The following is a 71,630-nucleotide window of genomic DNA, read 5'->3' as shown; positions in this document are numbered from 1 at the left end:
TATATATATATATATATATATATATATATATATATATATATATATATATATATATATATCATAGGAATATGAAAAATTAAGAAAAAAACTGAGTCAGAAGCAAATATAAACAACTACTAAGAATACAGAGAAAGAGAAGCTAGTATACAAAACTAAACGTCAGAGAGGACGAGGGGACTAGAAACGCAGAGGAAGAAATGAAAGCTGTAGAACCAAACAACTTGCGTGATGCTATGGGAGGCAATCTAGTGCCCTTCGGCGTAAAGGTTCTGCACTTGGGAGTAATCGGTCCGCTCGTGACTCATACATGGTTGAGAGGATGGGGCTCCCGTTGAGGTTGAGGCGGCCGTTCTCAAATAGATCGCGGTAAAGGTCCTTGTTGAGTCATTTACAGAGTCGTGAAGGTGAGTAGAACACCACGGAACGGCCGTTCCAGAGACAGAAAATCATTGAGGCGGGCAGGGGAGGGGAGACAGATAGAGAGGTTGGGTGACACGTGCAGGCAGACAGGCAGGCAGACAGAGTAGTGGTATTAATAGGAGGAGAAAAAGGAGGTGGAGAAAAGAGAAACAGGATGATAAGACGTAGTAAGAGCAAGAAGCATACAATCGTTTAAAATCTGGAAGGGAAAATCTTGAGAAAATTAAGTAAGAGGAGAAAAATTAAGAAATTCCGCTCACGTAAAAAAATAAATAATTAAAAAATAATAATAATAATTGCAAGTTGACGCTGCGGCTCCTTCTAGAACCCCTGAGTTGCTCCTTGGGCTTTGGCGAGTCTTGCAGCTGTTGTTTTAGTCTATGAACATCGATCGTTACTGCTTATCCTGCTACACTACACTCCACGCATGCAAGGGAGAGCTAGACAACACTGTTCACACAGTCATCCATCACCAACCCCACTACTACCTTCACCAAAAAGCCCTCACATGCAACACAACACAAACCTTCCTGCGCTCGCTAGGACGGAGCCACGTAGGTAGTGAAGATACATAAGGGAGAGGGGAAAACACAGTGACCATGAGTGTGTGCGTGTTTGTAACGTGTGTCCAATATCGGTCCAAGTGAGACAGACGGGCGACAAGGGATCGAGTCTGGCGTTACGGGCACGTCTCATCTCTCCTCTTCATTCACCTTCCTATACTTACGAGCTGGAGTGGGAGGCAATCTCGTGGCCTTCATCATACAGATCTTGCACCTGGGAATAGTCTGTCCACTTGTGGCTCACATACATGATGGAGGCGATGGGACAGCCGTTGGGGTCCTTGCGGCCCACGTTAATGAGGTCTTTATACAGGCTTTTTTTGAGGTCGTTTACGGCGTCGTCAAATGTAAGGAGAACTAACTGCGGGATTTCCACGGGTGAGAGGTCGGTTGTATACATCATAAGAGTTATAAAGTGGCATGTTATGGCGGGGAATAGGTGAATGGGTGATGGGGTGTATGTACCAGTTTATAAGAATGGTTGTTGTGGAGGTAGGGTTGTCTTTTTTATGGCAGGTTTGGTTTGTGGTGGAGGAGGAGGAGGAGGAGGACGAAGGAATTGAGAGGAGGGTGAGACTAAGAGGAAGAGGAGGAGATTAGGAGGGCGAGATTAAAAGGAGGCGAATCTTGTTAAGGAAAGTAGTAGCTATTGTTATCTATATACGACGACGGATACAGAAAACAATAGTGTAACAAAGCATGTATGTCTATAGCTTGATTCTTCTGTTCTGTGTCCTGTTTAATAAGCGTGTGTTAGGACACACAGTGTGTATGTGTGTGTGTGTGTGTGTGTGTGTGTGTGTGTGTGTGTGTGTGTGTGTGTGTGTGTGTGTGTGAGTGTGCATGTGTGTGTGTGTGTGTGTGTGTGTGTGTGTGTGTGTGTGTGTGTGTGTGTGTGTGTGTGTGTGTGTGTGTGTGTGTGTGTGTGTGCAAGGATGCAAAGCTGAGCGAGTAAGCAAGTACGTACACACACACACACACACACACACACACACACACACACACACACACACACACACACACACACACACACACACACACACACACACACACACACACACACACACACACACACACACACACACACACACACACACACACACACACACACACACACACACACACACATACACACACACACACACATACACACTGTGTGTCCTAACCCACGCTTATTAGACAGGACATAGAACAGAAAACACACACACACAAAGGGAGACCTACACAAAGCCACAAAATACAACTACAACACATAACTAACAATAAAACTAACAAAGCCTCTACAGTGTGATTCCTTTTCCTTTTTGAGGCAAAGTGACACCCAGACATACGTACACACCCAGTACAAACAACTCATCCACGTTTACACTAATTAGCAGACACTCCTGGAGGAAGGTAAGTTGTATTCGTATACATATACTTTTCTACTGACGCCAAAAAAAAAAAAAAAGAGAGGCTCAACCATTATATGCATAAATTAAATATTGAAACACAGAATTTAACCAGGAAGTCTCCGCTCATAGCAATCATTATGTCTTTGAATATCTATTACGTACAAAAAACACATGCCATTTCTCCACCATGAAGTGCAAAAAAAAAAATATAATAATAATAATAATGATAAGGAGAAAAAAAAAAAAACATCATAATTCTGGTTTTAAACGCATCGCCATCTTAAAACACTGAAGATTTGAGTTGTGGTTTTCTTTATTTAATTTTAATTGTTTATTATTATTATTATTGTTATTTTTTTTTCTTTTACTTGCAGAAATATTGTGCCATTATAAAAATCGATTAAAATATTGCTAGCACGGAAAGAAGAGATCTCTAAGATAACTGTTGTTTCAACGATGGTTCAGTAACAGTAATTGGCTGTGTGGAAAGCAGGCAGCCGATGTTCGATCACCGGTGCTTTGTGATAAGACTCCGCGGTTTGACTCACGTTTATACCCGTGCTACTTTGGCATTTCAAATAGCCAATTGTGTTTTGTACATGCAAACTAACTTCGGAATTATATACGTAGATTATAAAGGAATACGGAAATTTTTTGTATATTCTAATCATGAAAGTCTAAAAGAAAACAGAAAAGGGGGACCTACTTAAAAAAAAAAATCTGTATCAGAGGAAACGGGACTTGGAAGGGGTGGACTCACCAGGAATATCGCTGCTGCCACAGTAGCAGTCGCGGAGACGGCACATCTTTCGTAGACGTCCAACCCTTCATGAGGTAAACAGTTCACACAGGGAAGCCATAGAAAGCCTGACTTCTGATCACTCTAAAATTTCTAATTGGGGCAGAGCAAACTTGGTATTGTTTAATGCCTCAAAAACTCAATTCCTCCATCTACCAACTCAACACAATCTTCCAGACAACTACCCTTTCTTCTTCAATGACACTCAACTGTCTCCCTTTTCTACACTGAACATCCTCGGTCTGTCCTTTCCTTATAATCTAAACTGGAAACTTCACATCTCATCTCTAGCTAAAACAGATTCTATGAAGTTAGGTGTTCTTAGACGTCTTTGCCAATTTTTCTCACCCCTCCGTCTGATAACTCTGTACAAGAGCATGTAAGGAGTATGCTTCACATGTCTGGATATGTCTCATACCGCTCTTCTAGACATGATGGAATCAAAACCTTTTTGTCTCATCAACTCCTCTCCTCTAACTGATTGTCTTCAGCCTCTCTCTCATCGCCGCAATGTTTCATCTCTAGCTATGTTCTACCGCTATTCTCATGCTAATTGCACTTTTGATCTTGCTAACTGCATGCCTCCTCTCCTCCCGTGGCTTCGCTGCGCAAGACTTTCTTCTTTCTCTTATCCCTATTTTGCCCACCTCTCTCTCTAAAGCAATAATTAACCAGTATTCTCAATCATTCATCCCTTTCTTTGGTAAACTCTGGAACTCCCTGTCTACTTCTGTATTTCCACCTATCTATGACTTTAATTCTTTCAAGAGGGAGGTTTCAAGATACTTAGCCTTCTATTTTTGACTACCACTTCGGACCCTGATTGGGGATCGGCATATCAGTGGGCTTTTTTTTTTTATTGGATTTGTGTTGCCTATGGCTAGTGTCCATCCTACATAAAAAGAAGAGAGAGGAAAAAAAAAAAGAAACTTGGGGTGGTACTTAGTGGCCTTGGTGTCAGGAGTGGGGTTGGGCGAGTAGGGTTTTGGTCTGAGGGCGGCCGGGGAAGAGGTAAGTTAAACAGACAGGCACCAAGGCAGTATTTAAGAGAGAGATGAAGAGAAAAAAAAATATAAGTAGATTGGTATATAGGTAGATGAATAAATAGGTAGATAGATAGATAGATAGAATGATTTATCAGTAAATAGATGGACAAAATGGATTTCGTTATAATTTTCCGTTCTTCACTCCCTAAGTAGACTAATATCCCGACTAAGGTTTTCTTTTGTCCTCGTTTTCTGACATGGTCCTTCGAAAATATACAGTTTCTTTGCAACATTGATTCATGTTACATATCTTTACTGGATGAATCATGTCTAATTTCTACATTTATTCATAGCTTATCATTGCACTTTCCAGATTAAGACACGTTGCTATCTTGCCAGAGTCGTGACGTAGAGTATAGTACGAGGTGCATCCATTCCAAAAGTTCTATTCACCTGGTCACTTCATTTATAATGTACTGGCGAACTTTCATTTCCTCTTCTAACGTGATCACTGAACCAAAGTACGCTACTGCTACTAAACCTTTTCATTGCTTTTAAAAGCATATCATATCACTGTTAACTAAATGGATGGTGGTGGTAATGGTATTGATATTTGTGGTGGTGATGATTGTGGTGGTGATATTGCATGCCGGCAGATGTTAGTAAATTCTTATGGGTGTTGACAGACTACGAGAGAGTACAGTACATCAGTGACAAACCTAATAGGGTGAATAAAAGTGACAGACTGACTTACCCAGGCCACGATACAGAATAATACTGACTGGCAAAAGTTCACGACTTGATTCAGTTAGTGATCTTGATGAAATGGAATAGTAGTAATGGCAAGACTGTCCCGAGACCGACTTACGGCTCGACACAGCGGCACACGGTTCTCTCATGTGACTTATGGATCCTTACTGGAAGTGTGAATGACTTAACGTTTTTAATCAAAAGTGATTTAGGATACAATGACTTAATTAGGCAGAACGATTCGCTCATGTTGGTAAAATATTGCAAGTAAATAACTTGGACTTCGAAGCAATGACTCCTGACTTGAAGCAGGTAACAATTTTTGACTGACGCTGTTAAATATTATTGATGATAATAATAATAATGATAATAATAATAATAATAATAATAATAATAATAATAATAATAATAATAATAATAATAATAATAATAATAATAATAATAGCAAATATTAATCTTAACATAAATATATCTGGAATTAATACAAAAAAAACGTTCAGTACTTACTATTCTCTCTTTCTCTCTCTCTCTCTCTCTCTCTCTCTCTCTCTCTCTCTCTCTCTCTCTCTCTCTCTCTCTCTCTCTCTCTCTCTCTCTCCTTTTTTTTTTCTTAAACAAAAATTTACATCAGGCTTAAAACAACACGTTTTTTATGCTGTTATTTGAAAAGCTTATAATTAAATGTAAAGAAGAAAATATATACAAAAGCGAACTCATCCTACTATATATACTCATGATTAACACAGCACTAGTGTGGGAGTTTGTGTTTTACGCCACCTGTGTGCAGCCACTTTCACTTGCTGGAGTGTCATCGTCTGTGTATCACCCGTGGCTGCCGTAAACACATTCCACAGTCTGGAGGTTCTGGTTGTGTAAGAGCGCTGGTGCTGCTTCGAGTAAGATCGAGGCACTTTTTCCAGCATGTCACTGGAGGTGGTGGTCCTGGACTCCCTCTGGACAGCTCGTGGTGGGAGCCTTAGCGAGCTGAGATGAGGGACCTCCAGAACCCGGGCCTTGTGCTGGACCACCAGCGCCGACACGTCCCGCCGATGCTCCAGCGAAGTGACTCCGGTCTGCTCCTCCTGGTGGTGGTGGTGGTGGTGGTGTTGGTGGTGGTGCTGCTGCTGCTGCTGTCCGTCCATCCTCACCAAGCGCAGGGCACGTCGTTGCAAAGCATCCAGTCTCTGCAAGTGGGTAGGGGCACTCGACATCCAGGACAAGGCACTGTACTCCATACAAGCTAGTATTTGAGCATTGTACAGTGTGAGGATGCCCCGGGAGTCGAGGTTTCCCGACATCCGATGCAGTGCAGAGACTCGCTGGGAGGCCTGGTGGGCAACAGCAGCAACATGGCGGTCAAAGCGCAGGCCACAGTCCACTGTCACTCCCAGCAACTTGACGTGTTCCTGGTGGGAAAGTGTCTGGCCTCCAAAACTCAGACAGCCTGAGACGGCTGGGGAGGCAGCTAGGGACCGTGAGATGACCATGGCCTGCGTCTTTTCTGGAGCGAAGCTGACTTGCCACGCCTCTCCCCACTCCATCACCAGCCTAAGCTGCCTGTTCAGCTCTATGACGGCTCGCTGACTGTCGGAGCGGCAGTAGAAACGGGAGAGACTGCAGTCGTCGGCGTATGCAAGCAGAGTCGGTATTTGCCGCAGGAGGTCATTGATGTATATGTTCCACAGGATCGGGCCCAACACTGAACCCTGTGGAACTGAGGCCTGTGTAGGTAACGGCTGGGATGCCTGTCCATTGATGACTACCTGGAGGGTTCTCCCCTGGAGGTAGTCCTCGAGCAGTGCAAGGAGGTTGCCCTGGATACCCTTGGCGCAAAGTTTTTTTATAAGCCCCGCGTGCCAGACCCTATCAAAGGCCCCAGCAATGTCCAGGGCCACCACAAGAATATCCAGACCTTCGTCCAGGGCATCCTGCCAGCCTTGGGGGAGGAGGGTGAGGAGGTCCGCTGTTGAGCGGCCAGGCCGGAAGCCGAACTGCCTGTCTGAGAGGAGGCGGTGCTCACTCAGGTGATGACAGATGACACCTGCCACTACCTGCTCCAGCAACTTGGCCACCACGGAGAGCAGTGAGATGGGTCTGTAGTTGCTGGGTTCAGACTGTGAGTTCTTCTTGTGGGCTGGTACCACCCGCGTCTCCTTCCATATAGAGGGCCACCTATGCTCCATCAGGCAGGCCCTGAAAACGCTGGTGAGAGGACCTGACAGCTCACTGGCGTTTGACAGCGTTTGAGGAGCCGAGGGCTAATGTCGTCCGGGCCGGTGGCTTTGTTCTCCTCTACTTCCCTCATTAGCCGCTCCACCTGTCCACGTGTTGTAGCGAAGGTGAGGTGCTACTTGGCCGCCCGGAAGTTGCTCAAGCGAGAAGTGTAGGCTCCCAACTATGACTCTTGGTCATAGCAGTGTTTAGTCCTTGAAGGGTAACAATTTCCAGTGTCATAACAGTATAGCTCTGGCAAAGGAAATTTAGCCTGGGTATTCTCTGTTTATTCAGCAAAAACATGAACAATATATACAAAATTACATTACATAATAAATAAAATACACAAAATTATAGAAAAAGAGAGTGTATGTGTGTGTGTATGTCTGTGTGAAGAAAGGAGTAATATGATGTATTGAGAAGATGTGTAACACATGTGTCAAAGAGCGTGCACAGAATGTGTACGAGTAAGAGATATGTATAAAGTGAGGATAGAAGAGATGAAAGACAAAAGTCTGTGCAGTAGAGAGAGTGAAAACGGAAGGGTGAAAATACAACAGAGAACGGAGTGCTAGGAGCGGTGACTTGTGTCCCGCTACAGTATTCCTCCCCTAGTGACGAGGGAGGAGGAACGTAACCGTCTTCTGGTGCCGAGTGGTGTTGGTGGCGACGTTCTGGCCGATGGTGTTGATGACGGCCGGGTCACTGTGAAGGAGGTAGGCAGGCTTGACTCGGTCGATGGAGATGGTGTCAGCCTTACCATCCTTGTCCACAGTGACCGTCTTTCTCCTCCTGCTCAGGACTTTGAAGGGGCCTTGGTAGGGCTGCTGCAGGGGCTTCTTCACAGCGTCAACCCTGACGAACACGTGCGTGCAAGTGTCCAGATCCTGGCTGACAAAAGTCTTGGAGGGAGACGTGCGAGGCTGGACAGGCTGCAGACGCTGCATGAAGTCAGAGAGGTTGGCAGCAAAGTCCTGAACGCTGCAAGGAGTAGAGCGAGGTGCAGGAGTTAGGAGTTCGCCAGGTAACCTGAGCTTGGTACCATAAACGAGCTCGGCGGAGGAGTGGTGTAGGTCTTCCTTTAGTGATGTCCGTATGCCAAGGAGGACGAGAGGAAGTGCCTGGAATCAGTCTGCACGTGTGGCAGAGGCAGCTAAGGAAGACTTCAGCTGACGGTGGAATCTCTCAACGGTGCCGTTTGCCTGCGGGTGGTAACTGGCTGTCCTGAAGCGTTGGATGCCTAGTAGTGACATCACCTTGTACCACATACTGGACTCGAACTGGCTGCCACGGTCAGAAGTGAGGCTGAGAGGGACACCGAACCTGGAGATCCAAGTAGTGATGAAGGCACGTGCGACGGAGTCCGTTGTGATGTCAGCCAAAGGTGCAGCTTCCGCCCAGCGTGTGAAGCGGTCGACGCAGGTGAGAAGGTACCGGTAACCGTCAGAGTAGGGTAGTGGTCCAACGAGGTCGACATACGCGTGGTCGAACCGTGAAGAGACTGGAGTGAAGGCGGCCGCAGGAGAGCGTGTGTGTCGCCACACCTTGGAGGCTTGGCACTTGACACATGTGCGGGTCCACAGCCTGACGTCTTTGTTGATGCCAGACCAGATGAAGCATGAGGTCATCATCTGCTGAGATGCTCGGATGCCAGGGTGGGAGAGGTCGTGCAGCTGACGAAAAACACGATACCGGTGGGTCTTCGGCAGGTAGGGCCGACAGGAATCGGTGGAAGTGTCAGCGTAAACGTGCACTGTGGTTCCTGGGAGTTGTATCTTCTTCATCTGTAGTGCGGGGTTGTCTTGGAGTTGCTGCAGCTCTTCATCGTTGGCCTGGTCAGCAGCGATGGCAGTGTAGTCGATGGGAGAAGATGACACAGCAGAGATGTTGCGCGAGAGAGCATCAGCTGGGGCGTTGTGTTCACCTTTGACGTAGCGCAAATCCGTGGTGAACTGCGAGATGAAGTCGATGTGACGCAGTTGCCGCGGTGAATAGGAGGTCTTGATGTGCAGGGACTTCGAAGTGAGTGGCTTGTGGTCGGTGTATACATGGAAGTTGCGACCTTCCACGAAGTACCGGAAACGCTTGATGGCCTTGTAGACGGCGAGAAGTTCCCTGTCGTAAGTACTGTACTTGGATTCCGCCTTGCTAAATTTCTTTGAGAAGAAAGAGAGCGGTTTCCAACCTCCGTCGACATACTGCTGTAGAACTGCTCCGATGCCGATGTCAGAAGCGTCTGTGGCGATAGAGATGATGCCATCTGGGGCAGGGAAGCTGAGAGGTGAGACGGAGCTGAGAGCTTGTTTTGCTGCTGTGAAAGCTTCCTCAGTGGCTGGAGTCCAGACTAAGGAGATGGACTGTCCTTTCTTGCAAGGCTTGATCATCGCGTAGAGCGGCTGAAGAAGTAGTGAGCAGCTGGGGATGAAGCGGTTGTAGTAGTTCAGCATCCCCAGGAATTGCTTGAGTTAGCGCTGTGTTGTAGGCTTGGGGAAGTTCTGGATGGACTCGCACTTTTCTTGCAGTGGAGTGATGCCTTCCAAGGAGACAGTGTGGCCAAGGAAGGTGATGGAGGGGACCCCAAACACAGACTTGTCGACGTTGACTTCCACCCCGTAGTCTTGCAAAGGGGTGAGTACTTGCTGGAGGTGCTGTTGGTGCGTCTCTGCGTCAGGACTGGCGATGAGGAGGTCGTCGATGTACGCGAAGCAGAAGGGGAGACCTCGAAGGACTTCGTCAATGAAGCGTTGGAAGGTTTGAGCGGCATTCCTCAAACCAAAGGGCATCTTGACGTACTCGAACAATCCGAAGGATGTGATGAGAGCAGTCTTCGGAATGTCCGCTGGATGGACGGGGATGTGGTGAAAATCTTTCACAAGGTCGATCCTCGAGAAGTAGGTGCATCTGGAGAGCTGAGAAGAGAACTCCTGGATGTTAGGCACTGGGTACCTGTCCTCGACGGTGCGCGAGTTGAGAGCGCGGTAGTCTCCACATAGTCGTAGTTCGCCATTTTTCTTAGGCACGATGTGGAGAGCGGAAGACCAGTTGCTGGAGCTGGGCCGTATGATGCCATGCTGAATGAGGGACTCGAACTCTGCCTTGGCTTGTCTGGCGCGCTCTGGAGCTAGGCGGCGGGCCTTGGCGTGGGTAGGAGGTCCCTTGGTCTCGATGTGGTGCGAGACGTGGTGTGTGACCGTCTTGCTGGCTGAGTACGGCTGCGTCAGCGTAGGGAAGGACTTCAGCAGGGAGGAGAACTGGTGGTCTGCCTTGACGAGGAAGATCTGTGTGCTATCACCATGAGTGATCTGTCCTTTTGTTGTGACTGAGGTGAGAGGATCGAGCAGCTTCCGACCCTTGATGTCCACTAGGACACCGAAGTGTCGGAGGAAGTCAGCACCTAGAATTGGTTACGTGACAGCTGCTACGTAGAACGTCCACTCGAAGGTACGGCGGAGGTTCAGGTGAAGTTGCAAGATGCGTCGCTTGTACACAGGAATCTCCGTCCCATTGGCGGCGTGAAGGTGAAGGAGGGGAGGCAACTTTCGGTCTACACCAGGGGCAGGGAGAATACTGACGTCTGCACCAGAGTCGATGAGGAACTTGGTCCGGGAGAGAGGGTCATACAACTTCAGTAGCGCAGACGAGGTGTCGCGAACACTATGCGCCGCTAGTGCTCGCTGTTGGGGTTTAAAGACTTGGCGAAGGTACAGGGAGCCTTACAATTTCTTGCGTCTTTCCCGAACTCTTCATGGTAGTAGCAGAAACTAGAAGTCTCCGGCGTCTTACTCTTTGAACGCTGGCGGCGCCGGAAGTGGTGTCTGGAGGAAGAACGCGAACGTGAGCATGAGCGTTCTCTGACCTCTCTCCGAAGATCTCTCACTTCAAGTCTAAGCTGTGAGACGAGCTCAACAAGTTGCTTGGTACTGTCTTCTGCTGAGATGGAGGCTACTGCAGCTGGTTGACCTTGTGGAAGGGTAGCCATGAATTCATCGGCGAGAGTGGCAAGCTCGTCTACTGAGAGCTTGTTCTTGACAGTGAAGAGGCAGCGTTGAGTGTCAGGAGGCAGGCGTTGGTAGAACAGCTGTAAGAAGAGTTCCTTGTCGAAGGAGGTGTACTTGTCGCCAAGCAGCTTCTTCATGCGGCGAAGAAGGTCTGTGGGCTTTTCACCACCAAGTTCTTCTTTTGACAGAAGCTCCTAGAGGCGCCTCGACACTGTAGGTTGTAGGCGTTGCAGAACAGCAGCTTTGAGGTCTTCATAGGGCGAAGCAGAAGTGCTGGCAGCACTGACGACATCAGCAACTTGTGAAAGAACGTCAGCTGGTAGTACTGTAGAGGCCTTCACGAACTTGGTTAGACTTACTGTTATCTTGGAAGCCTTGAAGTTACATTCCAGGATGGAGAACCACGTGGAAGGGTCCTGGCTGATGAACGGAGGAGCACTGAAGGCTACGGAGTCGACGTCATCAGGCATTGTGCTGAGTGGACCACCACGTGACTGTGTAAAGTACACTACAGGCGCCGGAAAGTCCGGGAGCCACAGCGGTTAGGAGTGAAGGCGTGAGGCGCCAGTGTGACCGGGTGCCACAGCAGAGAGAGATGCCGAATTGGGGCAATGTCACTTCACTCACCACTGAACGAACTGTACGTTATCCTTGGCACTGCACTGTAAGTAATCCACGGATGACAATGTTAATCCTGGGCGATGGACCGTATGTAATCCCCAATGAAGAGCTGTAGATGGAGGCGGGACGAGGCCAGTGGGAGGGCTCCAGGTAACAGCAGGAAACTGGAGGGGCCGGCAGAAGTTATGTGGAGGAGCGTCCGCGACTGGGAGAGACTGCTGGCCAGTGGTGAGGGCCAGCTGGAGAGTGCCGGGCGGCGGGTGGCGGCGTACGGGCGGCTGGGGGCGGCGGCCGACGGGGTGGCGGCCGGGTAGCGTCGAGGCGGCGGCCGGGCAGCGTCGGGGCGGGGGCCGGGGTCTGCTGCTGGAGGCGGCGACACCGGCGAAGGGGCAGCTGCCGGAAGATTCGCCCGTAGCCGACCGCGTCGCCTTGGCCAGGTGGTTGGAGGATAGCAGCAGGGTGGACTTGGCTGCTCACTCCGGAAAAAAAACAACGGGGTCACCAATTGTAGCGAAGGTGAGGTGCTACTTGGCCGCCCGGAAGTTGCTCAAGCGAGAAGTGTAGGCTCCCAACTATGACTCTTGGTCATAGCAGTGTTTAGTCCTTGAAGGGTAACAATTTCCAGTGTCATAACAGTGTAGCTCTGGCAAAGGAAATTTAGCCTGGGTATTCTCTGTTTATTCAGCAAAAACATGAACAATATATACCAAATTACATTACATAATAAATAAAATACACAAAATTATAGAAAAAGAGAGTGTATGTGTGCGTGTATGTCTGTGTGAAGAAAGGAGTAATATGATGTATTGAGAAGATGTGTAACACATGTGTCAAAGAGCGTGCACATAATGTGTACGAGTAAGAGATATGTATAAAGTGAGGATAGAAGAGATGAAAGACAAAAGTCTGTGCAGTAGAGAGAGTGAAAACGGAAGGGTGAAAATACAACAGAGAACGGAGTGCTAGGAGCGGTGACTTGTGTCCCACTACAGTGTCACCTGAATATCGGCGACGGTGTGGTCTGTTTCCTGAGGGAGGTGAGGTGGACGTCTACCCGGATCAATGACTGACATCTCTGCGAAAAACTCAGCGAGTAGAGAAGCCTTGTCCTCACTGCTGGTGGCTGTTGTCCCGTCCAGCCTTGTTAGTGGAGGAACAGTGTCGCGGTGGCCTGTTCCTTCCTGCTCCTTGACAAGCCTCCACCAGGTCTTGTGGCCAATCCCTGAGCCACAGAGCTTTCGCTTCATGTCCTCTCGCTGCTGCCGTCTCGCCCACCTGCAGGTAGCTGTCAACCGTCTACACGCCACACGATGTTGGGCCCAGTTGTAGTGTGTTGAACGACGTTTGTACCTCACCTGTTTAGCCTCAGCGGCCGCTCGGCATCGGTAACCGAACCAAGCAGGGTCACTAGGCCTACCGAGGTACCTTCTGCTGGGGACGTGTTGCTGCTGGAGGGCAAGGAGCTTGGTGGTGAGGACACGGGACTTTTCCTCCATATTGCTTATCAGTAGGGCGTCCCAGTCCAAGCGAACGATGTTGTGTCTCAGGGATACCCAGTCAGCCTGTTCCCACAGCCAGATAGTGCGCGGGGCGGCGGCCTCCCTCGCTATATCCAGCTTGACGCTAGCCAGCACGGCGTGGTGGTCGGAGATGCCCACCGTCCCCAGTTGATGGCAGACGATGCTGGAGTCAGGGAGATCTGCTAGCACAGGGTCCAGCGACCCTCCCCTCTCATGTGTAGGGAAGGACACGTGGTTCGTCAGACCCTGCACCATCAGGAGGCTGTTGAAAGCATCCTGCTGCAGGTGGAAGTTTAGATCCCCCAGAATCATGAGTTGGGAACACTTGTTCTGCTGTAGCATAGTGTCCAGTTCCTCCATCAGGAAATCCAGCGCTGAACGTCCTTGCCTTGGGGGATGGTACATGACACACAGGAGGAGTCCTCTGCTGTCATTTATCACCACTCTGAAGAACAGCGCCTCCATTCCTTCAGGCAGCACGACGTCAATTTTTTTGAGTTTGGAGGCCGTGTTTGAGACAGGCAGCCACGCCTCCGCCCACTCTATGCTCACGGTCCTTCCTCACCCACTTTGTGTAGCCCGGGATGTTGCCAAACGTCGGCTCCACCTCACCACTGAGCCACGTTTCCGTGACAGCAACAATGTCCGCGTTGTGTCGGAGGACAAAGTTGTGGGTGAGGTCACCAAGGTTAGTGCGAAGACACCTCACGTTGGCCGACACAACAGTCAGGTGTCGGCTGAGGTGGCCAGTCTTTTGTTTTTCCTTGGCGCTGGTTTGACTTAGGGCTACCTTGGCAGGGGTAGGCGCGTTACTGCCTTCCCTGCCACATGAGTGGGCTCCAGTCGTGGTGTTGCCTGGGTTGTGGTTGCCATAATGGTGGGCAGGGGTGGAGAGGGGAGTCTCGAAAGGGCAGCTGAGGGTGAGGATTTAACTCTTTTCTCCATCCTTCTGTCAGGACCGTTCTGAGAATCGTTTCCTGCCTTATATCAGCAGTGCGGCTGTAACACACCTCGGAGCAGTAGCCGCAGCGTGGTCTGTCTCCACCTCTGACGCCCCTTTGGGATCTAAAATGATGTGGGTGGGGCTGGGGTGCGGGAGGGTTGAGTGAGGTTTTAATCGCTGCTGACCTCGTTTCTTCCTCCTCTTGTTGCTGCTGCTCCTGTTGTTGTTGCTGCTGATACTGCTCCTGTTGTTACTGCCGTTGCTGCTGCTGCTCCTTCTGTTGTTGTTGTTGTTGGTGGTGGTGGTGGTGGTGATGGTGGTGGTGGCAGCGGCGGCGGCGGCGGAGTCAGTGTCGGTGTCGGCGGGTGCTGTTGCTGCTGCGGCGACTGTGGTGGCGGTGGCGGTGGCAGCAGCGGTAGCTGTATTTGTGGTGGGGTCTGCTTCTACTGCCGCGTGTCTAAGAGGTCTGGGCTTCCCTGATCTCCACCACTGCCTCCAGCGGTCCGAGGAAGCACACGCGTTTTCCCAAGTTCTGGGGATTGAGAAAGGGGTGGCTGTTGTCGCCACAGAGCAGGTGGTGGTCTTCTCATTCTCTCTCGCATTAGTAAGAGCGTCTATAAGCCTTAATAGGTCCATCAATTGTGCCTTTTTGTAAATTATCCAGTCTCTGTAGACGGAGGGACTGAATCACATTTCTTTCTTTCATTACCTGTTTTTGTAGCTGGATAACAGTGGTGACGAGCTCGTCTTTCTCCAGCTGCAACAGATGTTTCCTCGCATCATCTACCCATCGTGTAGTGGTGTGGATGGAAGGTCCACTTCATGGTTTTCACTAATCTAGACCACTTCATCAGCTAAATTGGCTTCGTGACGTAGCTGCTGAGTGTCCTTGCAAGTGTAGGTCTCTCTGTCACCTAGGCAAGCTGTGTGGCACACGTTAGGACATTCGTTACTGCCCTCACAACTCACGTAGGGGGCTGATTTGGTAGCCGCTCTACCACACACGGCGCACCATCGCTGAGGACAATATCCCGGGAGATCACGCCTCTTGATGAGCCTGTGTTCAGCCATTTCACGTAGAGATGGAGATAAAAAGCAGTGATTTGCGTTACTGAAGAACTTATTTGAATGCGCGGAGCACACTGAAAACACGTTCGTCCTCCACGGCGGTGACCTGACTCTCTCTCTCTCTCTCTCTCTCTCTCTCTCTCTCTCTCTCTCTCTCTCTCTCTCTCTCTCTCTCTCTCTCTCTCTCTCTCCACTAACTTGCTAAAGATTAAATAATGTGTGCAGATTGGTTACTCAACAAACCCCATTACTCACAGATGCCAAAATTTAATAACAGGGGAAACTTTACATTTCTTTTGTAACTTTAAAATTGACAAAATTACTATTAAAACTTGACCGCCTCACGATATATATGAAAATTAATCTAGGGACATTTTGTCAGTTACCTTTAGTTGATTGAGAAAGGGAGAAAGTGCGAGACTAATGAAGAGAATAAACATAATCAAACAGGTATAAACTGTAACTAACAACTTTTTGTAGCCATTGCACGTAGTTTTGTACATGAAATTATAGATAAGTAAATAAGATAAAATAACAAAACTTTCGAATTAAATTATTTAATTTACTGTTCTACGTGCATGAACAATTCCATAAAGTAACAATATCATAAAATTCAATCGGTCTCACATCTATAAAACGAACATAAATTAGAAACATAAAGCAATGAACCACTTTTAATAAGGATACCTCAAAAAAAAAATAAATAAATAAATAAAAATATATATATATATATATATATATATATATATATATATATATATATATATATATATATATATATATATATATATATATATATATATATATATATATATATATATATGTAGGAAGGACACTGGCCAAGGGCAACAAAAATCTAATAAAAAGAATGCCCACTGAAATGCCAGTTCCATAAAAGGGTAAAAGCAGTGGTCAAAAAATGATGGATAAGTGTCTTGAAACCTCCCTCTTGAAGGAATTCAAGTCATAGGAAGGTGGAAATACAGTAGCAGGCAGGGAGTTCCAAAGTTTACCAAAGAAAGGGATGAATGATTGAGAATACTGGTTAACTCTTGCGTTAGAGAGGTGGACAGAATAGGGGTGAGAGAAAGAAGAAAGTCTTGTGCAGTGAGGCCGCGGAAGGAGGGGAGGCATGCAGTTAGCAAGACCAGAAGAGCAGTTAGCATGAAAATAGCGGTAGAAGACAGCTAGATATGCAACATTGCAGCGGTGAGAGAGAGGCTGAAGACAGTCAGTTAGAGGAGAGGAGTATTCTCAACCAGTATTCTCAATCATTCATCCCTTTCTCTGGTAAACTCTGGAACTCCCTGCCTGCTTCTGTATTTCCACCTTTCTATGACTTGAATTCCTTCAAGAGGGAGGTTTCAAGACACTTATCCACCAATTTTTGACCACTGCTTTGACCCTTTTATGGGACTGGCATTTCAGTGGGCATTTTTTTATATTAGATTTTTGTTGCCCTTGGCCAGTATCCTTCCTACATGAAAAAAAAAAAAAAGACAGAGGGTGGAGGAGAGGGAGGAACAAGCCCAGAATCGTCCAAGGTACAGTTTTTAGCAAAGGTTTGAGCAAAGAGTTCAGCTTTAGAAATAGATGTGATAGCAGTGGTGCCATCTGGTTGAAACAGAGGAGGGAAACAAGAAGAAGCAAAATTATTGAAAATATTTTTGGCTAGATGCAAGAAATCACGAGGGGAGTTAGATCTTGAAAGGTTTTGACATTTTCTGTTAATGAAGGAGTTTTTGGCTAGTTGGAGAACAGACTTGGCATGGTTCCGGGCAGAAATATAAAGTGCATGAGATTCTGGTGATGGAAGGCTTAAGTACCTTTTGTGGGCCACCTCTCTATCATGTATAACACGAGAACAAGCTGTGTTAAACCAAGGTTTAGAAGGTTTACGACGAGAAAAAAGAGTGAGGAATGTACGCCTCCATGCCAGACACTATCACCTCTGTTATTCGCTCAGCACACAAAGACGGGTCTCTGACACGGAAGCAGTAGTCATTCCAAGGAAAATCAGCAAAATACCTCCTCAGGTCCCCCCAACTAGCAGAGGCAAAACGCCAGAGGCACCTTCGCTTAGAGGGATCCTGAGGAGGGATTGGAGTGATAGGACAAGATAAAGATATGAGATTGTGATCGGAGGAGCCCAACGGAGAAGAAAGGGTGACAGCATAAGCAGAAGGATTAGAGGTCAGGAAAAGGTCAAGAATGTTGGGCGTATCTCCAAGACGGTCAGGAATACGAGTAGGGTGTTGCACCAATTGCTCTAGGTCATGGAGGATAGCAAAGTTGTAGGCTAGTTCACCAGGATGGTCAGTGAAGGGAGAGGAAAGCCAAAGCTGGTGGTGAACATTGAAGTCTCCAAGAATGGAGATCTCTGCAAAAGGGAAGAGGGTCAGAATGTGCTCCACTTTGGAAGTTAAGTAGTCAAAGAATTTATTATAGTCAGAGGAGTTAGGTGAGAGGTATACAGCACAGATAAATTTAGTATGAGAGTGACTCTGTACTCGTAGCCAGATGGTGGAAAACTCGAAAGATTCTAGAACGTGGGCACGAAAGCAGGTTAAGTCATTGCGAACATAAACGCAGCATCCAGCTTTGGATCGAAAATGAGGATAGAGAAAGTAGGAGGGAACAGAAAAGGGGCGACTGTCAGTTGCCTCAGACACCTGATTTCAGTGAGGAAAAGAAGATGAGGTTTAGAAGAGAAGAGGTGGTGTTCTACAGATTGAAAATTAGATCTTAGACCGCGAATGTTGCAGAAGTTAATAAAGAAAAAGTTGAGGGGGGTGTCAAGACACTTAGGGTCGTCGACAGAAAGGCAGTCCGACCTGGGGACATTTATGGTCCCCTCCCCAGATGGGGACTCCGAGGCTGGTGTAGGAGTCGCCATGATGATTTTAAAATTTTGAGTGAAGGGTGTGTGTGTTATTAGTTGCTTGTAGTTTTGTGTGGAGGAAGAGAGTTGTCTTCAGAGGGCAGGCTGTGACTGCCCCCTTGTGTTGTGAGACACAAAGTGGAACGTTCAGTGAGGTCACAGCTGGGTTTAATGATTCACAGTTCACAGCACCCCCTGAACAGTGCTGTAGACCTCACATATATATATATATATATATATATATATATATATATATATATATATATATATATATATATATATATATATATATATATATATATATATATATATATATATATATATATATATATATATATATATATATATATATATATATATATATATATATATATATATATATATATATATATATATATATATATATATATATATATATATATATATATATATATATATATATATATATATATATATATATATATATATATATATATATATATATATATATATATATATATATATATATATATATATATATATATATATATATATATATATATATATATATATATATATATATATATATATATATATATATATATGACTGTGACTGATAAAAGTCAAGTACTAACTCTTTTCCTGTTTTAACGTGAAACCTTTTTGAATCGTACACCACGCACTTGGGCAATCCTACATGCACATGACACTGAGCCCCACCCACCAGCAGTTTTTTCAACTCTCACTCCCTCTAAGGCTTTATGTTCTTTTGTTTTTTTTTTTATGTAGGAGGAACACCGGCCAAGAGAAACAAAAATACAATAAGAAAAAAAAAAGCCCACTGAGGTGCCAGTCCCCGAACAGGATCCGAAGCGGTAGTCAAAACTGAAGGATAAGTGTCTTGAAACCTCCCTCTTGAAGGAATTCAAGTCATAGGAAGGTGGAAATACAGAAACAGGCAGGGAGTTCCTGAGTTTACCAGAGAAAGGGATGCATGATTGAAAATACTGGTTAACTCTTTCATTAGAGAGGTGGACAGAACAGGGGTGAGAAAAAGAAGAAAGTCTTGTGTAGCGAGGCCACGTTTTCTATTTGGCGTCTCTGGCTTGATCCATCTCACCAGAGCCCATGCGTCTCACCTCACCTCGCCTTGCCTTGTCTCACTCCCTCACCTCCACATGTCTTCCTTGTCTCACAGTCTCACCAGGCCATCTATATATGCTAAACGCCATCTTCCTAAGCTTAACACCTCGATGTGTTTGTTATTGTTTTTCTTGTATGTCTTTAAAATTGTTTGGCGTTGAATATGATTTTTTCTAACCTATTAATAATTTCTCTCTCTCTCTCTCTCTCTCTCTCTCTCTCTCTCTCTCTCTCTCTCTCTCTCTCTCTCTCTCTCTCTCTCTCTCTCTCTCTCTCTCTCTCAAGAAAGAAAAGAACAACAAAAAAAAAATACATCAATTATTCTGTTCTGTTTTAGGTTGATGCAAGGGAGTTATACACATAGCCCATGATACCCCATGATACATAGCCCATGATTTGTTTTAAAAACAATATGTAGTGATAATGGACTTCTAGTGTTGAACAACTTGTGTTACGATCGCTTACTTACTTTCGATCGTACGATCCCGGTTATCGTTCCAAGAAAGGGGACGATTTTTAAAGGCATCGAGTGCCTACCCAACCTATCCGAAATTGCCAGAATTACACCCTCTCACTGTACTCTTACCTTGACACAACACACCTGGAATCACCTGTAATGCCATATCAATGTTGGGGGAGTAGAAAACACGATTATTCTGTTACAACCATATATATTATTACTAATGATAATTCACAAACAACATGAGGTAGTGCACGTTAATTCATGACGATCTCGTCACTTCACACAATACCAGAACCCGTTTTCACCTCCACCAGTCACTGAAATATTTTCCTCAGCCGCAGGAATTTACTCAGACGCCATCGCCGCGTCCCCAAACAATAAATTCCCATGTTTCCTCTCCTCAGACCTCACAAGACGTCATCAAAATCACAAAAGATCACCTACAACACCATCAGAGGAGGAGGCAGTAAAAGAGGAGGAGGTAGTAGACACCTGCCGAAACGATAATTACTCCCAGTGAGGTCTAAAGCACTGTTCGAGGGGTGCTGTGAACTTATCATTAAACCAAGCTGTGACCTCACTGAACGTTTCCCTTTGTGTCTCACAACACAAGGGGGCAGTCACAGCCTGCCCTCTAAAGACAGCTCTCTTCCTCCACACAAAACTACAAGCATCTAATAACACACACACTCACCCTTAACTCAAAAATTTTAAAATCATCATAGCGACTCCTACACCAGCTTCGGAGTCCCCATCTGGGGAGGGGACCATCAATGTCCTCAGGTCGGACTGCCTTTCTGTCGACGACCCTAAGTGTCTTGACACCCCCGCTCAACTTTTTCTTCATTAACTTCTGCAACATTCGCGGTCTAAGATCTAATTTTCAATCTGTAGAACACCACCTCTCCTCTTTTAAACCTCATCTTCTTTTCCTCACCGAAACTCAGGTGTCTGAGGCAACGGACAGTAGCCCCTTTTCTGTTCCCTCTTACTTGCTCTATTCTCATTTTCGATCCAAAGCTGGATGCTGCGTTTATGTGCGCAATGACTTAACCTGCTCTCGTGCCCACGCTCTTGAATCTTTCGAGTTTTCCACCATCTGGCTACGACTACAGAGTCACTCTCATACTAAATTTATCTGTGCTGTATACCTCTCACCTAACTCCTCTGACTATAATAAATTCTTTGACTACTTAACTTCCAAAGTGGAGCACATTCTGACCCTCTTTCCTTTTGCAGAGATCTCCATTCTTGGAGATCTCTTCAATGTTCACCACCAGCTTTGGCTTTTCTCTCCCTTCACTGACCATCCTGGTCAGTGAAGGAGCTTTGCTATCCTCCATGACCTAGAGCAATTGGTGCAACACCCTACTCGTATTCCTGAACGTCATGGAGATACGCCCAACATTCTTGACCTTTTCCTGACCTCTAATCCTTCTGCTTTTGTTGTCACCCTTTCTTCTCCGTTGGGCTCCTCTGATCACAATCTCATATCTTTATCTTGTCCTATCGCTTCCGGGGGACCGGAAGAGGTATTTTGCTGATTTTCCTCGAAATGACTTCTGCTTCCATGTCAGAGACCCGTCTCTGTGTGCTGAGCGCATAACAGACGTGATAGTGTCTGGCATGGAGGCGTACATTCCTCACTCTTTTTTCTCGTCGTAAACCTTCTAAACCTTGGTTTAACACAGCTTGTTCTCGTGCTATACATGATAGAGAGGTGGCCCACAAAAGGTACTTAAGCCTTCCATCACCAGAATCTCATGCACTTTATATTTCTGCCCGGAACCATGCCAAATCTGTTCTCCAACTAGCCAAAAAACTTCTTCATTAACAGAAAATGTCAAAACCTTTCAAGATCTACCTCCCCTCGTGACATCTGGCATCGAGCCAAAAATAACTCCAATAACTTTGCTTCTTCTTCTTTCCCTCCTCTATTTCAACGAGATGGAACCACTGCTATCACATCAATTTCTAAAGCTGAACTCTTTGCTCAAATCTTTGCTAGAAACTCTACCTTGGGCGATTCTGGGCTTGTTCCTCCCTCTCCTCCACCCTCTGACTACTTCATGCCACGTATTAAAATTCTTCGTAGTGATTTTTTCCATGCCCTCGCTGGCCTAAACCCTCGGAAGGCTTATGGACCTGATGGGGTCCCTCTTATTGTTCTCCGAAACTGTGCCTCCGTGCTTGCACCTTGCCTAGTCAAACTCTTTCAGCTCTGTCTGTCAACATCTACCTTTCCTTCTTGCTGGAAGTTTGCCTTCATTCAACCTGTTCCTAAAAAGGGTGACCGTTCTAATTCTTCAAACTACCGTCTTATTGCTTTAATTTCTTGCCTATCAAAAGTTTTTGAATCTGTCCTCAATAGGAAGATTCTTAAACATCTATCACTTCACAACCTTCTATCTGATCGCCAGTATGGGTTTCGTCAAGGCCGCTCTACTGGTGATCTTCTGGCTTTCCTTACTGAGTCTTGGTCATCCTTTTTTAGAGATTTTGGTGAAACTTTTGCTGTTGCCTTGGACATATCAAAAGCTTTTTGATAGATTCTGGCACAAAGCTCTGATTTCCAAACTAGCTTCCTACGGTTTCTATCCTTCTCTCTGTAACTTCATCTCAAGTTTCCTTTCTGACCGTTCTATTTCTGCTGTGGTAGACGGTCACTGTTCTTCTCCTAAATCTATTAACAGTGGTGTTCCTCAGGGATCTGTCCTGTCACCCACTCTCTTCTTATTATTCATTAATGATCTTCTAAACCAAACTTCTTTTCCTATTCACTCCTACGCTGATGATACCACCCTGCACTTTTTCTCGTCTTTTCATAGACGTGCAACCCTTCAGGAGGTAAACATATCACGCAGGGAAGCCACAGAATGCTTGACTTCTGATCTTTCTTAAATTTCTGATTAGGGCAGAGCAAACTTGGTATTGTTCAATTACGAAAAAACTCAACTCTTCCATCTATCAACTTGACACAACCTTCCAGACAACTATCCCCTCTCTTCAGTGACACTCAACTGTCCCCCTCTTCTACACTGAACATCCTTGGTCTGTCCTTTACTTATATTCTGAACTGGAAATTTCACATCTCATCTTTATCTAAAACAGCTTCTATGAAGTTAGGTGTTCTGAGACGTCTCCGCCAGTTTTTTCATCCCCCCCAGCTGCTAACTCTGTACAACGGCCTTATCCGTCCATGTATGGAGTATGCTTCACATGTCTGGGGGGGTTCCACTCATACTGCTCTTCTAGACAGGGTGGAATCAAAAGCTTTTCGTCTCATCAACTCCTCTTATCTAATTGACTGCTTCTCTCTCATCACTCTCTCATCATCTCTAGCTTTCTTCTACCGTTATTTTCTTGCTAACTGCTCTTCTGATCTTGTTAACTACATGCCTCTCCTCTTCCCACAGCCTCACTGCACAAGACTTTCTTTTTTTTTCATCCCTATTCTGTCTATCTTTTTAATGCAAGTGATAACCAGTATTCTGAATCATTCATCCCTTTCTCTGGTAAACTCTGGAACTCCCTGCCTGCTTTTGTATTTCCACCTTCCTATGACTTGAATTCCTTCAAGAGGGAGGTTTCAAGACACTTATTCTTCAATCTTTGATTACTGCTTTGGACCCTTTAATGGGATTGGCATCTCAGTGGACTTTCTTTAGTTAGCAACTGGGGGGAGGGTGAGAAAAAGTGGCAGAGACGTCTCAGGACGCCTAACTTCATAGAACCTGTTTTAGCTAGAGATGAGATGTGAAGTTTACAGTTCAGATTATATGTAAAGGACAGACCGAAGATATTCAGTGTAGAAGAGGGGGACATTTGAGTGTCATTGAAGAAGAGGGGATAGTTGTCTGGAAGGTTATGATAGGTTGATAGATTGAGGAATTGAGTTTTTGAGGCATTAAAGTATACCAAATTAGCTCAGCCCCAATCAGAAATTTTAGAAAGATCAGATGTCAGGCGTTCTGTGGCTCCCCTGCGTGAGATGTTTACTTCCTGGACGTCTATGATAAGACGTGGAAAAGTGCAGGTGGTATTGTCAGCTTAGAAGTGGATAGAACAGGAAGTTTGGTTTAGAAGGTCATTTATGAATTATAAGGAAAGAGTAGGCGACAGGAGAGAACCCTGAGGAACACCACTTTTAATAGATTTAGGAGAAAACAGTGACCGTCTACAACAGCAGCAATAGAACGGTCAGAAAGGAAATTTGAGATGAAGTTACAGAGAAGAGGATAGAAGCCATAGGAGGGTAGTTTGTAAATCAAAGCTTTGTGCCAGACTCTATCAAAAGCTTTTGATTTGTCCAAAGCAACAGCAAAAGTCTTACCAAAATCTCTAAAAGAGGATGACGAGGACTCAGTATGGAAAGCAGGAGGATCACCACTAGAGCAGCCTTGACGGAATCCATACTGGCAATCAGATAGCAGGTTGTGAAGTGATAGATTTTTAAGAATTTTCCTGTTCAGGATACATTCGTAAACTTTAGATAGCCAGGAAATTAAAGCAACAGGACGGTAGTTTGAGGGATTAGAACGGTCACCCTTTTGAGGAACAGGCTGAATGTAGGCAAACTTCCAGTAAGAAGGGGAGGTAGATATTGACAGACAGAGCTGAAAGAGTTTGACTAAGCAAGGTGTAAGCACAGAAGCACAGTTTCGGAGAACTACAGGAGGGACCCCATCAGGTCCATAAGCCTTCTGAGGGTTAAGGCCAGCGAGGGCATGGAAACCATCATTACGGAGAATTTTCAATAGGTACCATGAAGTAGTCAGAGTGTGGAGGAGAGGAAGGAACAAGACCGGAATCGTCCAAGGTATAGTTTTTAGCAAAGGTTTCAGTAAAGAGTTCAGCTTTAGAAATAGATGTGATAGCAGTGATGCCATCTGGTTGAAATAAAGGAGGGAAAGAATAAGAAGCAAAGGAGATATTTTTGGATAGATGTCGGAAGTCACGGGGAAAGTTAGATATTGAAAGATTTTGAAACTTTCTGTTAATGAAGGAGTTTTTGGCTAGTTGGAGAACAGACTTGGCATGGTTCCGGACATAAATATAAAGTGCATGAGATTCTGGTGATGGAAGGCTTAAGTAGCTTTTGTGGGCCACCTCTCTATTATGTATAGCATGAGAAGAAATTTTATTGAATCAAGGTTTGGAAGGTTTAAATCGAGAAAAAAAGTGAGGAATTTGCGCCTTCATGCCAGACACTATCACTTCTGTCATGCGCTCAGGACACAAAGACGGGTCTCTGACACGGAAGCAGTAATCATTCCAAAGAAAATTAGCAAAATACCTCCTCAGGTCCCCCCAACTGACAGAGGCAAGGCGTCAGAGGTACCTTCGCTTAGGCGGATCCTGAGGAGGGATTGGAGCGATAGGACAAGATACAGGTATAAAATTGTGGTCGGAGGAGCCCAACAGAGAAGAGAGGGTGACAGCATACACACGATAATTAAGTCATTTTCTCATTATTTTTATTCCGGTACGCCTGGTGTGACCTCTCCCCTTCTAGTGACTGCCTGTATTTCTGGTGGTATGCCTTTTCTCCTGCAGTACAAACTGCCTTTTTCTCATACACTGAAACAACTCTAGGCTGGTACATAGTCTACACTACCACTAAGATCTACAAATCTCGAATCTGAGTTTACAAGAACCTTCACTTCTGGAAATGAGCCACGGATGTACTGGGCTCCAGGCTCTCTGGAAGATTTACCTGAGTATACTATTGTCCTGAAGGTGAATGGAATTTTTACCACGTTAACATATTCATGGAACTGGCCATATCATTTAGGTTTGTTCTTATTGTACTGCTTGAATCCTATTTGATTTCTGCAAGAATATAAGATTTCATTAATGGTCAAGAAGTCACCTGGTTCCAACACTGAACATGCGTGGTCATTGAAATTTTGAGAATATTTCTGACTGCAGCAAACCGGTTGTATAGCCATCTCTGATGTCTGGTATCATCGTTGTCAAAAGTAAGGTTTGTATGTAAAAATCCAAATATATTCACATATATTAATGCACTAAATACAGCATGACCAAACTCTTCCCTGAAAAGTGTTTTGTATTTGTTTTGACCTAATTAACCACGTGCATACAGCAACCAGCCCCGACAAAAAAAAAAAAAAATGCAATCTGTTACCCTGATGTGTGATGGGAGTTTATCATTATTTGAAGGCCTCTGAGAAACTTCTGCAATTATACCTTCAAATTTCTGATTAGTATGGTGCACAATATTGGAAATCATATCATATTGTATGAAATAGACGCACGACATTTTTTTTTTTTCTGAATTTACTGACCTCGCGTCTCTAAACAACTGGTTAATGAATTAACTAACCCGTTTCTTACTAAAGTCTTGCTATTTCTCCGTAGGAGCCACTCTTCATAATAATTATGAAGAGTGGCTGCTACACAGAAATAACAAGACATTAGTGTAAGATCCATAGTAATAGACCAAGATGAGGTGGGGTTATAGTGTATTCTGCTCCCGAGCCAGTAGAGCCCTCCTTGCTCCGTAAAGGGTATAAATACTGCCATCTGGTGGCTGTGTACCGATTTAGTCAATTACTCGTTGACTACCTGGTCAACTACACTGCACCTCACCCCCTTCCAGATTCTAATCCATGACATACTCCCTCCGCCTAGTAATCTAACTTAATTTTCCCTTTACATTGTTGCCTGATGTCTATCTGGTTCCTTCCTCCACTTGTCGACCGTTTTCTCATCTCTTGTAGTCCTTCACCCTCGGATGGCTGTCCTGTCCCTGTCAACAGTTCACCCTCTGCTGATACCTGTCCTCCAACGCGCATTCCTCCCGGGACAGGTGACATCTTGCTGCCTGTCGACTCCCCCACTCTTTGGTGCCTCAGTGTTCCTCCACCTGTTGCTGGTCCCGCCTGTTCTCTCTCTTGACCGCCTCTTCATTCATAGGTCACGGCTCCCCCGTGTGACCTGTCTTTGTTGGAGTCCTCACGTCTGGTTGGCGTAGTGTTGGCGGCCCCACTGCTTCGCTGTCCTCCAACCGGGGTGGCTTTATTACTTCATGCATGTATGCAAAAAGTAAACTTGACTCGATTATTCCTGTCTACCCCACCTTTAAAGTCTTGCCATCCAAGCACTGGGCCAGAGTCCTTGTCAACAAACTGAATGCCTCTTGATAACAGAATTAATATTGTTTTATTACGCTATCCCAAAAAATTTAACTTGATTTTGTCATCTCCTCACCTTCAATGACTTGCCATCAAACTACAATCCAGAATCTTTGTCAACAAACTGAACAATAACAGAAATTATATTGTTTTATTACTCTATAAAAAAAAAAGAAAAAAAAATAATTCCTGTCTGTCTCCTCACTTCCTCACATCATGTTAACAAAGATTATATTATTTTATTACTCTTTATATACAACATTTAAGTCAATCATGCCTGTCTGTCTCCTCACCTTGAAAGCCAGGCCATTAAGCACCAAGCCAGAGTCCTTGTCAACAAAGTGAACAGTGATGGTGGTGGGTTGTCCGGCCTGCACTATGCTGGGCTGCTGCAGGACCATTGCTGCACTCATCTTTGTCAAGCTGAGGGGAGGCCAAAAGAAGACCAACAATTAGATCACTTATGTAACTCCAATAGTAATTGTATCTTGGTAAATACTGAGATCCTTTTCTCTCCTCTTTGGTATGTCAGACTTGCATTTCCCTCAATATCCTGTCAAGGTCTAATCCCTAGAGACACCATTAATGTATCCTGATTAAGTTAAATTTAAAACAGATAGGAAGGAATTGGTTTTTAAATAGAGTGGTGGATGAATGGAATGGACTCAGTAATGAAGGTGATTATTTAGTGACCTTTAAAAGAAGATTACACAAATTTATGAATGAGGCTGATAGGTGGAAATAGGTAAGCATGCTTTGTACAGGGACTGCCATGTGTAGGTCTGATGGCTTCTTACAGCATCACTTATTTTCTTATTCTTCTGTTCTTACACCAGACACTTGTGCTCCAGCTTTGGATGGTTCTTTTTGACCTCTCTTTAGGGACTGGCACTCTCATTGGGCTTTTTTAAACTTTTTGTTGCCCTTGACCAGTCCCCCTCTTACATAAATAAAGACCTGCACCTACCTGAAGGTCTCCTCCAGGGTGGTGGTGAGGGCTGGAGCATAGCTGGGGTAGGTGATGGTGAAAGTGAGGTTGTAGCCTTCCCCGGGCTTGCTGACAGACAGGTTGGTGAAGATGGCAGTGCCATTCCTGTTGGGAACTGTTGTGGTGCCCATGAGGATGGCACCTGGCGGACCTCCCAAGAGACTTGCCGTGACCTGCCAGGGATCACTCTTGTGGCCCAGGTCACTGGTGGGTGCACCCTGCAAGAGAAGAGAAGAGAAGAGAAGAGAAGAGAGAGGGGGAGAGAGAGAGAGAGAGAGAGAGAGAGAGAGAGAGAGAGAGAGAGAGAGAGAGAGAGAGAGAGAGAGAGAGAGAGAGAGAGAGAGAGAGAGAGAGAGAGAGAGAGAGAGAGAGAGAGAGAGAGAGAGAGAGAGAATAATTATTGGTGTATCTTTGAGTCCTTTCATGGGAACCAAAAAGGCCTGAAAGTTTACTAAACACACACACACACACACACACACACACACACACACACTAAAAATCCAGCTATCTACGTCACTGAGAGTTGCCCTAGTGGAAATACAGAGTATGAGAGTTCACACTGGTTCTACTCGTTGCTGTTCCGTCTCCAAAGCAGTTAAATTGTTATAATGAGCGATGAAGAGGGGTCTACTTCAGTCCCCACTATGTTGTTTATGACAATGGGGACCGTCTCGAAGGCTAGACAGAGAGACCTCGGGATTTGGGGAAGAGGACTGAAGGGTCAGGAAAGCAATGATGAGAAGGAGAATTATCACACTGGAAACTGAAATGAAGGAAATGAAGGATAGATTTGACAAGATGGAGAAGATGGTTGAAACTTTGATCACCGAGAAGGGGGTGTGGAGAGGTGCATATGACGATCTACATAAAAAACAAACGTTATATGAAAAGAAAGCAATGGAATATGAAGGCAAAGTGGAAGAGTTAAACGTAAAACAGGAAAATTGGAAGAAAGAACAAGAGAAAGAAAAGACTGATTTTAGGGAAATTGTGGAGGAACAAACAAAGGCAAACAACAAAAAGCTAACAGAAAAAGTTGTTCAAGTTATAAAACAAAGAAAACTTGGTGAGAGAAACTGAGGATAAGAAAAAAACTGTCGTGGTATTCGGTCTGAAGGAAGAGTATACACCTCAGTGGACTGAAAGAGAAAAGAAGGAAAAGATATGTGTGGAAAAATTAGTGGGGACATTACAAGAAGAAAAAGAGCTAACTGGAGAGATCGAAGAAATTAAAAGAGGAGAAACCGGACATCATGGGAATTGTTGAAATTAAATTGGCAAGTGGAGGGATATATCAAATATTGGTGAAGGAAAATACAATCTCTGGATGAGAAATAGAAAAAATAAACAGGGAGGAGGTGTGATGCTTCTAATTAGGAAGGATTTATTAGTGGAATCTGTCACATATGGGGTGGAGGAGGCAGAAGTATTGAAAATAAACTTAAGACAGAATATTGTAAGATACTGTAACATTGTGGTGACTTATGTTCTCCCCTATTCCAACTCTTGGAGAGAGGATGAATATAACAAAATGCTTGAGGACACAAGGACACGTTTGGCAGAGTTATTTGAGGAAAATGATGATATACTCCTGATGGGGGACTTTAACTGTAAAGAGATATCTTGGGAGAATTGGACCATGGAAGGCAGTGAGCCATCATGGGGGAACAAGCTACTAGACCTGGCTACTGAAAATTTCTAGACACAATGGGTTACAGATGACACAAGATTTAGATGAAATGAAGCACCTTCAAGGCTCGATCTAATTTCCACCATGAAACAAGAAATAGTAGAAGACCTTAAATACATAAACCCAATAGGAAAAAGTGATCATGTGCTGATTCAGTTCACAGCTATGGATAATAACCTCAGTATAAGAAAAGAGGACCACAGAAGAGAATGGCTAAACTACAGCAAGACTAACTTTGGACAACTTAGGAAGTATTTCAGTGAAGTGAATTGGAACATGGTTATTCAAAAGGAGGACATAGAGGAAAAGTGGACAGCTTTCCTGGACATTTATAATGAGGGAGTAGAGAAATGGGTACAACAGATGTGCAACAGCTAGATTGGAGAGAGAAAAAGCATGGAACAAGTGGAAGAAAAACAGGAGACTGGACCTGTGGAACAATTATATAAGGAAGAGGAATAAATTTCTTAAAACTCGCAGAGATGAGCAGAAAAATTTTGAAAAGAATGTTGTGGAGAAATGTAAAGACCAACCAAAATTATTTTATAAATTCATTAATGGAAAATTAAAGAGTAAAGATGAAATAAGGACAGTAGAAGCTGGAGAAGAGACAGTGGATAACCCAGAAGAGGTAGCTGAAGTGTTTAACAGATACTTCCACTCTGTGTCTAGTAAGGAAAATGATTTCAGAGATGAGAGGACAGCATTAGAAAAAGGGACCGACCTAAAGGAGATTAAAACATCAGTAGATGAAGTAAAGAATATGTTGGAAGACCTGGATGTAAGGAAAGCAATGGGTCCTGATGGTGTCTCCAGTTGGATTTTAAAAGAGTGTAGCTCACAATTAGTCTCAGCGTTGCACAATATAATTAGCACCACCCTGGTAAAAGGTAGAGTACCCATAGATTGGAAATGGGCAGATATTACCCCAATCCACAAGACTGGAAGTAAAGAAGATCCATTAAATTATAGACCAGTATCGCTCACAAATGTGATGGCGAAGATTTGTGAAAAGATTATCAAGAACAGATGGGTGAAATACCTAGAAGACAACAAGGTGATAACAGAGAAACAGTTTGGTTTCAGAAAAGGAAGATCTTGTGTTACAAATTTGATACAGAGAAACAGTTTGGTTTCAGAAAAGGAAGATCTTGTGTTACAAATTTGATAAGTTTCTACTCAAGAGTATTAGATATAGTGCCAGAGAGAGTTGGATGGGCCGACTGCATATACTTAGATCTGAGAAAAGCATTCCATAAAGTTCCACACAGAAGACTAATATGGAAATTGGAAAAAACTGGAGGGCTCAGTGGATCACTGTTAAAGTGGATGACTGACTTTTTGACAAACAGAGAAATGAGGACAGTAATTAAAGGCAGCAGGTCGAACTGGAGAACAGTAACGAGTGGCTATTTTGTTCACAGTTTATGTAAACGATGTGACAGAAGGTGTAGAAAGTTACATGAACATTTTCACTCATGATGCTAAGATTATGAGGAAAGTAACAAATGAAGAGGATTGCAATGCTTTAAATCAGGACTTAATTAAGATTAATGAAGGGTTAATGAGGTGGAACATGGAGTTTAATGCTAAAAAATGTAGTGTGATGAGGTTTGGAAAAAGTGTGAAAAGACCAGTTGGCAACTATTACTTAGGGAATGAAGAAATCTCTATAAGATCAGAAGAAAAAGACCTAGGAGTAATTATTACTGATAATTTATTATTTGGGAAGCACATAAAACAAAAATTATAGGAGAAACATATAAACTGCTGAAAAAACATCAAGATAGCATTCTCCTATATTGATGAAGATATGATAAAAAAAATGATAACAACGATGATACGTCTGAGATTGGAGTACACAGCATCAGTGTGGTTGAAGTTTGAAAAAGGATACAAGAAAGTTAGAAAGAATCCAGAGCTGCAACTAAAATCCCTGCAAGCTTAAGAGAGTATAGTTATGAGGAAAGGTTGAAGAGGTTGGGCCTGACTACACTAGAAAAAAAGAGGGAAAGAGGTGATTTGATAGCTATATACTCGTATATAGAATATTGGAAAGAATGGAAAAGTCGGACAGAGAAGACCTCTTGATACCAGATACTAGAGACACAAGAGGACATGGAAGGAGACTGAATAGGAGTGTTTGCAGAAGAGACATCAAGAAACATAGCTTCCCACACAGAAGTATTAGTGTGGAATGAACTTAAGGATGAGACTGTATGTGCAAAGACAATTCATAAATTTAAAGAAAATTTAGATAAAAGTCGATATGGAGACGGGACGGCACGAGCTTAGTGTGGCTCTTGTCCTGTATTTCACAACTAGGTAAATACAACTAGGTAAACACACACACACACACACACACACACACATACACACACACACACACACACACACACACACACACACACACACACACACACACACACACACACAAGGACTGAATGAATACAGAGATGGGATAAGGAATGTAGCCCAGCCCCTGTTTATCACAAGTAGAAAAACAAAGGTGAGAGAGGCAAGAAATGTACATAAACTGATGGATGAATAAAGGAGGAGACAGAACCAGAGGTGTGTAGCTTAGTCCCTGTATACTACAACTACACACACACCTCTGTATCCAGCACAGTAAAGGACAGCTGCATTTCAAACACTGTGTACTGCACCACACTGCTGGACACACCACTCAGCACCAATGCACTGGATGGCTTGGCATACTCAGTCATTGCCAGGCTCTCCTTGATCTTCTCTGCCACCTCCTTCTCCTGCTGCTTGTAGAACAGCTTGGCATCCAGAATGACAACACTGCCTTCCTCCTCTGTGGCCTTTGGAGGGGCTTCCTTGGGTGGTGGCTCGATGGGGTCACTCACCTGAGGAAGAGAGGTGGGTATTGGAGGAACACACTACCTCTGTTAATGGTTCAGCTGATGACAAAGTGCAGGAGGACATGATTCAAGGCAGTAAAGAGGCAGAGAACAGTGTTATTTTACCAAAAGGAGTTACAGGAGTGAGAGATGACTCAAGGCAGTAAAGAGACAGAGTAGTGTTTGCCTTAAGAGGAAGCATTGGAGGAAGAGACAACATAAGATCACAAAGGAACAGAGAGCAGAGGTTCACTTTACCAAGAGAGAGAGGCACAGTTGCTGCATGATCCATCCTGGAATCTATTGACGGCCTTCTCCAGACTCTGCACCAGCTTCTTGTAGGGAATCACCTCCCCACCAATTGCTCCCTCCTCCTCCTCGCCATTCAGGCTTGTAGTGTGAGCGCTGGCCACTTCAGCCTAAGTAAATTTAAGTTGTATTCTTAAACATTTTGTTCTCTTTAGTAATTATTTTCAGATATAATGAATAGTAAGAATCTCATAGGCAACTTTCCCATTCATTTGGCACAGTCCTTGTTAAACTACCACTATCTATCTATCTATATACCAGGCTGGCAATCTCACACAGGATGTCCCACACAAAGCACCACACACTCCTGCACACATCACTCACACTCTTAGCTCCGTTGGCTCCTAGCGTAATGGGACAGTCTTGTGGACCACCCTGCTACATCCCAAGAGCTTAGGCACACCACAGCTGTCCACATACTTCCACAGCAAAGCCTCACAGCATAAACTGGTTTAATCCTGCCCTTTCATGGTGAGATCATTCCCTATCATAAGTGTCATAAAAATTACCTTGAAAACTCAGATAAATTCCATTAGATCTCCAATTAGTTGAAACTCCCAAACATTTGAGAATAAGTCTTGCATGTTGAGCTCCTACTAGTAAGGGAGACCAGGCAGCCCAGACAGCCACACCAAACACAGCCACACCCAACATAGCCACAAACAACATGGTCACACATAACACACAGACCAACACTGCCATGCACAACACACAGATCCAACAAAGCCAGACTCAACACAGCCACACTGAACACAGCTGCACCCACCACAGTCAGACTCAACACAGACCAGACCCAACATGCATCCTCACTGTGCCCACCTCCAGCCTTCCCTGCTGTCTCTTGGAGAGCTCCTGCATAACACTGATGACCCTGATGTTGTCTGGGGATACCTCAAACAGGCTGGCCAGATTCAACACCACGTTCTGCTCATAAAACTCATCTTCCTTCACCATGAGGCCACTGGTGAGGGTGATCAAGGGTGTGGTCTTGATGTCAAGGATGTGGCCTTCACACAGCACCACATGGACCAACTTAGCACTGCGCTGGAAGAAGCTGGTCCCATTGCCTGCAGGAGAGGGTCTGGGTGAGCTGGAGAGGTGGCAACAGAGACAGGCATGGCATAATAGTGTTTCCCTTGCCTAAAACTATCAGGGAGAGCTATGACAAAACTAACAGGGAGAGACATGACAAGACTGACAGGGAGGCCTGACAAAACTGACATGGAGAGACATGACAAGACTGAGAGGGAGGCATGACAAAACTGACAGGGAGGCACAACAAAACTGACATGGGGACATGACAAAATTGAGAAAGGCATAACAAAACTGACAGTGAGAGGCATGACAAAACTAAACAGATAGGGAGGCATGACAAAACTGACAGGAAGAGGCAAGGCTGAGTGGTTGTTCTGTTACCAGCAGGAAGAGACAAGGCAGAGCAGTTGGTCCTTTGCCCCAAACTGACAGGGCAAAGTACAGAGCTCCAGTGCCTCAAACAACACAAAACAACACACAGCCATTCCTTATATTCCCTACACAACACAACACACAGTCATTCCTTACATTCCAAACACAACACGACACAACACAACACAGCACACAGCCATCCCTTACATTGTCCAACATGGGAAGGAAAGCCTGAGGATGGGTGGGGTTCTCAGGCAACAGCTTGTAGCCGGCTGCAGAGGTGTTGAGGTTGGCTGGGGGAACAAAGACACCATCCACATAGGTGTCATAACGCTGAGGCTTTGGGAAGATGAGCAGGACAACGGCTTCAGAGGATGGACTGTGTGGCAGGTGCAGACGCAGCACCTGAAGATGTGATGTGAGTGGAGGGTCAGTGTGGTGAGGTTAGGTTAGAGATGCAGCTCCTGAAATAATAATTGATTGGGTTAGGTTAGATTAGGTTGGCTTAGTGTTGGGTGAGATTGTGCTAGGTTGTGAGGTTAGGCTGGGTTAAATGATGTTAGGTTATGCGTCAAAAAGATTGGTGTAAATTGGTTGCTGTTTATCTCCAATTACTATTATTATTATACCACTGAAAATTACTACAACTACTATTACCATAGCTACAATCACTGTCTACTATTACTACTACCACCATTACAACCACTACAACACCATTACAAGCACCACAGCAGTACCTGAAGGGGCATGCTGGTCATGGCCATCTCATATGTCATCCATGTTGCCACAACAGAGAAGAAGGTTGAGATTTGCTCCTGATACATGTAGCCAGCACACCAGCCTCTGTCCATCTGTCCATTGAGGAGGTCCACGTACCCACTAGGGCCTGGAGGAGGAGGAGGAGGAGGAGGAGGAGGCATTAGTAACACTCACAAAAAATCCCATGTGGAACTGACAATCTGGTAAATAGATTTATAAGGACAAGATAAAAAAAAAAGTGGCTTGTGTTGGCAATGAGGGTGATGGGGGAGAGGCGCCGCACCTCAGTGTCTGTGTCCATGCTCTCAATGATCATGAGGCGGTGATGCAGTGAGAAGCACTTCCATGCCTGCCATGATGGAACCACAACACAGGAAGCATCATGGACAATGCCTGTGGGATGAGACAAAAGGAGAGTACGGGGAGTGGTAAGGGATCTCAAACAACAACAGGTCTTTAATTTTTTAACTGCCTGATTTGGGTGCAGTGAGTGTGTGTGTGTGTGTGTGTGTGTGTGTGTGTGTGTGTGTGTGTGTGTGTGTGTGTGTGCGCACAAGTGCGCACAAGTGTGTGTTGCAGAGCTGTGTGTATATCTAACACACACACACACACACACACACACACACACACACACACACACACACACACACAAAGTTTGCAATGTAGGTACAAGCAGAAGAGGTAATTAGTGGGTCTTGGAGGTTGTCTGGAGATGAAGAATATAAAAATGTATGGATAAACAGGGATATGGATGAGATTGAAAGGTTGAAGCAAAAGGAGCTGATAAATGAGGCTAAACAAAAAGACAAACAACAAAAAGAGAAGTTTTTCTGAAGAGAAAGAGACATGAGGATAAAGAAATGGTACATCAAACAGTATGTTATACTAATGTAAATGGATTAATGTCAACAAAGATGGAATTAAATGAGTTATTAAACAGAACCGCACCGGATGTTGCTGTATTATGTGAGACAAAATGGAAAAATGAATGGGGAACTCCTGACACTGGTAAATATGATTTATGGATGAAAAACAGAAGTGACAAGGGAGGAGGGGGAAGTGATCATTCTGATTAAAAAGTGTGTTGAAGTGGAGAGGGTAATAAAAAGTGAAGACAAGTCTGAAATTCTACAAGTGATGATTAGAAGTGGAAAAGAAAGGATAATGAATTATGTAGGAGTGTATGTGCCACCTGTGACCAATGCTTGGCAAAAAGAAGAGCACGAAGAGACGTTGGTAGATGTGTTAAAAGGTCTTGAAAAGATAGTGATGGAAAGTAGTGATATAGTTATTGTTTGTGATTTTAATTGTAAGGAGATAAAGTGGGAAACACTGACAACTACTAAGAGTGAGACATCATGGAGTAATAGACTGTTAACCTGAACAGTGGAAAACTTGATGACTCAGTGGGTAGACTGTGATATAAGATTTAGTGGAAGAGATAAACCATCAAGACTTGATTTAGTGTTTACCAAGGACATGGAAATTATTGAAACAATACACTATGATAGCCCTCTAGGTAAAAGTGATCACATGTTGATGGAATTTAATTTGAAAAATGAAAATGTAATCACTGATGAAAATTATAAGGTAAGAAGATTTAAATATAGTAAAGATGATTTTGAAAAATTAAGAAAGTAGTTTGTTGCCATGGGCTGGAAAGACTTTGAAGATGTAGATGTTCCAGAAAATGAGATGAATTTATAAGGAAATATAATTCTGCTGTGGAGAAATTTGTACCTAAAGGAGGAGTGAGATGTAGAAAGGGTAAAGAATGGTTCAATACATAATGCAAAGAAACTACAAATTGTAAATCAAATGGTTGGAATAGATGGAAGAAGAGGAAAACTGAGAGCAGATGGGAGGAATATATTGATGCTAGAAACAAGTACATTGAGATAATAAGAATGGAGAGAAGAAACTATAAAAGAGATATAAAAGATAAGTGTATAAATGAACCCAAACAGGACATGGTGGAGGTTATGAACAATAGTTTCAGATTGTTATTTACTGTGGAAGGGGAGTTTGATGCTGGAAGGGATAAGTTGGTGAGATATATACTGAGTGCAGTCCCAGTCAGTTATGAGGAAATACTTAAGATGATGGAAGAACTTGAAGTAATTAAAGCATCTGATCCAGATGGAGTACCAAACAAGATATTGAAGGAATGTACAGAACAACTGCCTGATAAAATTCACAGTCTAGTGATGACATCACTATCACAGGAAAGAGAACCAAAAAGACTGGAAAAGAACAAATATTGCACCAACATACAAAAGAGGAAATAAGGAAAATACACTAAAATATAGACCAGTGTCCTTGAATAGTGTTTTTTTTTTTTTTTTATGTAGGAGGGACACTGGCCAAGGGCAACAAAAATCCAATAAAAAAAAAAAAAGCCCACCGAGATGCCAGTCCCAGAAAAGTAAAAAAAATTGAAGGATAAGTGTCTTGAAACCTCCCTCTTGAAGGAATTCAATTCATAGGAAGGTGGAAATACAGAAGCAGACAGGGAGTTCCAGAGTTTACCAAAGAAAGGGATCAATAATTGAGTATACTGGTTAACTCTTGCATTAGAGAGGTGGACAGAATAGGGGTGAGAGAAAGAAGAGTCTTCTGCAGCAAGGCTGTGGGAGGAGGGGAGGCATGCAGTTAGCAAGATCAGAAAAGCAGTTAGCATGAAAATAGCGGTAGAAGACAGCTAGAGATGCAACATTGCGGCGATGAGAAAGGCTGAAGACAGTCAGTTAGAGGAGAGGAGTTGATGAGACGAAAACTTTTTTATTCCACCCTGTCTAGAAGAGCGGCATGAGTGGAACCTCCCCAGACATGTGAAGCATACTCCATACATGGACGGATAAGGCCCTTGTACAGAGTTAGCAGCTGGGGGGATGAGAAAAACTGGCAGAGACATCTCAGAACACCTAACTTCATAGAAGCTGTTTTAGCTAGAGATGAGATGTGAAGTTTCCAGTTCAGATTATAAGTAAAGGACAGACCGAGGATGTTCAGTGTAGAAGAGGGGGACAGTTGAGTGTCACTGAAGAAGAGGGGATAGCTGTCTGGAAGGTAGTGTTGAGTTGATAGATGGAGGAATTGAGTTTTTGAGGCATTGGACAATACCAAGTTTGCTCTGCCCCAATCAGAAATTTTAGAAAGATCAGAAGTCAGGCATTCTGTGGCTTCCCTGCATGAAATGTTTACCTCCTGAAGGGTTGGACGTCTATAAAAAGACATGGAAAAGTGCAGGGTGGTATCATCAGCGTAGGAGTGGAAAGGGTAGGAAATTTGATTTACAAGGTCATTGATGAATAATAAAAAGAGAGTGGGTGACAGGACAGAACCCTGAGGAACACCACTGTTAATAGATTTAGGAGAAGAACAGTGACCGTCTACCACAGCAGCAATAGAACGGTCAAAAAGGAAACTTGAGAGAAAGATAGAAGCCATAGGGGGGTAATTTGGAAATCAAGACTTTGTGCCAGACTCTATCAGGAGCTTTTGATATGTCCAAGGCAACAACAAAAGTTTCACCAAAATCTCTAAAAGAGGATGACCAAGACTCAGTAAGGAAAGCCAGAGGATCACCAGTAGAGCGGCTTTGACGGAACCCATACTGGCAATCAGATAGAAGTTTGTGAAGTGACAGATGTTTAAGTATCTTCCTGTTGAGGATAGATTAAAAAACTTTAGATAGGCAGGAAATTAAAGCAATAGGACAGTAGTTTGAGGGATTAGAACAGTCGCCCTTTTTAGGAACATGCTGAATGTAGGCAAACTTTCAGCAAGATGGAAAGGTAGATGTTGACAGACAGTACTGAAAGAGTTTGACTAGGCAAGGTGCAAGCACGGAGGCACAGTTTCGGAGAACAATAGGAGGGACCCCATCAGGTCCATAAGCCTTTCAAGGGTTTAGGCCAGCAAGGGCATGGAAAACATCATTGTGAAGAATTTTAATAGGTAGCATGAAGTAGTTAGAGGGTGGAGGAGAGGGAGGAACAAGCCCAGAATCATTCAAGGTAGAGTTTTTAGCAAAGGTTTGAGCAAAGAGTTCAGCTTTAGAAATAGATGTGATGGTAGTGGTGCTATCTGGTTGAAATAAAGGAGGGAAAGAAGAAGAAGAAGCAAAGTTATTGAAGATATTTTTGGCTAGATGCCAGGAGATATTTTTGGCTAGATGTCAGAGAGTCATGAGGGTAGTTAGATCTTGAAAGATTTTGACACTTTCTATTAATGAAGGAGTTTTTGACTAGACGGAGAACAGACTTGGCATGGTTCCGGACAGAAATATAAAGTGCATGAGATTCTGGTGATGGAAGGCCTAAGTACCTTTTGTGGGCCACCTCTCTATCATGTATAGCACGAGAACAAGCTGTGTTCAACCAAGGTTTGGAAGGTTTAGTCCGAGAAAAAGAGAGAGGAATGAATGTATGCCTCCATGCCAGACACTATCACCTCTGTTATGCATTCAGCACACAAAGACGGGTCTCTGACACAGAAGCAGTAGTCATTCCAAGGAAAATCAGCAAAATACCTCCTCAGGTCCCCCCAACTAGCAGAGGCAAAATGCCAGAGGCACCTTTGCTTAGGGGGATGCTGAGGAGGGATTGGAGTGATAGGACAAGATACAGATATGAGACTGTGATTGGAGGAGCTCAATGGAATAGAGAGGGTGACAGCATAAACAGAAGGATTAGAGGTCAGGAAGAAGTCAAGAATGTTGGGCATATCTCCAAGACGGTCAGAAATACAGGTAGGGTGTTGCACCAATTGCTCTAGGTCGTGGAGCATAGCAAAGTTGAAGGCTAGTTCACCAGGATGGTCAGTGAAGGGAGAGGAAAGCCAAAGCTGGTGGTGAACACTGAAGTCTCCAAGAATGGAGATCTCTGCAAAAAGGGAAGAGTATCAGAATGTGCTCCACTTTGGAAGTTAAGTAGTCAAAGAATTTCTTATAATCAGAGGAGTTAGGTGAGAGATATACAGCACAGATAAATTTAGTTTGAGAGTGACTCTGTAGTCGTAGCCAGATAGTGGAAAACTCGGAAGATTCAAGAGCATGGACATGAGAGCAGGTTAAATTGTTGCGCACATAAATGCAACATCCAGCTTTGGATTGAAAATGAGGATAGAGAAAGTAGGAGGGAACAGAAAAAGGGCTACTGTCAGTTGCCTCAGGCACCTGAGTTTCAGTGAGGAAAAGAAGATGATGTTTAGAAGAGGAGAGGTGGTGTTCTACAGACTGAAAATTAGATCTTAGATCACAAATGTTGCAGAAGTAAATGAAGAAAAAATTGAGGGGGTGTCAAGATACTTAGGGGCGTCATCAGCAGAGCAGTCCAACCAGGGGACATTTGTGGTCCCCTCCCCAGATGAGGACTCCAAAGCTGGTGTAGGAGTTGCCATGAATTTTGAAATTTTGAGTGAAGGTTGTGTGTGTTATTAGGTGCTTGTAGTTTTGTGTGGAGGAAGAGAGTTGTCTTTAGAGGGCAGGCTGTGACTGCCCCCTTGTGTTGTGAGACACAAAAGGAAAAGTTCAGTGAGATCACAGCTAGGTTTAATGATAAGTTCACAGTACCCCCTGATCCAGTGCTTTAGACCTCACTGGGAGTAATTATTGTTTTAGCAGGTGTCTACTGCCTCCTCCTGAAGGAAAATTATGTGAAAGAACAATAAAGGAAAGATGGATGGAACACCTGGAAAAAGATGAAGTTTTAGTAAATTGTCAATTTGGATTTAAAAGGGGAAGATCATGCTCCATAAACTTACTGTCCTTTCATTCAAGGATAGTTAATATTGTGCAGGAGAGAGACGGATGGGTGGATGGTGTCTACTTAGACTTGAAGAAAGCAAAGTACATCCCAAAGATTGCTAAGGAAGATTAAAAAAATATGGAAAATTTGGAGGAAGACAGCTGGAGTGAATGGAGGATTATCTGGATGATAGAGAGATGAGAACTGTAATACAAGAACAGAATTCATCTTGGCTAAAAGTAACTAGTGGTGTCCCACAGGGGTCAGATTTAGGACCGATAAAGTTTGTAATATATGTGAACGACATAAATGAAGAAACAGATAGTTATATGAACTTATTTGCAGATGATGCTAAACTGATGAGAAGGATAGATAATGTAAATGACTGTATGGTACTGCAAGATGATTTAAATAAGATAAATAGATGGAGTAAATCTTGGCAAATGGAATTCCATTTGAGTAAATGCAAAGTAATGGAGTTTGGTAAGAGTAAGAAAATAATACAATATTATTATGATATGGATGGTGTGAAGTTAAAGAAGTCAAAAGAGGAAGTAGATTTGGGAGTAACAGTTACTGAAAATTTGACACATTGATAAAATTACTGGAGACAGTGAAATTGTTAAAAAGAATAAGAATGGCACTCATATTTGGAAGAAGAAATGATAAAAAGTTGTTGATTTCCATGATAAGACTAAGATTGGAATATGCAGCAGTGGTGTGGTCTCATCATACAAAGGGGAATATTATAAAATTAAGAAAAAGCAAAAAGAGCAGTCACTAAGATGGTTTCAGAGTTGAGTAAATTGACCTATGAAGAGAGATTAAGTATGTTGGAAATTCCTACCCTTGAAAATAGGAGAGAGAGAGAGAGATTTAATAAACATCTATAGAATGATAAATGGTATGGAAAATGTGAAGAAAGAAGGTTTTTATAAATTTAGACACACAGAGTACAAGGGGTCACAGCAAGAAGTTGAAGAAAGTTAACTGTAGAAGAGACATTAAGAAGTATAGTTTTCCTCACTGAAATGAGAACAAATGGAATGAACTCAGTGAAGACGTTGTCAATGCCGAAACTGTCAGTGCTTTTAAAACCAAACTGATAGATATAGAGACGCTGTACTATGAGATTACTCCCCTCCCGTACACCACAACTAGATACACACAACTAGGTAAATACACACACACACACACACACACACACACACATGGAAGTGAGAGAGAGAGAGAGAGAGAGAGAGAGAGAGAGAGAGAGAGAGAGAGAGAGAGAGAGAGAGAGAGAGAGAGAGAGAGTGTGGGCTCGCTCACTCTGAGTTGCCAAACATCATTTCAAGACATATGGGTGCAAAATACAGGCTGCCAAGATTAAAAAGAGCCTTCATATCATATGATGTAAGTCACAGTTACATGCTGTTCATCATATGATAAATGTTGCAGTTTATGGGTTAAGGACATTAACCTAACATAACCAGACCTAAACCTTAATAGAAAAAATAAAGAGTCCAAGGTGTGGTTTGCAGACCTCCTCTTCCTCATCCTCAAAGGGTACTGGTGCCATCGATTGTTCAGCACTCAACTAATTTTGGCAAAACACTGTGCAATCTTAAGAATTGTATGCCTTGCTTATGGAACTGCATGATAAAATCCAAGTATTTAAATTTGTGTGCACTGCACTCAGTTGCCATTGTGACACTGAGTACCCTTGTGGGTAACTAGCTGACTGCTGTGACTGCAACATATACACATGGTGACTGGCTGAAAATAAATGATGCAATGCCTGGAAGTAAGTGACATTTAACGACATTCTAATGTCATTAAAAGTACAGTTCTCATTTGCTGAACAAAAGAGATGCAAGAGAGCATGCATCATTACATACTGGAAACAAACATACGAACACATGCATCACACTATATCTCTCCAAGTAAACCCTGTCAGCATGGACTTACAATTTGTGACGCAGTGTACGATGGATCACGTCACTAATGTAACCATGAGTGACCCTAAAACAACCCTCACACCCATATTGTACAGTATGTATTCATCACCAATATCCACATAATTTAGCTGCTTCATGAGGAGCTGCTATAGCTAAGATTATTTAATGTCATTATCTCCTTTTGAAAAAGCATAATATTTTGAGCAGTAAAAAAATTTATCTCAGTCTGAAAAATTATCATGATCAACATGTTTACCAAGAAGTGGCCCCAAAAAACAGGTATACACTGTCACTCTATTGCAGTGTCTTGCATTGGCTAATGATCATAGGGGCCTTCCTGGGGAGGGAGTGGGAAGATGGCTAATGTGGGAAAGGAAGGGGTAAAAGAGAGGGCTGAGGCTCACCTGCGCTGATGTTGCTTGGTCAACTTCACATAAGGGTCATTTAGCTGTCTCGTCAACTAGTCCTGTGAGCTTTTACTTTTTCCTCTCAGATTTTTAGGCACAGTCTTGTAAGCAGCACATGATTTACAAGAGTAACAGCTGCCCTGTACAGTGGCAGTGTGTCTTGAAGCCATCACTCCCACTACCCTGTTGTGTTCTTGTTCTTGTTGGGGATTTGAGGGGCTGTGCAGGCTGTGGTGCCACAACCTCTAGAGGCCTGGAGGTGCTGGCAGCAGGAAAGTTATCCAGTTATATTCTGGTGAGCTGCTGGAGGAAGACCCTGGTATGCTTAAATGTCTTGAAAGCCAAGCTGGGGTCTTGGAAACCACCCAAGAGGTCTGCTAGTGATGGCCTGTGGATGTGGAGTAATAACACTGAGTGGAGAAGAGCAGTGTGGTGGGAGAGGTGGTGAGAAGGACTGGGTGGGAACTGGCTACAGAATGCATGTTGCAAATGTTTAAAATATGTATGCAATCATTAACATTATTTTGGAAGTCTTGCAAATGATATCTACGAATGAGCAAAATATTGTTTTTGATGACATAAAACGCACCTTTTTTCTCCCCCAAAAAAGTCTCAGAAAATGAGCCTGCATCTTATAAGACCAAGGTTCAGCTTTGGGACAGTGGCCAGTGGTAAGTCTGTGGCAACAGTGGCCCTTAGATTAAATCCCAAACATCTTCACATACATAAACAAAGTGATGATCAATTCTATACCACAAAAACAACTCTTTTTTACAAGATAACAATGCATAACAGGTCATACTTACTAGTAATTCACATAAAATAACACCAGTCAAGAAGAAATTAGGTGATGACTCTTACATTTCATGTACCAAAACAAACTTGCAGTTGGTTGCAAACCAAACCTGGTGACAGCTGCAGGATTCACTGCGTTTCTTAGTATGATGCCATTATTCCTTGAGGTAAGACACACCTCCATACAACTGGAATTGTACCTATCTTTTAAGATTCTTACCTTTCATACATGTTCAACAAAACTTGAAGCTAATGAGAAACTATTGCATTCTTAAAAAATAGCTTACTACCTAACAAAATAAAAGATTTTATAAGTGAAGAGAGTATCATGAAGTAGGGTGACTCATGGTGATGGTTTGTACTGAATATTTCAAATAAAAATACATTGTAGAGAATAAGGTGAATCTGTTTTCACACATCCTTATGCTTTGAAAATGTACTAAAATATACAACTAGGATCATGTGTAGAATGATGATAAAAAAATGTGATGTACAAACTTTATTACAATCTGGCCTCTGACAATGTCACTGTCTATGCCACATTTGTTTACATCTCACAGCAGGATTAGTCTAAGTACTAGTGTTGGTAGGTCCTAGCAAATATTAAGGTTTTTTAAATGTAAAATATTGAGATCTAATAAGGATCTGAATACATATAAGAGGGCTTCAAATGTCAGGTGAAACCCTTCACTTCATATTCAGAGCTTAAACCTGTTTACTTACCTTTTTTTTTTTTTTTTTTATGCCTGCCCAAACTGAGGTGCGTCTTATTGAGTGCATGTGTCTTATAAGCCATTAATTATGGTATAATGAAATACGAATAAGAGTCTGCATCCAGCATTTGAAGAAACTGCATAAACAATATAAAAATATTTCATTCATGCTGGCTAATATTAGGCACTGATTTAGTGTTGTCATAAGCTCAATAGTTTTTTGTACTCCGATTGATATATATATATATATATATATATATATATATATATATATATATATATATATATATATATATATATATATATATATATATATATATATATATATATATATATATATATATATATATATATATATATATATATATATATATATATATATATATATATATATATATATATATATATTTATGCAAGCCCAGTGACACATCATGAAGAGTTAAGACTGCTAAACAGAGAGGGAAACCTGTGACCATAGTCCTCATGAGTAAATAAAAAAAACTTATGTCCGTAGATATGCAAAATAACTTATTTGCTGATTGTACTACATGTAGCCCTTCATCTCTCAAATTATAATGCAATATTTTTCAGGCACCAAAGATTTTTCAAGGGGAGTGCATTAATGATGCATATATCGAGTTTGTCTAAATTTGAAATGTTTGAGGTGCATTTATCACATTTAAACCTAGTCAATTTCACATAAAGCAATGGCAATCAAGTGGAATAGAGAAGCTCCAGTGGGGAATTATATGAAACAGACATTTTCTGATGTTGCTGTATCATATGCTTAATTGCCATACTTTTAAACCTTCTGCCAATGCTGGTGATCACCTGGCCAAACTGCACCAGACAATCAAGATAGTGGGGAAGTCCTTACTTTCAAAAATCCAAAGTTCACCAAGGTTGTCAATCAGCGGGGTGGGCAAGCATGAGTGATCACCAATGCTTACATCTCATATTCCTGCCCAACTCAGCACATCACTGACAAAAAAATGTATGAGAAACACGAATTTGTTTACATCTGCTGCAGTCACCATGGCAACCAGCAAAGAAGTGACGGTTTGTTGGGCTACTCCTTTATCATTTTTTGATAAGGAAATCCTCATTAACATGGTAAAAGAGCATATTAATGTAATAAATAACAAGAACACAAAGTTTTATACAGTAAACAAGAAGGCAATGGAGTGGCTAAGAAGTTTTGTGATGAGTGGGCATCACAAGACTCACCAGCACGTGAGGAAAATGTGAAAAAACATCAGAAATGGATGTGAAACATTGTTTGACATTGTTTATGATGTTATATAATGCATGGCAATATGAACTGGGTGACATTGATGTCTGTGTGTGTGTGTGTGTGTGTGTGTGTATTTACCTAGTTGTATTGTACAGGGCACGAGCCAAAGTTCATTTTGTCCTGTCTCCATAACCATGCTTATTCAGTTTCTCTTTAAACATGTGTACACCGTTTGCCAAAACCACTTCTTTCTTCAAATCATTCCAGATTTCAAGAGTTCGATACGGGAAACTATTTCTTGATGTAGCTCAAATATCCACTCTTTATTTTATTCTCAAACAGATGAGAAACACTGTTTATGAAGTTATATAATGTATGACGTGAATAGGGTGATGTTGGTATCTGTGTGTGTGTGTGTGTGTGTGTGTGTGTGTGTGTGTGTGTGTGTGTGTGTGTGTGTGTGTGTGTGCGTGTGCATTGTACAGGGCACGAGCCAAAGTTTATTTTGTCCTGTCTCCATAACCATATTTATCCAGTTTCTCTTTAAACATGTGTACACTGTTTGCCACAACCACCTCTTCCTTCAAATCATTCCAGATTTCAATAGTTTGATACAGGAAGCTGCATTTCTTGGTGCCGCTCAAACATCCACTCTTCTTTATTTTCTTCCCATGTCCCCTCGCCCATCTCTCTCCCTCCTCCATCTGTGATAGCAAGTCAATTCTGTCTATTCTTTCTATATTGTTTACTAATTTGTACATTGTTATCAGGTCTCCTCTTACTCTTCTCTCTTGTAGCGTTGGTAATCACATCTCTTCAAGTCTTTCTTCATAGCTTAAGTCTTTCAGTTCTGGTACCATCTTTGTTGCTATCCTCTGTATTCTTTCCAGTTTCTGTATATCTTTTTTTCCTATTTGGAGCCCAAACTAACGCTGCGTGCTCCAATTTAGGTTATATCATTCTTATTATAATTTTCTTCATTATTTCACTATCTAAATAGTTAAATGCCACCCTAATGTCTGTTAAAAAGCTGTATGTAGAGCCAAATATTATGTTTATGTGCCTTCTTTTTCTTCATGAATTTTTTGTTATTATTTCTCTTCCCATTTTGTAATTCAATGAAGATATCTTTTTACTTTTTCCTATTTCCAACACATGGCATTTTCTGGCATTGAATTCTAGTTTCCATCTTTGGCTCTATGTATGTATCTTGTCAATATCCTTTTGTAACTCCTTGCAGTCATTTTCATCCTTTACTATTTTCATTATTTTTGCATCATCAGCAAAAAGGTTTATATAACTATTTAGATCCTCTGTCATATCATTTACATATATTTGAAACATAATAGGTGCCAACACAGATTCTTGTGGTACCTCACTTGTCACTTTGCGCCAACTTGAATTAGTGTCTCTGATTACTGTTCTCAATTCCTTCCCTTGTCAATAATCTTCTGTCTATCTCAACATTGTTCCCTTTAGCCCTCCTTCATTCTCTGACTTCCACATAAGACTTTTGTGTGGAACTTTATCAAATGCTTTTTTAGAGATCCAGGTGTACTGCACAAACCCATCCATCCCTCTCTTGCACTCCATCTATTACTCTTGTATGGAAGCTCAGTAGATTTGTGACACAGGATATCCCTTTCCTGAATCCAAATTGCTTTTCTGTAATTATCTTTTCATCTTCTAAATACTGCACCCATCTGTCTTTAATTACTATTTCACAAAGCTTGCTTACAATACTTGTTAGTGACACAAGTCTGTAATTCAATGGTTCCATTTAACTTCCCTGTTTGTATATTGGGACTTTGTTAGCTCTTTTCCATTCCCTTGGTACTTTTCCTTCTCTCAACAAGCTGTTAATTATATCCCATATGGGTTTTTCCATTTGTTCTCTGCATTCTTTTAATATCCATCCATTTACTTGATCTGGTCCCACAGCTTTTCTAACATCCAGCTCTTCAGCAGTTTCTTGATTTGTTGTCTCTTTACTTGTATTTCCTGTATTCCCTCATTCTGTGATACCACTTTCAGTGCCACAAAATCAGTTTCCTTTGTAAATGTGGACTGAAAACTCTCATTCATTAGTTCACTCATCTCCTCAGTAGTTTCATAAATTCTTCCTTCTCTTCTTAACTTGTTTATGTCATCCCTATGTTTCATTTTCCTGTTTATGTATCTGTAGAAGAGTTTGGGCTCTTCCTTGCATTTTCTTATTATCTCACTTTCAAAATTTCTTTCTTCTTCTTTTCTTATTATACCATATTCATTCCTTGCCTTTCTGTATTCTTCCCTAGTATTTGTGTTCAGTTGTCTCATCATTTCCTCCAAGCCCTATCCTTTTTCCTTTTTGCTTCTACTCACCTGCCATTATACCATTCATGCTTCCAAATTTACACTTTATAACTTGGCACAAACTGTTGCACCCCCTCTCTATACTTACTCAAAAATATCTCATTTTTCTTGCACTACTTTACCTTTAAATAGTTCTTCCCAGTTAATTTCTCCATAAAATTTATTAAGTTCTGCAAAGTTTGCCTTAGAATAGTTCTGTCTCCCATTTCAAAATTGTTCATTCCTGTGCAACACTTTTTCCTCCTGTGGCATTATTTCTATTGTCACATGATCACTTCTTCCCAGTGGACTCAGACAATGTATACTTGGTCTACTTTCTGGGATTTTTTGTAAACACTAAGTCCAACTGTGATGGTTCTTCTTCTTTGTATCTTGTAAGTTCGTTCACCCACTGTCTCATTGTATTCACCATCATGGTAAGCATGGTATGCTGGTGATATCACCATGCACTTTTTCACGTCTTTTCGTAGACGTCCAACCCTTCAGGAAGAAAACAGTTCATGCAGGGAAGCCACACAACGCCTGACTTCTGATCTCTCAAAAATTTCTGATCGGAGTAAAGCAAACTTGGTATTGTTCAATGCCTCAAAAACTCAATTCCTCCATCTATCAACTCAACACAACCTTCCAGACAACTATCCCCTCTTCTTCAATGACACTCAACTGTCCCCCTCTTCTACACTGAACATCTTTACTTATATTCTGAACTGGAAACTTCACATCTCATCTCTAGCTAAAACATCTTCTATGAAGTTAGGTGTTCTGAGACATCTCCATTATTTTTTCTCACCCTTCCAGCTACTAACTCTGTACAGGAGCCTTATCTGTCTATGTATGGAGTATGATTCACATGTCTGGGGGATTCCACTCATACCAGTCTTCTAGACAGGATGGAATCAAAAGCTTTTCATCTCATCAACTCTCTTCTGTCTTCAGCCTCTTTCTCATTGCTGCAATGTTGCATCTCTAGCTGTCTTCTACCACTATTTTCATGCTAATTGCTCTTCTGATCTTGCTAACGGCACGTCTCCCCTCCTCCCATGGCCTCACTGCACAAGACTTGTTTCTCTCACCCCTGTTCTGTCCACCTCTCTAATGCAAGAGTTAACCAGTATTCTCAGTCAGTCACTCATCCCTTTCTCTGGTAAACTCTGGAACTCCCTGCCTGCTACTGTATTTCCACCTTCATATGATTTGAACTCTTTCAAGAGGGAGGTTTCAAAACACATATCCTTCAATTCTTGACTACTACTTCTGACCCAATCCAGGTCTGGTATCACAGTGAGCTTTTTTTTTATTGGATTTTTGTTTCCCTTTGCCAGTGTCCCTCCTACATAAAAAAAGTAAATAAGTAAATATATATGAAAAATAAGTTCACTCCATGACCCAACATTTTCTTTCACTTCCATCTTCTGCCAGTTCATTCCTTTAGTGTTGAAGCTGCCTACTAAAAGCACTTTGTTACTTTTCCTTATCATTTCCTGTGCTATTTCTTGTTTTTAGTTGTATAGTTTTATATCCATCAGTCTCCCATGCATTAGTTTTTGGTGGTATGTACATCACAGTAACTTTCCTTTTTTTCATTTCATTTGATCTTAATCACAACACTCAAAGTTTCTGCCATTCCATCGACATATTCCACTTCCTCAACAACAATATCCTCTTTTACCAATATCATTGTTCCTCTTCCTCCCTTTTCTTTTCTGTCTCTCCTCCATGCACTACAACCTTCCTTTGCAAATTCCAACTTTATTTCCTCTTAGTATAATTTCCATTAAATAAACCACATCTGGTTTATTGTTCTTTAGATAGCCTTTAAGTTCCATTTGGCTCAACACCAAACTATCTACATTAGTATACATAATCTTTAAACTTCTGCTTGGTGTGGTATCTTTGTGGCACCATTTCCTCACTTTCATGTCCACAACTTTCCAAGCAAATCTCCTCGCTTGTTCTTGTGTTCTCTCCTCATTTTTTGACTGGGCCTCTACTCTACTACTTTCCTCTACTTTACTCTTTCAGTTTACTTCTCTCTCCTTTATTCATATTTATTCATTCCTTCTACTTTTGCCAATTTTCTTGTTCTTTGCAAGACATATTTCACTGCTGTTTGTGCCATGAATCTTATTTTCATTGGTCTTGTTCCATTTTCATTGTATTTTCCAATCCTGTAAACCTCTTCAATTTGTTCAACTATCTCTTCTCCTTCCTCCGCTACTTCTGCTATAATTTCCTTAGTCTTTTTTGCCTCTTCTTTCTCTCTAGCTATTTTCATTAGTAAGTTCTTCTCCTTGACCCCAAATACCACCACAAACATCTTTCTCTGTACAATGTCTCTCACAAGATTACTTTTTTCCTTTATTATTTTAATCAATTGCTTTTCCATGTCCTTATTGTGTTCCTGTTGCTGTTGCCTTATGATCTTATCTATATTCACCTTTTGTTGTTGTTCTCTCTCTTCTTTCCAACTTTTGACTTCTGCTGTCACTGACTCTTTCACTTTCCAACCTTAATCTCTCTCTCTCTCTCTCTCTCTCTCTCTCTCTCTCTCTCTCTCTCTCTCTCTCTCTCTCTCTCTCTCTCTCTCTCTCTCTCTCTCTCTCTTGTAAAGCTTTCTTTAACTCCTCGTTCTCTTCCTTGAGTTTCTTGATTTCTTTATAGTACTTCTTGTTTAAGTTCACTATTATTGTCACCTCTTCTCTCAGTTCTTTGTTTTCTTTTTCTCTTTCCATCTTCCTCTTCTTCATCTCTATTATATCACTGGATATCTTTTTACATTGCCACCACCCACCTCTCTCTCGCTTCCTTCCATGTCTTTATTATTGCTACTAACTTATGAATTTATCATATTTTCACATTTTCTTCAATTTTCCATATTTGTTTATTTGTATAAGCTACACTGAGGTCTTCTTCCTTGAAACCCTCAAAAATATTTGCTGTGTCCGCCACCATCTTCCTTCTTGGTATCACTGACAAGACAATGTTTACCCATACACTACTCTCCCATTCACCTTTTTGCTCACCTCCCAATTTACACTTCACTTCCCCTGCACTCACACATCACACAATTCCCTATTATAGAGACAGGACTCAAGCTCGGGCCCCCTGTACAACCAAAACTTAGGTAACTCCTTAGAGCTGCTGTGGATGTGTCCAATTAGCTGGGCAGCACAGTGTGGGTGGGTGGGTGTGTGTGTGTGTGTGTGTGTGTGTGTGTGTACTAACAATACAGGGTGTACCATGAATTAAGGTACATACCTTAGGATATGATAGTTCAACTAATCCTAAGTCAAAAATACTCTATACACACACATGCTGTTTGCTTTATTTTGTGAGAAATTAACCTGTAAGTTGTGTATTGTGGGAGTGGCTTCCCTGGGATCAGTCTCTTGATGATGGACAGGTGGTGGAGGCCCACAGGAATAGCCAGCAAGATCCCTTCACCTAACACCAATGGATTTCTTTCCTTTGGGGACTCATGAAATCCTTGGTGTACAAGAACAAATCACGTTACAGAGAGGAGTTGATTCACAGCATTAAGGAAGCTGCAGAGCAGATAAGGAATGACAGGAGCAAAAAGATGCACTTTGGCTATCACTTGATTGACAAGGCTTGCCATTTAAATGTCAAGATCATAACTGTCAAAGGGGATGACATTTGCAGTGAACTGCCATGTGTGTTTTAAAAAGTGGCACTGAATAACTGCTGTATTGCTGTGTTACCTGCACATTTTCTTCACTGGCACATACAAAAATTTAATCTGTTATTTGCTATTTCCTGTAAGGATTTGACTGCATACAATGTACACAAAAATTTATCACTTAATGCTACACAGCATCACGCGAGTACGTAGCGAGCCAAGGAGGGGAGGAAGGAGGCGGAGGCACACCCAGGCAAGCAGCTCCCACAACTCACAACTTAGCTACACATTAATTTCTCACAAAATAAAACAAAACACAGCATATGTGTATAGAGTATTTTCAACTTAGAATTACTTGAACTATCACACCTAAAGTGTGTACCTAAACTTGCAGGACACCCTGTGAAAACTAAGAAAAACACAACAATCTACTGCTAAAACACAGGGCATTACAAGCTTAATTCCTATACAGTTATTTCCAGTAGTCAGGATAAAGTCAGGTTACACTGGTTTAGGTAACATAAGGTAAGACTAGATTCACATGCATACACGTGCAGGCACACTATATGTACACACCAGCATATGTGAGGAACTGGTACAGCCTGTCCACGTACCTTCCTATCTTGGTCACTTCAGACGCGCCTCTTCCGGTAATGCAGACAGTGACATTCATGGGGCCGACCAGCTTAGCCTTGGAGCGACAAGTAACCTTCTCCCTTGTCAGTGTGTCACAGAGCTCCAGGTTGTCGTCCACTGTATCACAGGGGACGCCTCCAACAAAGGCCCTGTTATGAGAGTTAAGGATGTGAGATAAGGCTACAGCTTGAAATGTGCGTTCCCCAATATCCCAGTGCCTTTTCTTTATTAACAGGCTCTAATAGTGTTTGGAGCTCCCCTGATTGGAGTGGTAATTTAAAAGGCTTTAGTGGATGTTATCAGGGTTTTCAAGGGCATTTTCATGATTCAAGTAATGGTTTAATAAGGTTAGTAATAGTTTAACAGACTTTAATGGATGTTACCAGGGTTTTCAAGGGTGTTTTTATGATCAAGTAATGGTTTAATAATGCTAGTGACAGTTTAACAAGTTTCAGTGGATGTTGTCAGGGTTTGCAAGGATGTTTCTGTGATTAAAGTAATGGTTTAAAAGGGTTAATGATACTTTAACAGGTTTTAGCAGATGTTGTTATGGTTTGCAAGGGTGTTTTCATGATTCCAGTAACAGATTAAGGAAGAACAGTGATTAAAACTAAACTAAAAACTCCACAACACAACACATACTTGGTAAAAACATTCCCACTCTTAGCTTCACTGGAGACAAGATCAGTGTGGTCAAGCTTGCAGTGTTTGCTGTTGTGGAAACTGCCATGAAGATCCAAAAGAGAGCCTGGCAATGACCAAAGAAGAGCTACTGTCTCAATAGTAGGTGACCTTGCCCAGTGATACTAAGGAGAGAGTGACACAGGAGGATGAGGAGATGAGGAGATGAGATGAGGCATGAGAGAAACATGTAGAACTGGGAGAGAAAGGGAGGAGGAGATGTGTATGAGTGCAATACATGCTGTGGGTGTAAGGGGATGACCTCTAATGAATGGAAGAAGGGAATAGAGTGCTAGAGAGAGAGAGAGAGAGAGAGAGAGAGAGAGAGAGAGAGAGAGAGAGAGAGAGAGAGAGAGAGAGAGAGAGAGAGAGAGAGAGAGAGAGAGAGAGAGAGAGAGAGAGAGAGAGAGAATGAGAGCATGCAAGAACAGAAATAAATGGAGAGAAGAATAGTGAAAGAGATGAGAGAATGAGTTAGTGCATGCAAATATGAGAAAACATGCATAGACAAAAATAAATGAAGGTCAGAATGATGAGAGAGAGAAGGATGAGAGGAGGAAGAGAAGAGGTAAGTGGGGAGACGAATGCTGAGATAGAAAGAGATGAGAGAAGGAGAGAGTTGGTGTACTAATCTGGCTGTTGTAGCTGCCCAAGCTGAATAAAAAGATACAAGTTAATGGTATTTTCAAAGGACACATACCACTTAAAGTTCAAAGAAGGGATGGATGCAGATTAATTCATGTTTTACTATTTTTATTTTAGCTTAGTGAAATGAAATTACTATGGTTTATTTGAATGAAGGAAAAATGTCTCTGGAAGGGCTTGTGTCAGTGAGGAAATGGTTCACACACACACACACACACACACACACACACACACACACACACACACACACACACACACACACGGACTTAATCACTTTATATAGCTAAAATATACATGTGACACAAATGTACAGGTAATGATTCTCTCTCTCTCTCTCTCTCTCTCTCTCTCTCTCTCTCTCTCTCTCTCTCTCTCCCAACCTACCAATACAGAGTGTGAGGAGTCTGGCACACACACCCCATCCACACACACAACAATGCTGTACACTCGGGGAGCCTTGGAAACTGCACTGCACTGCCTGAGGTAAAAGAGAACAAGAATGACAGAAAAAATACTGGTTCATATTTACTGCAGTTCATTGCCATACACAGAAGTACAGTACAGATCAGCCTGGTTAGTGAGTGAATGTAGGTGGGTGCTGTTCATGGATATAATACTTGATATCTTGTTGTGGAGTCTCCTTATGCATTGTTGCCCGTTTATCAGCTTCTGTGCGTATCTTTATTTATAATCTCTCTCTCTCTCTCTCTCTCTCTCTCTCTCTCTCTCTCTCTCTCTCTCTCTCTCTCTCTCTCTCTCTCTCTCTCTCTCTCTCTCTCTCTCTCTCTCTCTCTCTGTCTGTCTGTCTTAAAAACTCCAGTCAACTCCCAGTGCCTTCCCAAACTTCCCACTGCCTCCCCAAACTCCCCACTGAATTCCCAAACTCTCGGACTGTCATAGCGACTCCTACACCAGCTTCGGAGTCCCAATCTGGGGAGGGGACCATCAATGTCCTCAGGTCGGACTGCCTTTCTGTTGATGACCCTAAGTGTCTTGACACCCCCCCCCCTCAACTTTTTCTTCATTAACTTCTGCAACATTCGCGGTCTAAGATCTAATTTTCAATCTGTAGAACACCACCTCTCCTCTTCTAAACCTCATCTTCTTTTCCTCACTGAAACTCAAGTGTCTGAGGCAACTGACAGTAGCCCTTTTTCTGTTCCCTCCTACTTTCTCTATCCTCATTTTCGATCCAAAGCTGGATGCTGCATTTATGTGCGCAATGACTTAACCTGCTCTCGTGCCCACGCTCTTGAATCTTCTGAGTTTTCCACCATCTGGCTACGACTACAGAGTCACTCTCGTACTAGATTTATCTGTGCTGTATACCTCTCACCTAACTCCTCTGACTATAAGAAATTCTTTGACTACTTAACTTCCAAAGTGGAGCACATTCTGACCATCTTCCCTATTGCAGAGATCTCCATTCTTGGAGACTTCAGTGTTCACCACCAGCTTTGGCTTTCCTCTTCCTTCACTGACCATCCTGGTGAACTAGCCTACAACTTTGCTATCCTCCATAACCTAGAGCAATTGGTGCAACACCCTACTCGTATTCCTGACCGTCTTGGAGATACGCCCAACATTCTTGACCTTTTCCTGACCTCTAATCCTTCTGCTTATGCTGTCACCCTTTCTTCTCCGTTGGGTTCCTCCGATCACAATCTCATATCTTTATCTTGTCCTATCGCTCCAATCCCTCCTTAGGATCCCCCTAAGCGAAGGTGCCTCTGGCGTTTTGCCACTGCTAGTTGGGGGGACCTGAGGAAGTATTTTGCTGATTTTCCTTGGAATGACTACTGCTTCCATGTCAGAGACCTGTCTTTGTGTGCTGAGCGCCTAACAGAGGTGATAGTGTCTGGCATGGAGGCGTACATTCCTCACTCTTTTTCTCGTCCTAAACTTTCTAAACCTTGGTTTAACACAGCTTGTTCTCGTGCTATACATGATAGAGAGGTGGCCCACAAAAGGTAGTTAAGCCTTCCATCACCAGAATCTCATGCACTTTATATTTCTGCCCGGAACCATGCCAAGTCTGTTCTCCAACTAGCCAAAAACTCCTTCAATAATAGAAAATGTCAAAACCTTTCAAGATCTAACTCCCCTCGTGATTTCTGGCATCTAGCCATAAATATCTCCAATAACTTTGCTTCTTCTTTTTTCCCTCCTCTATTTCAACCAGATGGCACCACTGCTATCACATCTATTTCTAAAGCTGAACTCTTCACTCAAACCTTTGCTAAAAACTCTACCTTGGACGATTCTGAGCTTGTTCCTCCCTCTCCTCCACCCTCTGACTACTTCATGCCACATATTAAAATTCTTCACAACGATGTTTTCCATGCCCTCGCTGGCCTAAACCCTCGGAAGACTTATGGACCTGATAGGGTCCCTCCTATTGTTCTCCGAAACTGTGCCTCCGTGCTTGCACCTTGCCTAGTCAAACTCTTTCAGCTGTCTGTCAACATCTACCTTTCCTTCTTGCTGGAAGTTTGCCAACATTCAACCTGTTCCTAAAAAGGGTGACCGTTCTAATCCCTCAAACTACCGTCCTATTGCTTTAATTTCCTGCTTATCTAAAGTTTTTGAATCTATCCTCAACAGAAAGATTCTTAAACATCTATCACTTCACAACCTTCTATCTGATCGCCAGTATGGGTTCCGTCAAGGCCGCTCTACTGGTGATCCTCTGGCTTTCCTTACTGAGTCTTGGTCATCCTCTTTTAGAGATTTTGGTGAAACTTTTGCTGTTGCCTTGGACATATCAAAAGCTTTTGATAGAGTCTGGCACAAAGCTTTGATTTCCAAACTACCCTCCTACGGTTTCTATCCTTCTCTCTGTAACTTCATCTCAAGTTTCCTTTCTGACCGTTCTATTCCTGCTGTGGTAGACGGTCACTGTTCTTCTCCTAAATCTATTAACAGTGGTGTTCCTCAGGGTTCTGTCCTGTCACCCACTCTCTTCTTATTATTCATTAATGATCTTCTAAACCAAACTTCTTGTCCTATCCACTCCTACGCTGATGATACCACCCTGCACTTTTCCACGTCTTTTCATAGACAAGAAGAAAAATAATAAATACTGATTTAGTGGTGATGGTGGTGGTGGTGGTAGTAACAGTGATAATAGCAGGGGTAGTAGTAGTAGTAGTAGTAGTAGTAGTAGTAGTAGTAGTAGTAGTAGTTGCTGTGTTACTACCTACTACTAGAAGCAGCAGCAGCAGCAGTAGTAGTAGTAGTAGTAGTAGTAGTAGTAGTAGTAGTAGTAGTAGTAGTAGTAGTAGTAGTAGTAGTGGTAATGGTGGTGGTGGTGGTGGTGGTGGTGGTGGTGTTGGTAGTGGTGATGGCGGCAGTAGTAGTAGTAGTAGTAGTAGTAGTAGTAGTAGTAGTAGTAGTAGTAGTAGTAGTAGTAGTAGTAGTAGTAGTAGTAGCAGTAGTAGTAGTAGTAGTAGTAGTAGTAGTAGTAGCAGTAGTGGTGGTGGTGGTGGTGGTAATAGTAGTAGTAGTAGTAGTAGTAGTAGTAGTAGTAGTAGTAGTAGTAGTAGTAGTAGTAGTAATAGTAGTAGTAGTAGTAGTAGTAGTAGTAGTAGTAGTAGTAGTAGTAGTAGCAGTAGTACTAGTGGTGGTAGTAGTAGTAGTAGTAGTAGTAGTAGTAGTAGTAGTAGTAGTAGTAGTAGTAGTAGTAGTAGTAGTAGTATGACTCATGACATTTCCTTTACCATACCTAGGGCCAGTAGAGACAGGAAATGTGCATTTACCTAGCTATGTTTTACAGGAAAAGAGATATGCTCGTGCTGTCCTGTCTCCATATCTATAAGCATCCAGCTTAACTTTAAATTCATGAATATTTGTTGCTTGTACCACTGTTTCATCTAAGTTGTTTCATATTTCTATGCTTCTGTTTGGGAAACCATATTTCTTGATATCTCTTCTACTTGTTTTCCTCAATTTCAGTCCATGTTCTCATGTATCTCTTGAGTCCCACACAAATAAGTCTTCTTTGTCAACTTGATCCTTACCTATTAAAGCTCTGTATATAGCAATCAGGTTCCCTCTTTCTCTTCTCTCTTGTAATGATGGAAGCTTCAATCTCCTTAATCTTTCTTCATAGGTTAAATCTCTCAAACTTGGTACCAATTTGGTTGCAGCTCTTTGGATCCTTTCAATTTTCCTTATTTCCTTTTTATTATGGGGTGACCAAACAATTGTGGCATATTCCAGGTTTGGTTGAATCACATATTCCATCAACTTTCTCATCATCTCTTCATCCATGTACGCAAATGCCCCTTTCATCTTTTTTAATAACTCATAGGTTTCCCAAACTATTTTGTTTACATGTTTTTCAGGTGATAAATTATCACTTATTGTAATTCTCAAATCTTTTTCTTGTTTGGTTTTCTTAATTTCCACTTCTCCCATGGTGTACGAACTTGTCAATCTTCTTTTGCTTTTTTTCCTAATTCCATCACCTTGCATTTCTTTGCATTGAATTCCATTTCCCATTTCTTACTCCATTTATATATCTTATTTAGATCTTTCTGTAATATTTCACAATCCATATTGTTTTCCACTCTTTTCAATAATTTTGTATCGTCTGCAAACAGACTTATATAACTGTCAACCTCATTCACTATATTGAACATGCACCAGAAATATTACAGGGGCTAAGACCCTGTGGTACTCCACTTGTAACTCTACACCATTCTGATTGTTCTCCCTTTATTACTGTTCTCATTTCTCTGTCCCTCAAGTCTGTAATCCAATTCAGTGTGTTGCCTTGCAAACCCCTTATATTTTGAATTTTCTACAGCAGTCTCTGGTGTGGTACATTATCAAATGTTTTTTTTAGGCCCATCCCTCTCTCTCTTGAATTATATCAATCGCTTTACCATAAAAGCTCACTAAATTCATGACACAAGACCTTCCGCTTCTGAAACCAAATTGAGTGTCAGTCAATGTTTGTGTTTCTTCTAAATATTTCATCCATCTGTTTTTAATTATTCTTTCCACTATTTTTTGCCACCACACTTGTTAAGAACATTGGTCTGTAATTCGATGGATCTTCTTTATTACCTCTTTTAAAAATGGCCACAATATTGGCTCTCTTCCAGTCTAGAGGGATTTTTCCTTCCTTAAAAGAACATACTATGGTATTGTGTATACTCCCTGCTGGTTGTTCACAACATTCCTTAAGTATCCAGTTGGACACTCCATTCGGTCATTGAGCCTTACTTACATCCAAAACTTTCATAATGTTCTTAATTTCACTTACGTCCACCTGTATCTCTCTCATCACATTGTTTCTGTGCCATGCTCTTTCTCCTTCAAATTTGCTCTCTTTGGTGAATACTGACTGGAAGCACTTGTTCATTAATTCCGCTTGTAACCGTGTATCTTCATATGTAACGTCATCTTCCCATTCACACATCTGAAGAATAACTTTGGCTCATCTTTGCACTTGTTAACTATATCTTTCTCATAATTCCTTTCTTCATCTCTCAGGATTCTGATATATTCGTTTCTTACCTCCTCGAATTCTTTCCATTTCTCACTTCCTCCTTTTTTCTCCATCTATTCCATCCTCTTGTGTCCATGCATTCATCTTTGGGGATACATAAGCCACTGCAAAATCTCTTCTTCCTTCTCCCTTCCTTTCTGTTTGAATTATAATTACTTCCACCATTCCTTCTCCCATTTCAACATCTTCTGTGTGTGTGTGTGTGTGTGTGTGTGTGTGTGTATTTACCTAGTTGTATTTACCTAGTTGTATAATACAGGGTCCGAGCCAAAGCTCAATTAGTCCTGTCTCCATAACCGAATTTGTCCAATTTCTCTTTAAACATGTGCACACTCTTTGCCGCAACTACCTCTTCTTTTAAGTTATTCGATATTTCAACCGTTCGATGCGGAAAGCTGTATTTCTTAATATCTCCCAAACAATGACTCTTCTTTAATTTCTTCATATGTCCCCTTGTACGTCTATCTCCTTCCTCCACTTTTACAACTAGGTCATCTCTGTCTATCTTCTCCATGCCATTTACTAATTTGAACATTGTTATCAGGTCTCCTCTTTCCCTTCTTTCTTGCAGTGTTGGTAATCCAATTTCTTCCAGTCTTTCCTTGTAACTTAGGTCTTCCAATTCAGGTATCATTTTCGTAGCTGTTCTTTGTATTCTTTCCAATTTCCTTATATCTTTCTTTTTGTGTGGAGACCATACCACTGCTGCGTATTCCAGTTTGGGACGTATCATGTGTGTTATGATTTTCTTCATCATTTCTTTGTCTAGGTAATTAAATGCCACCCTGATATTTGCTAGCAAATTATATGTAGAGCCAAATATTCCATTGATGTGTTTTTCTGGTGATAGCGTGTCTTGAATTATTACTCCCAAGTCTTTTTCTTCTTTGCTCTTTGGTATTGTGATTCCTCCCATCTTATACTCCCATGAAGGTCTCCTTTTACTTCTTCCCATCTCCATTACATGGCACTTCTTTATATTGAATTCTAATTTCCATCGTTTACTCCATTCATAAATTCTATCAATATCCCTCTGTAGTTCCTCACAATCCTCTTGGTTCTTTATTACTTTCATCAATTTTGCATCATCTGCAAACATATTAATGTAACAATTTAAACCCACCGTCATATCATTTATATAGACCTGAAACATTATAGGTGCCAACACAGACCCTTGTGGTACTCCGCTTGTTACTTCGCACCAACTTGATTTATTATCTCTGATTACTGTACTCATTTCCCTACCTTGGAGATAATCCTTCATCCACTTAAGTATTTTTCCTTTTAGCCCTCCTCGATGTTCCAGTTTCCATATGAGTCTTTTATGTGGAACTGTATCAAAAGCTTTTTTCAGATCTAAATAGACAGCATCAACCCAACCATCTCTCTCTTGTAGTTTATCTATTACTCTTGTATAAAAGCTCAGTAAGTTTGTTACGCAAGATCTCTCTTTCCTGAAACCGAATTGTTTTTCTGTTATTATATTTTCTTGTTCAAGATATTGCACCCATCTGTTTTTAATGACTATTTCACAGAGTTTACTTACAATACTCGTGAGTGAGACTGGTCTGTAATTCAGTGGTTCCATTTTATTACCTCCTTTGTATAATGGTACTATATTTGCTCTCTTCCATTCCTTTGGTACTTTTCCTTCCTTTAAAGAACTGTTAATTATCTCCCATATTGGTTCTTCCAATTCCTCTCTACATTCTTTCAATATCCATCCATTTACTTCGTCTGGCCCCATCGCCTTCCTAGTATCTAGCTCTTCCAGTAGTCTTTTAATTTCTTTTCTTTCCACTTGTATGTTTTCTATTCCTTTCTGTTGTTCCTCATCTCCCAGTGATGCAAAGGCAGTTTCTCTTGTAAATACAGACTTAAAGCTTTTATTCAGTATCTCAGCCATCTCTTGTGTGGTTTCATAAATTTCTCCATTTTCCTTCAGCTTTGTAATAGTATCTCTATGCTTTATTTTTCCATTTACATATCTATAGAAAAGTTTGGGTTCTTCTTTACACTTTCCAACTACATCTCTTTCAAAATTTCTTTCTTTTTCTCTTCTTATTTTAACATAATCATTTCTAGCTGTCCTGTATTCTTCTCTATTTATCTCTTTCCATTGTTTCCTCATTTTTTTCCATGCCCTCTCCTTTTTCTTTTTTGCCTCTGCACACTTTGCATTAAACCACACTTTCTTATTTTCTTTTACCTTATATCTTGACACATATCTTTCAACACCTCTAAACTTGCTTAAAAACACTTCATATTTTTTCTGCACCTCCATACCTCTTAATAAATTATTCCAATCAAGCTCTCCATAGAATTTCTTTAACCCTGTAAAGTCTGCCTTAGCATAATTTTTTCTCTCATTTTTATATTCCTCATTGAATTTTGGCACTTCTTCTTTGATCTCTATCTCCATCTTCACATGATCAAGAGTGTGTGTGTGTGTGTGTGTGTGTGTGTGTGTGTGTGTGTGTGTGTGTGTGAGAGAGAGAGAGAGAGAGAGAGAGAGAGAGAGAGAGAGAGAGAGAGAGAGAGAGAGAGAGAGAGAGAGAGAGAGAGAGAGAGAGAGAGAGAGAGAGAGAGAGAGAGAGAGAGAGAGAGAGAGAGAGAGAGAGAGAGAGAGAGAGAGAGAGAGAGAGATGACAGGCCACTAAGGCACAATATGCACAATGCACACACTGACCTGACCCTCTGATGTGCAAGGTCATGCCGCCCCGTCACTCAGCACACTCGGGCTTCTGCCAGTAATGGATGCCCCCAAGGCTGTCCCTGAGAGGTCATAACAGGTCACATAAGAGGTGACATATAAGAAGTCATACCTTTATGAAGAAATTTACAAGTTTATAGTAAAAATTTTCAGATGTTTTTAAGAGTGTGTGTGTGTGTGTGTGTGTGTGTGTGTGTGTGTGTGTGTGTGTGTGTGTGTGTGTTTCCAGATTTCTGCAGTACTTTGCAGGAAACTGTTCTTCTTAATATCCTCCTACACACACCTTTCTTCTTCATCTTCTCATGCCCTCTCGTGCTTCTAAAGTCTCTCACCACCAAATTACTCTGGTCCAATTTTTCACAGTCTGACAAAATCCAATATAATGCCATCAGATCACCTCTCTCTCTTCTCTCTTCCAAGGGAGGGTAGGTTTAGTTTTAGTCTCTCTTCATATGATAAGTCTGATAGGGTCAGAGGCAACTTTGTCGCTGCTCATTGTATTCTTTCTAATTTCTTTATGTCCCTTTTAGTGCTGGGAGACCACATCGCTGCTGCATATTTCAAACTAGGTCTTATCATTGTCAGTTACATCCCTAATCATCTCTTCATCCAGGTAGTTGAATGTTGTTCTTATGTTTCTCACCAGATTATATGTTTCCCCTGTCTTTCTTCTTACATGTACCTCTGAGGACAACTTATCGGTGACAGTAATTCCAGGGTCTTTCTCTTTACTCTTCACTTTTATTTCCTCATTACCCAATTTATAACTGAAGACTGGCATCACACAACTATGCCCAAACTTCAGCACTCCTCATCTTTTTATGTTAAACTCCATTTTCCAAGTGTCACTCCAATCCCAAATCACATTCAGATCTCCCTGTAGAGCTTCACATTCCTCTGTCCTCTCCACTTTTCCCATCAATTTTGCATCATCAGCAAACAGACTCATGTAACTATTCACCCCTTCCATCACATCATTCACACAGGTAGCAAACATGACTGGTGGTAGTACTGAACCCTGCAGAACACCACTAATTACCTCTCTCCATGATGACTTTTTATCTTTGACCACTGTTCTCATTTCCCTTCCTCTCAGAAAGTCACTGATCCAATGTAGGAGTGCTCCTCTCAGCCCACCAGACATTTCTCATTTTCACAACAGTCTGCTGTGAGGCACCTTATCAAAATAAACACAATCTGCCCATCCCTCTCTTTCTTGTACCATATCTATGACTGAAGTAGAAGCACCTTAAATTTGTTATACATGACCTTCCTTTCCTAAATCTGAATTGTCTGTCTGTTAATATTTCTCTCTTTTCCAGATATTCACTCCATCTTTGCTTCACTATTCTTTGGCACAATTTTGCCACTACATTTGTTAATGATGGTGGTCTATAATTAAATGGTTCTTCTTTGCTTCCACTCTTATATATGGGGACTATACCTGCTTTTTTCCAATGTTGGGCACCACTCCTTCCCTTAATGAAGTTATGATGAGTTTGTAAATCATGTGCAGGTTGATCTCTGCATTCCTTCACCACCCAATCAGACACTCCATCAGGTCCCTGTGCCTTCCTCACATCCAAGTCTTCCATCATTATTCTTACCTCATCCACTGTTACCTCAATCTCACTCACTCTTCTACTCTCACATCTGCCGTCACCGGTCTACCAAATGTTCCCTCTCCAGTGAAGACACTTTGAAAGAAGTCATTCAAAACCTCTGCAATTTGTGCTTCTTCTTCAACATGTTTGCCATTTATTTTCAGTTTGTTGAACCCATTCTTATTCTTCATTTTACCGTTCTATAGAACATCCTTGGTTCATTCTTACATATGTCTATAATATCTTTTCATGAATTCTTTATTTCTTCCCTCCTTAGAGTGTTCATTTCTCTCCCTTTTATATGTTGACTCCACTCACACTCACTTACATACGTACATACGTACTGCTCATCTACCCTCCCTCCCTCCTTGTCTTCCTCCTCCTCCCTTTCTGCCATCTCTCCCATAACTCCTCTGCTTTTCCTTCCTTCTCCCTTGTCTCCATATCTCCACTTACCTCTTTCTCTTTCTCTTCTCTCTCCCTAACCCAGCCACCCTCTCTCTCTCTCTCTCTCTCTCTCTCTCTCTCTCTCTCTCTCTCTCTCTCTCTCTTTTCCCACACACACACACACACACACACACACACACACACACACACACACACACACACACACACCTTTTTTCCATCTGGTTTCTTCTGCAACATAAAAACCACATCCTTCTGATATTAGTACTTAATTCTCCTCAGAGCCACCACCACCACCACCACCACCACCACCACTGCCACAACCACTATCATTATTTTCATCTTTATCTTTACTCAGGTGGTGTTGTTGTGGTCTCCAGGGGCATTTTCATGACTGACAATGCAAGGATTTTGCAAGAGAGAAAGAAAATGCCCCATGAGAATTTTGGTGATCATCTGTATGGCCTTTGAAAATGTTTTTTTTATGAGAGAGCAAAGCATTAAGAATACAAACAAGATAGAATTAAGCTAACACAGGAAGCTGGTAAGTTAGTTTGTTGTATACTAAATGCAAGGTCTTGTTTCTGGAAAGTTGTGCTTCAGGTTCAAACCAGTGACTGTCAAGATTAACACATCTTCCTCATAAAACTTTTCCTAGACTGCAGTATACTATGATAGACACAAACACATACAAAAATAAATATTACTACTACTACTTTTCTCCTGTAAGAGGAGCACTGGCCAGGGGCAACACAAATTTTGAATAAAAAAGAAAAAAAAAGCCCCAGTGTTACTACTACTCCAGTAGTAGTAAAACTATATAGACTACAGACAAATGAGTAGTAAATACAACATCAAATCAATCCTTTAGGACCAAACCTAGGCATGTTAATACATCACTGGAATTCTGTCTGCTGCTGATCCCGTCATACAGAATCCATTAGCTATTTGTGGTGGGTTCCCACGGCAGAGGCTTCACGCAGCAGCAGCACCACCACACAAGAAGCAGGCACACGCACCACACTCAGCCAGGAATGCACTTTCCAAGGCAACTGTGGATAATGAATAAAGAAAAAATAATAATTAGCCTTGAATTGATTTTCCAGAGCACCTGTGAACAGAGAAGAAATGAATAGAATAGTAAATACTTCAGAACAGTAAATGTGGCTACATTTCAACATATTTTTTACCTGGCTGGTCTCACAAGAGAGAACCCCTTCAGGGCCAGTTCAGGGTCAGCTCACCACCACTATCAAAAAGACACCAAAGTCTGTACATGCTTATCTAACTGCCTGGCAAGTGTGCCATCAGCCCAAGACAAATAATAAATCTGACTAGCAGCACAGCATGTATGTCACCAGCAAGAATCAAACAGATGTACATCTGAGAAATTGGACAAACTGTACCTAAAACCATCAACAGAATTAGATTCAGGCACACTGTTAGCAAGAAAATTCCAGATTTTCATCACTCTTGAGAAAAATGTGTGCCTGGCATCACAACTATAAGGAATGCTGACAGAAGTGGCTCAGATAAACAGGTCTGCTGCATTAATTGTATGGACGGCCTCTAGTGCTGACAGCAGTGGCCGAGGTGTACAAGTCTGTTGCATTAATTTGTATGGAAGGCTTCTAGTGCTGATAGAAGTGGCTGAGATGAACAGGTCTGCTGCATTAACTGTATTGACGGCCTCTAGTGCTGACAGTAGTGGCTGAGATGTACAAGTCTGTTGCATTAACTGTATGGACGGCCTCTAGTGCTGACAGTAGTGGCTGAGATGTACAAGTCTGTTGCATTAATTGTATGGATGGCCTCTAGTGCTGACAGTAGTGGCTGAGGTGTACAAGTCTGTTGCATTAATTTGTATGGATGGCCTCTAGTGCTGACAGCAGTGGCTGAGATGAGCAGGTCTGCTGCATTAACTGTATGGATGGCCTCTAGTGTTGACACAAGGGGGCTGAGGTGAACAGTGATTGGGGAGAGTCCATGAAAATATCTTCCAAATTTAATAATAAGATCAACCCGTAATAGTTTCTCCCTTAGAGTGAATACAAGTTCAAGGTTTTAAAATGCTGATCATGACATGTTCTCAAATCCTTGAATTCTTTTCGCCCACTGTCTCTTAACTGACTCCAATAGTCTGAGATCAGAGACACAACCAGAATTCCAGGCTGCAGAATAAGCATGGCAGGCTTGAGAGAAACCACAGATGACGTTTACTAGCCAATACCATCCCAGCCACCATCTAACTCACACCTTGCACAAGGAGGGATCTCAGAAGTAGCAGAGAGAGAGAGAGAGAGAGAGAGAGAGAGAGAGAGAGAGAGAGAGAGAGAGAGAGAGAGAGAGAAAAAACAAAGAAAAGTTAATTACCAAACAAGACACAATACAAATTATACTCAGTAGAAAGAAGAATGAAAAATACCAAATTATAAATATGTGGAAAATAATTATTGCTAACCAGACTGTCCCACCCAAATCTGAACCCATCACATGCACTCACTCCAAAGCACGATCAGGAAGGAATAAGCGTGGCCACCCCACCTCCCTTCAAACTGCCACACCAGTATCAGAAGCCTCCAGCATAGCAGTGTTGCAACAAGGGACACCCACCTGTTCACCTCCCTCCCGGCACACACCGTGACATGAAGGGCGTGAATACCAAACACTTACAGAGGAAGCTGGACAAATTCCTGGTCACAATCCCCACCCTGTCAGGAAGCGAACACAACACTGGCCAAGGTTGTCTCTGTCACTGGACTTTCTTTCAAGACAAGCAGTTTTGTTGCTTTACGAATGGCGCCACACTTGTTAGGCGTGTCCGATAATCTGGTACATGTAACAGTGCATGTTCCACTTGAGTTTGGTTGCGTGACACACAGCACATGTCAGGCAGAGCGGAGGGCTACGGTGTCACACCGCCTGTCTCCGCCTGCCGCTGCTGGTGTCATCTTCCTAGCTGTCTGCTCTTTGTTTACAAATGAAAGCCGAATTGCTGTGAACACTTTAAAGATCTGTTTCAACCCTATATTTGACTAATCTTTTAACCAAGTCTTCAGCCATGTTCCTCTTCCTCTCTAGGGCTGCAATGATGCCCCTGCATCATCACTTTTATGCTCTGGGGGTTTCCTGTGAGCCAACCACAGGCTTGGTGGCTGCCCTGCCTTTTTCAGGAAGGCACAAGTGAGGCGGGTGACTGCAGCCTGTAGTGAGGGGTGTACGCCCCCCCCCCCTCGCCAGCTGGATCAGCAGGTCAAAGGTATTAACGCCCAGGGCCAGCAGCGGAGACTGTTGGGCCAATGGCCTTGCAGTGACCAGCAACTGAATATATCTCGCTGGGAAACACTTAAAACACTTTATTACGCTTACCTATAAATTCACACTTAATTATGATTCCATAGAGAAAGACTGGCAGACATCACATATATAAATATAGCTTTTTTGGTCATGAACTTAAATCTATAATATTCTAAATACACATATAGAAAACATATACATTTTAAATGCAATGAAGAACATTATATATATATATATATATATATATATATATATATATATATATATATATATATATATATATATATATATATATATATATATATATATATATATATATATATATATATATATATATATATATATATATATACACAAATAATAGAAATATAAACTTCCATGTATAAATATTATATATACATAGTAACAGTAATAGTAATAATGATAATAATAATAATAATAATAATAATAATAATAATAATAATAATAATAATAATAATAATAATAACATTGACAGACAGTAAAGGTAATTACAATAATAAGAGGAATATTGAAAATTAATAATAATAATTGTGGATAAAAAGAGTAATTGGAGGGTAAATGCTTCTTAGATATATAATAATAATTGTGGGTAAAAAGTATAATTGGAGGATGCATACATCTATCAATACATCTATCAACAATACATCTATCAACAATACATCTATCAAGTCAGTGCTGCATCACCAACACTACATCTATCACTAGAAGCTACACTATCACATACACTGGTCATCACACGCCAGGCTGACAAAAAAATGAGAAGAAGCAACACCTAATCCAGTATACACCAAATAAAACACTTCACTACCACATACACTCGTCATCACATGCAAGGCTGACAACACACAGCTTCACAAGTTTGGGCATCCACTACTGCGCCCTGAGTCGTGGTGTTGCCTGGAACTAGACAGGTGTCATCCTTGCAAGGCAGCACCATGCGGCACAGACAGGGGACGCGAGGGGAATGTAATACTGACACAATATTGAACAAAACAACAAATCATACATACATTAAATAATTACATTAAAATACAGCATATATTGTTTTTATCTTCTATTTTCCTTCGTCACTTAACCCAACCTATTATCTTCACCCGATTGTCTTCTTATTCCCTCCTACTATCGATCCCCTGATAAACCTAAATCTAAACGTAAGAGAAGAGAAGAAAAGGGAAGAGAAGAGAGAACAGAAGAGGAAAGACAAGAGAAGAGGAGAGGAGAGGAGAGGAGAGGAGAGGAAAGAGAAGAGAAGAGAAGAGGAGAGGAGAACAGAGGAGAGGAAAGAAAAGAGGAGAGGAAAGAAAAGAGGAGAGCAGAGAAGAGGAGAGGAGAGGACACAGAAGAGAAGAGAGGAGGAGAGGAGAGGATAGAGAAGAGAAGAGAAAAGGAGAGGAGAGGAGAGAAGAGAAGAGAAGATAAGAGGAGAGGGGAGGAAAGAGAAGAGAAGAGAAGAGAAGAGAAGAGAAGGGAAGAGAAGAGAGAAGAGAAAAGAAGAGAAAAGAGAAGAGAGAAGAGAAAAGAAGAGAGGAGAGGAGAGGAAAGGAGAGGAGAGGAGAGGAAAGGAGAGGAGAGGAGAGGAGAGGAGAGGAGAGAAAAGAAAAGAGAAGAGAAGAGATGAGAAGAGAAAAGAGAGGACAGGAGAGGAGAGGAAAGTGAAGAGAAGAGGAGAGGAGAGGAGAGGAGAGAAGAGGAGAGGAGAGAAGACAAGAGAAAAGAGAGGACAGGACAGGCGAGACGAACGAGAGAGAAACAAGTGTAAAGCGAGACGAGACGAGACGAGACGAGACGAGACGAGACGAACGGGACGAACGAGACGAGACGAACGAGACGAGACGAACGGGACGAACGAGACGAGACGAACGAGACGAGACGAGACGAGACGAACGAGACGAGACGAACGGGACGAACGAGACGAGACGAACGAGACGAACGAGACGAACGAGACGAGACGAACGAGACGAACGAGACGAACGAGACGAACGGGATGAACGAGACGAACGAGACGAGATGAACGGGACGAACGAGACGAACGAGACGAGATGAACGGGACGAACGAGACGAGACGAACGAGACGAACGAGACGAACGAGACGAGATGAACGGGACGAACGAGACGAGACGAACGAGGCGAACGAGACCAGACGAGACGAGGCGAACGAGACGAGACGAGACGAACGAGACGAGATGAACGGGACGAACGAGACGAACGAGACGAGATGAACGGGACGAACGAGACGAACGAGACGAGATGAACGGGACGAACGAGACGAACGAGACGAGATGAACGGGACGAACGAGACGAACGAGACGAGATGAACGGGACGAACGAGACGAGACGAACGAGGCGAACGAGACGAGACGAACGAGGCGAACGAGACCAGACGAGACGAGGCGAACGAGACGAGACGAGACGAGACAAGACGAGTGAAAGGGACATGACGAGCGAGACCAGACGAACAAGACGAGACGGAATGTGAGGGGGAGACAGGACAGGAGAGGGGAGGGGAGGAGAGGAGAGGGGAGGGGAGGGGAGGGGATCAGAGGAGAGAGGAAGAGACAAGACAGGAAAAGATGGGAGAGGAGAGGAGAGAAAGGACAGGACAAGACGGGACAGGACAAGACGAAGTGACAGAACAGGACGGGACGGACAGAACAGGACAGGACAGGGCAGGACAGGACAGGGCAGGACGGGACTTTACAAGACGAAGAGACAGAACAGGACGGGACGGACAGAACAGAACAGAACGGGACGAACAGAACAGAACAGGACAGGACAGGACGGGACGGGACAAGACAAAGCAGTATGGGAGAAAAGGAGAGGAGAGGAGAGGAGATGGGAGGAGAGGACAGGAGAGGAGAGGAGAGGAAAGGGGAAGGGAAAGAGAGGGGAGGGGAGGGGATGGGAGAGAAGAAGAGAAAAGAAGAGGAGAGAAGAGAAGAGGGGAGGGGAGGGGAGGGAATGGGAGAGGAGAGGAAAAAAGAAGAGGAGAGTGGAAGGGAAGGGACTGGACGGGAACGCCTCCCCCAGCACATCCCTGTCTCGCTTCTCGACATCCTTTTCGTTCCTCAGCTGCACCTGGCGTCGCTCCCAGGCTGCGGCTGTCTGCCTCGCCCAGGCGACGCGGGCTGGGCCGGTGGGACGCGGTGGCTGGTGCGATCACAGCGGCGCACATGGTTTGTATTCGTTTCTTCCAGTGACAGGGTGGTCTGAGGGCAGCACATAATAAAAAATTATTATCGCAAAAAGACTGCAAAAAGAGAGCTCTCTGATTGGTGGACGAGATCACTACTAACTCTAAGCTGGTCCTCCTCACGGGGCACTCAGCCAATAGGGGCCTTTACTGACACCCTCCCTCCCACACACACTTCTACACACTTCCAGTGTAGTGTAGTGTAGTGTAGTAATGATGACTATGCTAATATAGGGATTTTGTTTAAGAGAGAGAGAGAGAGAGAGAGAGAGAGAGAGAGAGAGAGAGAGAGAGAGAGAGAGAGAGAGAGAGAGAGAGAGAGAGAGAGAGAGAGAGAGAGAGAATATTAAGTAACAACTGAGTAAAGAAGTCAAATACCATTAATATCACACACACACGGCGAGGCGAGGCAAATGAGCAAGCCTTTTAATAACGTAGTACCTGTTCACCTAGCATCATATATATATATATATATATATATATATATATATATATATATATATATATATATATATATATATATATATATATATATATATATATATATATATATATATATTCAGAGATGTAACCCGAGGGATTGTGGCCTCGCTGTCCCCTTGTGTGGTGTGTCACGGGTCTGAGTCCTGCCCAGATTAGATTCAGATTCAGATTCAGATAGTTTATTGACCACAGGAAAAAAATAAATAAATTATACAATTTAAAATACATACAGTTCTGGTCCAAAATACAGTAACTTCTCTTAATAGCACTATGCGAATGATATACATTAAAACTTTTATAACACATTTAAAACACAAATGCAATAGTAAAAATAAGTAAAACACATAAAATAATCCTTAAAGATGGGGCAGGAATCCAGCAAACATCACACTACGGGGGTAACATCTTAAGACTTGGAGATGCATACATAACTTTATCACTTAAACAACGCTAATAATTTATGCACTATAAAACACACATTATCATAATCAGTTCTGTCTACCAACAATTGATGAACAGTTGTGACATTATATGTTAATCTAAGGGTCAAAGACAAAGGAAAAGTCTCGATGACATGTGTCTCGGTCTGCACGAGGCCGCAGGGACACAGCCTCTCCTCCATGGGAAGGCGACCACGTCCCCGACGGTTCCAGCGACCTGTTTCTACCGCCAGGGAATGAGCACTGA

General features: G+C 42.4%; 1 protein-coding gene and 2 long non-coding RNA genes across 3 annotated transcripts; all 3 read right to left on the bottom strand.

Moving 5' to 3' along the window:
- Positions 1-27,122: 27,122 nt before the first annotated feature.
- On the bottom strand, positions 27,123-34,554 carry LOC135110037 (uncharacterized). Its single transcript, XM_064022018.1, has 5 exons — positions 34,365-34,554; positions 32,700-32,860; positions 32,190-32,447; positions 27,867-28,105; positions 27,123-27,322 (listed from the first exon to the last, which is right to left on the bottom strand). Exons 2-5 carry the CDS (start codon positions 32,724-32,726, stop codon positions 27,142-27,144), a joined length of 705 nt encoding a protein of 234 aa, XP_063878088.1. The 5' UTR covers positions 32,727-32,860; positions 34,365-34,554; the 3' UTR covers positions 27,123-27,141.
- Positions 34,555-34,958: 404 nt separating this feature from the next.
- LOC135110036 (uncharacterized) lies at positions 34,959-44,045 on the bottom strand. Its single transcript, XR_010273051.1, has 3 exons — positions 43,011-44,045; positions 35,200-35,309; positions 34,959-35,043 (listed from the first exon to the last, which is right to left on the bottom strand). It is a non-coding gene; the product is annotated as an uncharacterized LOC135110036 (long non-coding RNA).
- A 17,462-nt stretch (positions 44,046-61,507) lies between these two features.
- LOC135110035 (uncharacterized) lies at positions 61,508-67,088 on the bottom strand. The gene is made up of 3 exons (XR_010273050.1): positions 66,626-67,088; positions 64,832-65,004; positions 61,508-62,005 (listed from the first exon to the last, which is right to left on the bottom strand). It is a non-coding gene; the product is annotated as an uncharacterized LOC135110035 (long non-coding RNA).
- Positions 67,089-71,630: the final 4,542 nt, after the last annotated feature.

Source organism: Scylla paramamosain, chromosome 19, assembly GCF_035594125.1.
Source record: "Scylla paramamosain isolate STU-SP2022 chromosome 19, ASM3559412v1, whole genome shotgun sequence".
NCBI classification, from domain to species: domain Eukaryota; kingdom Metazoa; phylum Arthropoda; class Malacostraca; order Decapoda; family Portunidae; genus Scylla; species Scylla paramamosain.
This window is presented reverse-complemented; position numbering and strand designations above follow the sequence as displayed.

Bases quoted from the DNA above. Each gene is read 5' to 3' on its own strand.
- LOC135110037 (XM_064022018.1), bottom strand. From the start codon at position 32,726: ATGCAGCAACTGTGCCTCTCTCTCTTG. The intron at 32,448-32,699 runs GTAAAGTGAACC...TCTCTTCCTCAG, and splicing joins AACTGTGCCTCTCTCTCTTG to GTGAGTGACCCCATCGAGCC. The intron at 28,106-32,189 runs GTGTGTGTGTAG...CTTCTCTTGCAG, and splicing joins TTACTGTGCTGGATACAGAG to GGTGCACCCACCAGTGACCT.